This window comes from Raphanus sativus, chromosome 4, assembly GCF_000801105.2.
Source record: "Raphanus sativus cultivar WK10039 chromosome 4, ASM80110v3, whole genome shotgun sequence".
Classification (NCBI taxonomy): Eukaryota; Viridiplantae; Streptophyta; class Magnoliopsida; order Brassicales; family Brassicaceae; genus Raphanus; species Raphanus sativus.
Window position 1 is genome coordinate 26,943,805 of NC_079514.1, and position 57,396 is coordinate 27,001,200.

The 57,396-nt window shown below is 37.4% G+C and overlaps 5 protein-coding genes, 1 long non-coding RNA gene and 1 pseudogene across 7 annotated transcripts; 4 read left to right on the forward strand and 3 right to left on the reverse strand.

The window, feature by feature from the left end:
* Positions 1-13,312: 13,312 nt before the first annotated feature.
* Positions 13,313-14,173, forward strand: LOC108828965 (uncharacterized). The gene is made up of 2 exons (XM_018602611.1): positions 13,313-13,339; positions 13,403-14,173. The coding sequence occupies exons 1-2, from the start codon at positions 13,313-13,315 to the stop codon at positions 14,171-14,173; spliced, it is 798 nt and encodes a 265-aa protein (XP_018458113.1).
* A 330-nt stretch (positions 14,174-14,503) lies between these two features.
* Positions 14,504-17,692, forward strand: LOC108828964 (uncharacterized). The gene is made up of 10 exons (XM_018602610.1): positions 14,504-14,560; positions 15,620-15,884; positions 15,989-16,085; positions 16,166-16,290; positions 16,372-16,456; positions 16,541-16,670; positions 16,742-16,926; positions 17,014-17,137; positions 17,224-17,439; positions 17,540-17,692. Exons 1-10 carry the CDS (start codon positions 14,504-14,506, stop codon positions 17,690-17,692), a joined length of 1,437 nt encoding a protein of 478 aa, XP_018458112.1.
* A 2,514-nt stretch (positions 17,693-20,206) lies between these two features.
* LOC108828963 (uncharacterized) lies at positions 20,207-24,943 on the forward strand. The gene is made up of 8 exons (XM_018602609.2): positions 20,207-20,592; positions 20,694-21,637; positions 21,743-22,331; positions 22,430-22,571; positions 22,620-23,085; positions 23,195-23,974; positions 24,011-24,271; positions 24,357-24,943. Exons 1-8 carry the CDS (start codon positions 20,207-20,209, stop codon positions 24,941-24,943), a joined length of 4,155 nt encoding a protein of 1,384 aa, XP_018458111.2.
* Positions 24,944-32,215: 7,272 nt separating this feature from the next.
* On the forward strand, positions 32,216-35,670 carry LOC108828973 (glutamine synthetase, chloroplastic). Of its 2 annotated transcripts, none has more exons than XM_018602619.2 (12): positions 32,216-32,373; positions 32,797-33,049; positions 33,137-33,176; positions 33,265-33,368; positions 33,460-33,508; positions 34,137-34,243; positions 34,329-34,416; positions 34,510-34,638; positions 34,731-34,805; positions 34,891-35,142; positions 35,220-35,280; positions 35,366-35,670. In XM_018602619.2, exons 2-12 carry the CDS (start codon positions 32,805-32,807, stop codon positions 35,503-35,505), a joined length of 1,290 nt encoding a protein of 429 aa, XP_018458121.1. In that variant the 5' UTR covers positions 32,216-32,373; positions 32,797-32,804; the 3' UTR covers positions 35,506-35,670. The 2 variants fall into 2 exon arrangements, with proteins under 2 accessions (XP_018458121.1, XP_018458122.1); XM_018602620.2 differs by having other exon boundaries at positions 32,218-32,373; positions 32,779-33,049.
* A 364-nt stretch (positions 35,671-36,034) lies between these two features.
* On the reverse strand, positions 36,035-37,667 carry LOC108828975 (uncharacterized). Its single transcript, XR_001945888.2, has 4 exons — positions 37,466-37,667; positions 36,797-37,336; positions 36,640-36,713; positions 36,035-36,471 (listed from the first exon to the last, which is right to left on the reverse strand). It is a non-coding gene; the product is annotated as an uncharacterized LOC108828975 (long non-coding RNA).
* Positions 37,668-43,791: 6,124 nt separating this feature from the next.
* LOC108828962 (uncharacterized) lies at positions 43,792-48,512 on the reverse strand (annotated as a pseudogene).
* A 4,940-nt stretch (positions 48,513-53,452) lies between these two features.
* Positions 53,453-55,775, reverse strand: LOC108828961 (replication protein A 70 kDa DNA-binding subunit C-like). The gene is made up of 9 exons (XM_057008158.1): positions 55,626-55,775; positions 55,285-55,552; positions 55,106-55,202; positions 54,908-55,023; positions 54,750-54,834; positions 54,526-54,655; positions 54,221-54,402; positions 54,015-54,138; positions 53,453-53,608 (listed from the first exon to the last, which is right to left on the reverse strand). The coding sequence occupies exons 1-9, from the start codon at positions 55,773-55,775 to the stop codon at positions 53,453-53,455; spliced, it is 1,308 nt and encodes a 435-aa protein (XP_056864138.1).
* Positions 55,776-57,396: the final 1,621 nt, after the last annotated feature.

Genomic DNA, 57,396 nt, shown 5'->3' on the forward strand with positions numbered 1-57,396 from the left:
GGAGTCTGAGTCTCGAGGAATACCTTCCGTGTTTGGATTGTGTTCCGGAGGTATGCTTTTTTAGAGCTACGTATTCTGGTTTTTGGGAACCAAAATTGTTGTGAGAACTTGGGTAGCTACCGTTCAGGGCAGGTATCTTCGGGTTGCTCTGTTAGCTTGATGTCTATCTCTCACCTTAGTAGCTATGTCGATGCTTGGTTTTTCGATTCCTCTACGGGTATGATCAGTTTTACGAGGGGGTCTGACGTGGAGGCTAAAGCAGCCAACGCATCTGCTGAGGGGTTCTCTCCTCGTGGGATCCTTGTTAGCTCGAATTTGTCGAACTGCCTAGTGAGGTTCTGGACGACTTCGAGATATGCCCCCATTCTTTCCGTCCCTGTTTCATATTCTCCGTGAAACTGGCTAGCTACTAGCTGTGAATCACTATAAGCGTTTAGCTCTCGAATTCCGAGACTTAGGGCGAGTTTCAACCCTGCGATTAATGCTTCATATTCAGCTTCGTTGTTTGAGGCGCTGAATCCGAGCCTATATGACTGCTCGATGGTTTCTCCTGCTGAAGAAGTTAGCCTTAGACTGACACCGGAGTCCTGTTTTGATGAGGCTCCGTCGACATATAGGCTCCACTTTGGAGATTCCATTTCGGAGTCTAATTGCTTGGATGCTAGCTCTATGATAAAGTCGGCAAGGACCTGAGCTTTCGCTGCTGCTCGAGGTCTATACTCAATATCATATTCGCTGAGTTCTATGGCCCATTTAGCCAATCGCCCTGACTGGCTAGGGCTGTACAATATCATTCGTAATGGTTGTGAGGTCATTACAACGATTGAGTGCGATTGGAAGTAAGGTCGCAATTTTTCTAGCAGCTGGGACGACTGCTAGGGCTAATTTTTCCATTGCAGGGTACCTTGTTTCGGCGTCTATCAAACTCTTGCTGGTGTAATAGACAGGTCTTTGTTCGTTTTGTTCCTCTCGTACCAGCACGCCGCTAACTGCAGCAGTCGATACAGCGAGGTACATGTATAGTGGCTCTCCTACTACAGGTTTGGATAGGATCGGAGGTTCGGAGAGGTAAGCTTTCAATTGTTTGAAGGCTTCCTCACATTTCTCGTCCCATAGGAACTTCTTATTATTTCTTAGAAGCTTGTAGAATGGGAGGCACTTATCGGTGGACTTGGATATGAATCGATTTAATGCTGCGATTCGTCCGGTCAATCTCTGTACCTCTCTGGTTGTCTTAGGTGACGGCATTTCTAGGAAGGTTGCTATATGCTGCGGGTTGGCTTCAATGCCTCTTTCGGTTACGAGGTAGCCTAGGAATTCGCCTGAAGGTACCCCGAAGGTGCATTTAGTGGGATTGAGCTTCATATCGTACTTATTAAGGATATCGAAGCATTCCCTTAAGTGGGAGATATGGTCTTCTCCAGCTGAGGATTTGACTAACATATCATCAATATAGACCTCCATGGTTTTTCCAAGTTGCCCAGCAAACATCTTATTTACTAGCCTCTGATAGGTAGCTCCTGCGTTCTTTAATCCGAATGGCATAACCTTGTAACAATAGGTTCCTCGTTTGGTTATGAATGCAGTTTTCTTCTGGTCGTCAGGATCCATCATGATTTGGTTGTACCCTGAGAAGGCATCCATAAAGGATAGGAGTCGATGGCCAGCTGTTGCTTCAACCAGGCGGTCGATGTGAGGTAACGGGAAGCTGTCTTTAGGACAAGCTTTGTTCAGGTCTGTGAAGTCTACATAGATTCTCCATTTCCCGTTTTTCTTCTTTACCACTACTGGGTTAGCTAACCAGTCGGGGTAGTGTACCTCTCGAATGGACCCAGCTTTCGTAAGTCGGTCAACTTCGTCGTTAACAGCTGCGCCTTTCGAGGCCTAGCTTGCGACGCTTTTGTTTGATCGGTTTGAAAGTAGGGTCTACTTTTAGCTTATGGGTGGTGACGTTCGGATCTATGCCTTTCATGTCGCTGGTGGACCATGCAAAGGTTTTGACATTGCTTTTCAGAAAATCAATGAGCTCCATTTTTGTCTCAGGAGGTAGCTCGGATCCGATGCTCACCTGTCTTTCAGGATCTGAGTCGTCGATTCAAACTTTTTCAGTGAGGTTCTTGGGGGGACCTCGGATATTTTGTTGCATTTCGCGACCCTCCTGGATCTGTAATTGCTATTGGGGGATTTTTTGAGTATTTCGAATCCTCCCAAATAGCAGATCCTGGATATCTTCTGGCTACCGTGTACGGTAGCTATCCCTTCGGGTGTTGGGAATTTCACACAATGATGATACGTCGAGGCTACTGCCTTCATTTTGTGAATCCAGGGTCTTCCCAGGATCGCATGGAACGGGGAAGGTCTGTCGATGACTACTAAGTTGGTCATTTTCATTATTCCGCCAGCTATGACTGGGAGCTTGATAGTGCCCAATGAGGTAGCTGTTTCTCCAGAGAAGCCTACGAGATTAGCTTTCTGGACAATAATTTCGTAGTCGTCTATTTCCATCCCTTTTAGGGTGTTGTAGAAAATAAGGTCGACAGAGCTTCCTGTGTCTATCATGAGTTTAGGGACCTCGTATCCTGCGATGTTCAGGGTGACAATCAACGCATCATCGTGAGGTCTGTCAAGGTTTGAGGTCTCGCTTTCCCAGAAAGAGATCTTAGTATTGGACTCGGGGTTGGGCGGCTTAGGTCCAGTGTTAGACACAGCCTTCCGTACGTGGTCCTTAATGGAGTTGACGGAGTCTTGACATATGTCTGATCCTCCAAGGATACAGTCCACCCTCGAGTCGGGGCTCGATTGAGGGGATGGTTTGCTCAAGAGAGCTTCGACTTGTAAACTTTTTCCTTGGGGGAATTTTCCAAGAATCAACTCGACTCTTTTCTTGGGAGCTGGAGGTGGCGAATCGGTCTCCTTCTCAGGTGACCTCTCGCGCTTTGGAGAGGTGTCTCTGGGACCTCTTTTCTGATAAGGTGGTGGCTTTTTAAGGTCCACTCCCTTTATTTCCCCGGCTGCGAATTTAGCTGCCAGTTGTCGTTGGAGGTCCCAACATTCCTCAGTTGAGTGCCCTTCTCGATCATGATAAGAGCAATGTTTGTTTTTATCAAAGCCTTTTGACCAGGGAGTTTTGTTTGCTGCGGCGACAGGTTTCTCTTCCTTGTCTTCCTCGATTGCGTAGGAATGTTCTCCCTGAGTTTGGTTGTTTCGGGGGTTCCCCCTTTTATGAGGTCCCTTAGCCTCAGAAGATTCACCTTTCGAGTGACTCTGAGGCTTCTTGTGGAGTTTATCCAATGCAGCTGTCTCCTCCTCCAAAGTAATATATCTGGTGGCTTTATGAAGAGCGTCATCGATAGTTGGAGGAGTATTGAGTGTTAGCTCTGACCAGAATTTCGATTTATAGAGCAGACCTCTCCTAAGAGCCTCGATGGCGACTAGGTCGTTAGGATTCGAAAGCTTAGTTCTTATTGCCCTGAATTTCTCGATGTAGACTCGTAGTGAGTCCCCCATTCCTTGTCTGACCTTCCAAAGGTCGGTCTCAGAGGCTTGCTTCAGGATATGGGTCGAGTACTGCTTCATGAAGGCGTTAGTTAACTGATCGAAACTATCTATCGAGGCTGGTTCGAGACCAGAGAACCACTCAAGGGCTGTTCCGACCAAGTTTTCGGCGAATGTCCTGCAGTAGCCTGCTTCACATTATTCCTGTGTAAAATGGGCTTTAACGATTGCCAATCAGAAAGCTCTCAATAGGCCTTCGGGCCAGTGGTCCCATCATACTCGGGAATTCTGATTTTTCGGGTATCTCTTTTGTGGGAGCTGGCAATTCTGTCAGTGAATGGAGTTCCACGGGTTTCTTCGATCAAGCTATCGATTTCGGGAGCTGAACTCGTAGCTTTATGGACTTGAGCTCCCAACTTTTGGAGAGCTGCATGAGTTCGTTCCATATATCTACGGATAGCTTCAGGTCCTTCCATGGGAAGGACATTTGGGTCGTTATTAGGTACCCGTCGGGCAGGTTCCTGACGGAATCGTATGGGCTCATCTTCCCATGCAGCTGGTGGGCTAAATCGCTCACCCGCTCTTGGGTTATCGGAACCTATCCGTTGATACCCGTCCCCATTCGGGGTCGAGCCTCTGGGTTGATAAACCGGAGCTGCTGTTCTGCCTCCAGATGGGAAGGATACTCCTGCCCCGGACCTAAAATCAGGTGGCGGAGGAGGTAGGCGAGAGCTTCGATCAGCGACCTGACTGGGCGTGGAACTGGTTGTCGCCACGTTGCTTCCCATAGCACTAAAGATAGGCGGGTTGAACACGGGGACTGTCCCATTATGAGGTGTCTGAAAAGCAGATCCGCGTCCTTCCGGAACAGTGCTATCAGAGGAAAAGTCTAAACGTCCTCGGGGGAACGAGGGATCGGTCAATCGATCTCGGAAAGTGACCCCCAGAGCTTGACGTTGCGGTGGTTGGGTTGTTGTGTTTAGAGATCTAGTTATCTCCTCGAATCGTTGCTGACGAGCAGCTAGCTGATGCATTGTACGCTCACTTTCCTGAGCTTTGTCTACTAATTGCATCATCATCTGGCGAACCTCAGAGAGCTGAGCCTCCGTTTGATTCGGGGTGGCTTGCTGCTGAGGATTCTCGGTGGTTGGGAGCCCAGAGGCAGTCCCACTTGATGATCTCGGGTTAGTAGCCCCGGTTGTAGTTTGGCTCGTTCGAGCGCCAGCCGGGAGCTGTTGCCCAGATCGGTGGTCGCCACGTCGAGGCTATGTGATTACGAGACTAGAGCCTCCGGCGTTCGGTGAGCCATCGCTCTGAATCGGGAGGTTAAGGTCAGACGGATTTTCTGTCTGATCGGTAGGATTCATCCTCAAGTTAGAGTAAGGGATTCGATTGTTTCTTCCCCACAGACGGCGCCAATTGTGAGGGATTAAACTCACACCTAGATTTTAGATCAGGTTTTAAGGTTTAGGAAAGGTTAGGGAAAGATAACGTGGGCTGAATCCCGTAATAACTTGTTGAATGAACTTCGATTTGTATTGATATAATAATAAAAGGATGGTTACAAAAGGTGATCTTTGATGAATACAAAGATTATAAGAATGTTACAATAAGAATGTTTTTATGAATGTCGAGTGAAAAATATGGATTGAATCGGATCCCCTCTTCTTTGACTTGCTATCTCCTTAAATAGTCTCAGGTCCCGCTTGATCGTTGCCAACTGGTTCCCGAGATCTTCTCCATTTATTAAGGGATCAGCAACAGCTTCCCCTTGACCGGGTCCTGCGCTTCTTCTTGTTGCGACGTGAGCTTCCTCTTCGTCGTGACCTCCTTGGTTAGAGTCCTTAGCTTTCAGCCTCCGGCTCCAGCTGAGTTCCTTTTAGGCATCGAACTTGCGATGGGCCTGTCGCGGCCCGTTATCATCTTTTATTATTTGATAATCAGCTACCGGGCCATATTCGGGCCCAACAGTGGTGGCGGTCGATGGTGCACGTCTAGCTGCACGGTTTGATCGATTGAACATGTTGTTGCAGTCTTCCATTGATGAAACTCTGAATGCTGGAAGCTGCTGGGTAGAAGGTGAAAAGTTTTGAATTTTCGTGGCTTGAGTCGTCAACCTTTTATACCCATGTGTTGCCCTAATCGGTGGAATTCCGATTTTGTCCTTTAAGTCGTTCGGGTTAATATCGATTGATATTATACTGGCAATGTTGATCGATGGACGATGTCGTTTTGCTGGATGAAGTAGATAATCGATCGATGGTGGGCGTTTGTTGTCGATCGATTGTGGTGCAAATCTGTCATTCTCCAAGTAGAGTTCCCAAGCTCTCTCTTCCCAATAGTCTTCATCATATTCTTCACTGTGGTCTCCACTTTGGAAAGAGGTGGCTGTGTCTACTTCAAAACTCTCATGAAATCCGCTATCTGCCCAACTCCTTATTGAGTAATCATCTTCCTTTCGGTTAGGTGGGATAGCGAAATTCGGGTAGCAATGATCTGGTAGATCGAGTTTATCATCCGGTGGGTCTCTGTAGATCGATAATCCATAGTTGTTGTCGTTCTCCTCTGACTTGAATGTGTCAATCGATGACGTTAAAGTACTGTCGATCGATCCCGAGTACTCTGTCTCGTACTCAACTTCACAATGACAAACTGCGATGATACCAGTATCATCTTCCTTTACCACTAATTTGGCTGGTGGTTTGTCAAGCTTGAGAGGGTCATAGTGGATATCTGGATCTATCATAGTCAAGCACATCATGTTGGTCTTCATGTCACAAATGGCTCCTACTGTAGCCATAAATGCTCTTCCGAGTAAGAGGGAAGAGTTCCAATTTAACTTGATGTCTAGGACATGAAAATCCACAGGGACGATAGCATCACCAATGTGTACCTCTAGGTCTTTAATGAAGCCTCCAGAGTTTCTCTGAGAGTAATCCACGAAAGTAAAGATCTGTGGTGAAGGCTCTACTTGCAGGCCCAGATGGTCTGCCATGACCTTTGGTAAAATGCTGACTGATGAACCAGTGTCACATAGTGCGTGAGGAAATTCAATACCTTGTACCACACATGGTATTGCAAACTTCCCAGGATCACTCTTCTTTAGCAAAGTAATCATTTTCCTCATCTCTTCTCTGACGTTGTCAAACCTTCTCCTAATGTCAGTTTCAGTCTCCCTTGTTTCTCTGAAGAACATCCACAATCTCTTTGTGAAATAAACCTCCTCAAAAGGTTTCTCTGGTGGGATTCCGATAACTCTCTTAGTGAAACCATCAATCTCTTTTTCATTAGCTTCCCTCTTAAGGTTCTTAGGAATCTTCTCCTTCCGACTCCTTAACCTTCTTCCTTCAGTTGCCTCTGATGTAGGTGTAGTGTCTGAAGGGTCACTAGTTATTTCGGTAGGGGTAGCTTGTGGTTTCGGTGTGGGTCTGAGTGCATTGATTCGGTTGCTGTCTATCGATGGTAGTTGCACTCGGTATATGAGAGGTGCGTGTCGATCGATAGGTGGAGAATAGGATCGATCGATATGTTTCTCTTTATTGTGTCGATCGATGAGTGGCTCATCTCGTCGGTCGATATCTTCGTAGGTGTGGGTGGGTGGGTATGGATGAGAAGCCGCGAACTCAGCATGTGTCAAAATCCTAACCGTGTTGCAGTCTGCAAGCGTATCCGGAAAAGACATCGTCGATGTCGATCGATGTGGACTAGTCGGTGTCGATCGACACCATTGCGATCCACCGAGACTTAGCGAACTTTCCACTTCAAAGTCTCCTTCTTGTAGCTTCTCCTGTTTCACCACTTGCCAGAAATCATCATCTATGATAGCATTGACGTGGTGTCTCCTATTTCCTTCCCCTACTTCCTTAGAAGTTCCAATCCTCCTGATAGAGTCTTCAGTCTGGACAATCTGAGTCTCAAGTTTCTTAACTTGAGTGCAGATGGTATCTATCCTCGTGGTCAGATTGTTAAAGACAGAATCAATCTTCCCATTGAAGTCTACTGTAAGTTTCTGTTGACCTTCCAGAACTCTATCAATCATGGCATCAAACTTACTCTCCTGGGTGGGTGGCGGTGGGTTTTGGTAAGCTGAGTTGCCGTAGTTCCTTGTGTTGGTGAAGGGTTTCTGATACTGTGAACTCTGGTTGTAGTTACTCTTCTGACCACTGCCAAAAAAGTTTATGTTTCCACTCTGGTTTCCATATCTCTGAAATCCAGTACCTCCAATGTAGTTCACATCTTCCTCTGTATCATCCTCTCTAGCCTCTCCTTCTTCAGCTGAGCAGACTGGCTGCCCCAGAAATGCATGTAAAGCATCTATCTTGGTTCTGACTTCATTCATCTGGTCTTCACCTATGGACGCAACCGATTTCTTCTTGTCAGAATCAGTGTTCTTGGTGCTGCTGCTGTTGGCTAGGTTCTCAATAAGTCTCACAGCCTCTCTCGGATTCCTAGTGTTGAAGTTCCCCTCACTAGCAGTATCAAAGCCATTTGATACCTTAAGGCGATACCTCTGTAAAAAGTGCTTAACAGCTGCACTTCATTGAATCCATGGTGTGGAGAGTCTCGCTGGAAGAACTTAAATCTGATTCACGCGTCTTTAAAAGTCTCACTAGGCTTTTGCGCGAAAGTGGCTATTTTGCTACTTAAGTCTTCAGCGCGTGCCTCATCAAAGAAATTACGCAGGAAGGCGTTTTTGATGTCGGCCCAGGATGTCAGTGATCCTGTAGGTAGCTGCTTGAGCCAGTGCGAAGCTTCTCCAATCAGTGAGTATTTGAAGAGCTTGCAGAGTAGGTAGTCCTCGGGGACTCCATCCATACGAATAGCAGCGATAAGATCCTCGAACCTCTCCAGATGGTCCATAGGATGCTCGTGTGATTGCCCAGAATAAGGTGTCTGAGACACGAGAGAGTAGTACTGAGGCTTGAGCTCGAAATTCGGCTTCTGAATTTCTGGAAGTCGAATAGCTGATCTGTTGGTGTAGTACTCGTCTGGACGGTTATAGTCTGCCAACGATCGTGTTTGAGCTTCTCTTGTAGCCTCAGCTTCAGTTTCAGGGATTATGTTTCCCTGTGCATCTAGCTTCTGACCTGTTGCATTACGCAGATGACCATCTTGATCATACAGGTTTCCATTCTCGCCCTGCGTGAGAATGACAATCGCGACCATGCTTCGCGGAGTAGTGTCGATCGGTATACGGTTAGAAATATCGATCGATGTAGATCGGTGAACGGTATCAGTCGACGGTGCTGTCGAAGGGTCGGTCGACTATTGAACGTGAGTATCAGTCGACGGTAATGCGGTTCTGTCGATCGATGCGGAGCGTAGGTCTTTGCGGATTGAGCGTTCCAAGTGTGCAGGATCTTCTGAGAATAATAGTTGATTTTCCTTGTTGCTTCTGGTACTGCTGGGCATGTACCTGAAAAGTCAAGAAAAAATTTAAATAAGAAAGGGGGTAAAAGAAAAACCTAAGATTAACAAGATTGAATCTAATGGCGATCAAAGCGCCCCGGCAACGGCGCCAAATTTGATAGTGCTCAAATTACCCAGTAGAGCTTACTCTTTCAAATAAGAGGTACAGCTGTAGTACTTAGGGATCGAATCACGAGGAGCTAGGGAACCAATTAAATAAAATCTACTAATCAATCCTAGGAAAGGTTGGTTTATATGATAGAAATGAAAATAACAAATCCTAAAATGAGCAAGGCAGTTGCTCTAACTAACAATATGAAGGGTTGTTTAAATGGGATAAAGAGTGCTAGACATAGGGTTTCTATTCAGGAATGGAGATTATAATCTCTATAAATGCTTTAATAAGTTGCTTGCATGATACTATAGATCTCAGCCGCTTAACATATGTGAATGAATCACTGGTTAAAATATCTAGATCTCTGGCCACACCTTTCGCATGATGACACAGAAAAAGAGTCGGTCGATATCCTTTTGAGATATCGAGCGATACACCTTTCGCGGCGCCGATCGATTTACCAGTAGGGTATCGATCGACGGCTTCTAGATCTGCCTAGGCGCGAACCGAATATGACCGCGAGGTCTCAAGGAGGAACTGTCGTTCTTCTCAACGGGAAACATGCATCGCTCAAATGGATAATTCGAGATAATCTAAGATCCTAGTGATCTATGTTCTAGTTAGCTACTCTAAAACAAGCATAGGGTACAATCCATTTGATGAGTATCACAACTTAGCAATTATAACTTGGGGCTAATCCCACAAACCTATTTAAACCCTAGATCTAACAAGTAGACTACTCAGACATAGCTAAACAATTCATAACAATAGATAGATGAAAGAATTGCATAGATAGAATAAAGTAGAAATACAAAGGGAGAAGAGAAATCTCTCCAATCTCTCTCAAACAAATAAAACTCTAGTCTCTCTCTCACACTCTCTGCTTTGGTTGTGAAAAGCTTTAAGCTTCAAAGGGTTTCAAAACTTGCCGTCAAAAAGACTTTGCAGGAGTATTTAAGCATTTCCATTAGGTTAAAAACTCGTCAGGGGCAATCTCGTAATTTGGTGAAGTCTTGGTGAAGTAGTCGGCTAAACCATTTCGTCCTCGATATCGATCAACAACACTCATTGTGTATCGATCGATTATAATCTTCTAGTACGCGGATCTTCTCAGCTACATCATCGACAACTCAGGATGAGTATCGATCGACTGTAATCTCAATGTTGACTTCCGACTTAGTCTTGAATGGTCAACTCGGATGTATCATCTCTTGTACTCCAAAATGCTCCAAAAACATCACTTTCTCACGAAATGCTCCTGAACCTGAAAACATACCTAACAGGCTAGAAAACAGATTAAATATATAATAAAACACTAGTATACCATGGTTAAAAACGGGTAAAATCCATGGTATATCAGTGGCCATTGTTTTTTTCGTAGACCAATTCTTATAATTGTTCTCTTCACCCAGATTTAAAGCTAATTTTAGATTGACTACTACTTACATGCTATAAAACATGGAGAAATGTGCTTTTCTAGTTTCTCTTGGTGGTGTTTGATATCTATTCTTCTGACTTTTTTTCTTTTGAAACTTTTCAAAGTCATTAACCACGAAGAAATGTGTTGTATCTTTTTTAAGGACCTTACATATTTATCATGTGGGGCGTAGTTGTGTACTTGGACGCATTGATGGCATTTCGGGTCTGCTAGATTGTTGGCAATTGACTATCTACTGATATTGGTGCTGTTAGTGACTACTCCTGATCGGGATCATTGAATCCAAAAAGTGTAGAGGTCTAGTTTGTGGTTGAGACCTGGAACCAACAGGAACTCATAACTAGTTGTGATGTTGACTTTTACTACTGTTGTTAGCACAATGTTATCCTTCCTTAGAGAAGTATTATGAGTTCCCAGCTGTGTGAGCTTTAGATCTAGCGAGAAGAAGTCATTTCGTGGACCTCGAATGATTGGGATTGTAAATTTGCAAAAAGACAAGTAATGTCCTTTCAGCCTATCACATTGTCACATCATTTAAAATCTCTTAATTCTAGCGTCCAACTGTTAGAGATAATTTCGGTACAAGTGATTTGTTCCATACTGAGTACAAACCTTAGTTTGGTTGATAATATCTCCTAGCTCTATGAAATAATATGAAGAATGAGACAATATGTCATAGTGCTTACTTCTGCTTCAGTTGTTGATAAATCAAGAGATCATGCCTTTAGTTTACTGACATATGAATATGAGCCAGTATATGTGATTAAAAGTCTTGACAACAACAAGGGGAGATGGATTGTATTGCTTGGGGCTGCCTTTCTATATCGATTACCATATAATCCTCTTGCTTCAGTTGATAGTTCCTGCTTTTAAAGGTGTATTCTGAGCATTGAGGTGTGTTACCTTCGGTGGTATTTGTATTTATAGTTGCATTCTTAGTTTGGATTTTCTACGTACCTTTTAGTGAGGGATCAATCCATCCATTGTTTATATTATTGATGTTATATAGTCGAGGTAGGTGTGTACTCTTGTTAGCACGTAGCCATGTAATTGACAGGAGTCTTCTGATCTATAAGGCACATATCCAGAGCATATGGTAGAATAATCAATATACTTTATAAACATGAATGGTTCATATCTATGAACAGTAAATAATGGCATGAATCAGTGTATCGATTTGTATACGTGATATACTGAGTACAAACCTTAGTTTGGTTGATAATAATTACTGAGATGTGTTTGTTATAAGCATATCGATGAAAATGGTATTCTAAATAAATGCATGCCTTAATGTTTGTAGTATTGATCATCTATCGAATTGAATTGACCTCCTTTTTAGAATCAGAGACCTCATATTTATAATATAAATCGTTGTATCTTTCTTATTATTAGAAAATATATTTTAAATAATATAATATTTTAATTTTTTTGAATATATGCATATATATTAGAATACTTTCCTATTCGAATAGATTTAGCAAGATAAATTATTTTCTAAACTGGTTACTTTATTAAGAAATGTTTTTATTTATCGAAGAAAGATCGCTTGACCTGAAATTTAGAATCGGAATCCAGAAATCAGAATCCAGCAGACATTATGCTCATGCTCTTAACCAATGCGATACTTACTTTTTTCCCTCAAGAATTTATATTAAATGAAACGGGCCCAAGCGCACATACATACATATCCGAAGCCCAAAAGAACAACAAGGCTTTAAGTCCAACAACTATGGGCACAAAAAAATCAACTAAACGGGCCTAAAGCCCACTCCACAACTAAACCAGACGCGTCCTTGCTTGCCCACGTGTCAAGGAAGCTAGACACGTGTAGAGATCTGACCTATCGGAGCGCCACGCATCACGTCTGCCTCAACTTGACCGCCGCCGCCGCTTCTAAACACCGCCGGAGCACCACCACCACAAGATCCCACGTTTCGCCGGAGCTCGTAATACTGACGAGCCTCCACTGAAACCATCACTTCTCTACTTCGCTTTAACCTCTCACCGGAGAGCTGCATCGATCTCATCAAGATCTCATCCGTTTGAGTACAGCCGCGAAGCCACATGAACCAGAACCACGATCTACAACCCGATCCAAAATCAGGACCTAAACCCTAACTCGTACCTGAACTGGAACACCAAGAGCCGGCGACATGAGACTACCGAAGCCTCCACCCCCCGGAAGCAAAAGCCGGCGACGGCTGAGCTGACGGAGCCTAAGTCTCCCGGAAACAAAGACCAGCGTCGATAGATCTGTATAAGCATCCACCTCCCGGATTCGAACCTTTACCTTGCAGAAACGACCTCACCGAGCCACCCTCACCACAGGCCCGCGTCTTTACACCAGAAACGAGACCACCATAGGTATCGGTTCACTCAACGAGTTATCGACGACCGATTGTAACTCAACCAGGGCTGGGACAAGGCGGTACCGGGGAGGAGACGGTAGAGAGTCGAGAATCAGACGAGTTCAACAGCAAAACTGTAAGTTCCGGCGACGGCACGCACGCTCAACACGCCGGCCGCTCGCCGGAACACAGTAGATCTACTTACTCTTACTAACCTCCTGTCTCTCTCACTTTCCTTCTCTTTTGATGCGATACTTACTAAATTAATTTATTCCTCGCATTGTTTAATGAATCATAAATTGATTTGATTATTGCTTATACTAATATTCTAAAAAATTAATGTCATTGTAATAAAATACGTAATAAATATTAAACATACTATTTAAATAGTATTTATATTTTAATAAGATAAATAAAAACTAACATATAATTTTTGACTAATTAAAAATCTGATAATTTAGTGTTCAACAAAAATCTGATAATTTTGGTAAAAGATCTGGCAAAATCATGGAACCTTTTAAGATTCTCACCAAAGTTTAAGCAAAAAAAAACATTTTTAAGATTCCCTGGGTTATCATTATTAGTTATAGTATCTAGTTCAAGCCAGAAGGGAACTCACGATACAGGGGATCAAGGTGGGAACCACCACGAAGTCAGGCTCAGGATCTTCGTGATCGGAACCAACGAGACTCGAGACGCCCAAGAACACCACCACGCGGTTCTGTTGCAGACTCTAAAGAAGAAGGAGAGATACGCAATGAAGAGGTGGTGAATGGGGCTCAGAAACAGATAGCTCCTGCTACTGTGACATCAGAAGAGGTGGAGCAGGCAACAGGGCACAGACATGAAGTGCCATTAGAGGTAACTGATGTTTCTCTTGCTGTGGAAGTAGATGAGGAAAAGAAGTTGGCAATGGCTGGGGGGATTAATGGTCCTAGTGTAGAGCTAGCTAAAGAGGTGATGGAATTAGGGGAAAAGCAGGATGATGATGGTCTTTTGGTCTTTGATGATTCGGAACTTATTCTGGATGGGGTCGATACTCTAATGGAAGATGATGACGAGTTCCAGGCTCTCACAGATACTGAAGTGGAGGAGATGGACAATAAAAATGAGGAGAAAGAAGAAATGAAGAAGGCGGGAGAACAGGAACCTGTGGGTGACGATGAGGACAAAAAGAAGGGATCAAGAAAGGCTTTATTTAAGCCCACATCTTTGGCTGTAGGGACTTCAAAGAAGCTGTTTGTGCAGGCGGCTTTATCACCAAGGAAAAAGGCTCAAGGTAAGACAGGGAAGAAGCAGGGAGAAGTTGCAAGAAAGAAAGAGGAGAAGGGACCATTAATCCCGAAACCACCCTCTTCCAAACCTTGAAGTTTTTATGATTTTACATCCAGTGAAGAGAAATGATGTACTGGTCTCGGTGGGTTTGCTGTGTTGCAGTTTATTTTATGTTTTAATAAGCTCTGTGAGCAATCTTTTATTTCTGGGTTTCAAGTTATATTGGCTGTGTATTAGCCTTCCTTTACTTGCTTGTAATAACCATGTATCATGGTATTGGAATAAAAGAGATGGATTGAATTTTCTTAGGGAAACAAAGGCGTTTGGTTCAGGCAAAACAGTTGGCAAGGTCGGTGTAAAATGGTATCAGGATTTTATTGTGGAATATTGGACTATATGGATACGAAGAGAGAGTGTTCGACAATGGTATGGGATTTTGTGGTGTTTACTGTGGATACAGAATTCTGGTTTGGTACAAAGGTATGACTTAAACACCATAGATGGAACACGGAAGATTATTTTCTACCTGTTTGTGTCACTAAGAATGGTTAGTAGGTTTGTGGATATTTGGAATAATATTGTTGTTATGGCTTATTTTATTTCACGAGTGGTCATAGACACTAAGGAAAAGGAGAGAGTTCTGTTGTTTAATTGTTATAATGGGACATATCTATCTATCTTATTAAAGTAGAAGTACCATTAACTTTTGTTTGGTAACATGTATAGAAGAGTATTAAAAATAACTGTTGTTTGGTAACATGTATAGAAGAGTATTGAAAATAACTGTTTGGACATAAAGATAACAAATCTCTCTCAACTCAACGTAGATAACCGTGGGCCTTAATAAAAATCTGAAATCCATTTCGAATTACCCATTACTATTCATGCATACAAATTAAATATCTTAAGCGGATTTTACGATAACTATTTAATAAAAAAAAAGCATCGACTTATGCTGCAAGTCAAATATCTCCAGCAGATTTAGCCATAACTGTTTAATCTTTTTCTTGGAGATAACTCAAACTTTAATGATTTAGATTTTGTGATTTAGATCTTTTGTTAACATCCCGTAAACCACAAACCGTTTTATAACTATGTTTCCTTTTTTTTTGTTAACTTTCTGTTTTTCAAATTTTATATCTTCTCATGTATCAAGTAACTTCTTTAACTATTTTTCCTACAATCTAGCAATATCTACAATTTAAACTTATTCCCGTCCAATACCTAAATCTCATCGGCACCTTATATATAGATAGCACATCCTACACTTATTTTCCACACAACCATTCAAAGTTCACAGAAAACATCAATGGCTAACAATCAAGCTTTCGTCATGGTTAACAAAGTGAAACCACACAAGGATTCGTGGAAAGTGCACGTCAAGCTACTCCACTCATGGTCGCAAAACACAAGCTACTGAGGGGAAACTCTCGAATGTGTTCTTGCTGATCAAACAGTAAGGAGAAATTGCTTAGAAATTAAATATCTAAATCTTTGTCTCTACTTGCAATATTAATCTTTGCTATTGTTGTATTTTAGGGCGGTAAAATTCACGCCAGTTGCAAAAAGACTCAGATGTTTCGTATTCAACGAAATCTCCCTCTTGGTGAGTGGAGATTCATTGAAAACTTCAAGGTTTCAGGTTCAAGTGGTAAATTTCGCCCAACACCGCTGCCTTACAAAATAACTTTCACGACTGACACTGTCGTAGGGCGGTCAGTGTTTGAGGACGATGATCCTTATCTTAATCTTGTGAGTTATGAAAACCTTGGTGGACAAGGGTCAGATGCAAACGTCCTCATCGGTACAATCTTTACTTTGAGTTTTATAAAATATATTTCTCTGATAAATGAACATTTTTGTAACTTGTGATTGTGTTAGCTTGAAATATATTTTAATTTTATTCAGATATCATTGGTGAAGTTTTCAATCTTGGTGGAATACAAATCATCCAAGTTAATGGAAAAGACCGAAAGAGACTTCACTTTCGTTTACGCGACACTAAGTAAGCTTCATACAATTTGTAGGACTTTATAAAGATTTTATATAAAATATTTGGTGAAAACTCAATTTACTTTTATGCAGTGGTCATGATGTGAGGTGTTGCTTGTGGGGGAAATATGCAGAACAATTTGAGCCGTTTATTGATGATAACAATGTTGAAAACATAATCTGCTTGATTAGATTTGCTAAGATCAGCTTCTACCAAGGTATATCCATCCTCAAAATGAAATATTATCTTCGGATAAAATTCATATTTTACTTTGACATAAAAGTGTATCTTTTTGTAGGTGAGGTACAGATCACTAATGCATTTGATGCTTCACTTGTAATCCTCAACCCAACCATGAAGGAAGCCATCGAGTTCAAAGAGGCGTAAGTGACCGTGACCAATAGTATTTTTTATATAGCTTATGGCTTTCATATCCTGTTTTTTATTATTTTTTTGGCGATTCACAGACTGTTGCAAGTTGATCTTCCTCTTGCTATTGAGGGTAAAAATAGTGACAATCAAGTGATTAAGCACCAAAAAACAGATTGGGATGATGTTCAAATCCGATCCATTGCTGAGATATTGGTGGCAATTCAGGTTGAATCAGCATTTTATTTTTATATCTCACTAATTGTTATTGTATTGATACTTTGTGCGCTGTTTTACAGGTTGAGAGTTGCAAAATAATATGTTCAATTGAATCTGTCGATACAGATTGGGGTTGGTTCTACTTTGGATGTTCTGGCGACGGTAGACGTGTCATTAAGATTCGTGGTAATGAGTTGTCTCAAAACGGTAAACCATTGTGGTATTGCGATAAATGTAGATCAAATGTCACAAAGGTTGAACCAAAGTAAGTGATACTTTATATGTAATGATATGTATTCCTACGAATCTGAGTTCTAATGGTGATTACTAATTTGTTTGTGAATTTAAACAGGTATAAGCTGCATTTGAATGTTAAAGATGACAGTGGTTCATGCAAATTGATGATGCTTGACACTATTGCCAATGTCATTGTTGGTACTGAGGCTGTTGAACTTTGGGATGGTTCATATGATGAGGCAAGTTTATGTCATATAAAAATATAAATTTAACTATCTTTTTTTCTTCCAAAATTCCTGTTGTAAAACTATGATGCTTTTTGTAGATTGAAGATCCTGAAATAATACCCCCAGCTCTGCAGGTTTTAGTTGGAAAGTCTTTTTGTTTTGGTATTTCAATTGCCTTAGGAAATTTGGATAGTGGATCAAACACTTTCTTTGTTTCCCAAGTATGGACTGGTGATGATCAGCCTAAAATCGAGACTCAATCTGAACCTGTTTCGGCTTTAGACACCAATTCGAGCACCCTGTCCAGTGGAGAGGTTTGTTATTTAGTTCATCATATCCTTTTGTGTTGTAATTTTTTATATTGATTTGTATACTTCTCTCGATTGAAATGTGTTTGTTTTAATGCATTACAAGGTTCTTATGCTTAAGCCAAACTCAGAAAGTTCATCTGAAGGATTTACCACACCAACTGTCAAGCGCAAGGAAGAGGATGCTGAGCTGAAAGACATTACTTCTACATCTAAGAAGTTGTGCATTAAGCCAGTGAAGTTGGAGAAGACTAAGTGATTGTGCCATTAGTTTCTTGTTCAAATGGATTTTTCAATTCTGTTTTTTCTATAGTTTATTTGCTTAAGTTGTTGAATTCTCATGTTTTTTTTCTACTTAAGAGCGTTTTGGATTTTAGTAATATGATTCATATTTTTTTACCATAGTATTTGACTCTCCTTAGGATAATATTTTTTTGCAACTCATCCTGTAGATTATAAATCGGTACTAAAAAAACTATCATAACATTTCATACTAAACCTATAATTCCACGGCCTATTCTACCATACAACTTAGCATTCTGTTTTGAAAAAGTTCTACAACTTACATGAGCTCTGTTGTAGATATGTGCGTAGGAAGATTCCTCTGATTTTCGCGAGCTTCTCTAAAAAACTAAAAAAATAGAAACTTATGGTTAGTAAGATAATTTTAGTTACAAAGTCGAAATAATGTCAAAACTGTCAAAGAGATCATCGAAATTCCTTATAAAATGTACTGAAAGATAATACATTTATAAAGTCGAATTCTTATAAACATTTAGAGGTATCATCGAAAGTCCCTATAGATCTTAAAGAACCAATAAATTTTTGAATTTATTATCTTGGAATATCATTAAAAGAATCTAATACAGTTTTGAAGATTTATTAGAAATCCTGAATCTGAGATAGATTACATCTTCCCAATATTTATTTTAAATTTCAATGATTTGATTATAATATCCAAACAAATCCCGACACTTTGATATCTTACCAAAACCGATTGCATCTTATTTTTCCAGAATATTTAGTTTCTATTTTAATTTTAAAACGTCCTAAACTATTAAAATCACCACCTTTAGGATACAACCACCATTAAAAAGATTTTCAAAGAGCTTTGACAAACTTTCTAAACCACTATTGACGAGTCAAGCATCTATGAAAAGGAAACGAAATCTTGACAAAGGTGTCTCTAACAAAGAGAATCAGCCTCTTCATCCATCTGAAAACATCGCAACTGCCGGTTTACAAGACAAACAGAGCAGATTTCGAACTACAAGAGTGCAAAGGGAAAATGATTCAGTTCCATTAACATCAATTTTTAAGAGCCTTTCTGAAGGTGTTTCTAAGCATTCTGCCACTACTTCTATTCGTTCTACAGATGAACAAATCTATACCACTCCTAAAACACCAAGAAACAAACGTAACATATTTAGTGGTATTCTCTAAATTTAACTATGTTCATCTATGCAACTGGGAAATTTATATGACTTATTTTTCTTATTGAAATCTTGAGTTTAAAATTCTTTTGCAAGTTTTTGGAGGTTCATCAAATGCTTCTAACTATACTCCAGAACAGAGGAGCTGTCTCACTGCTACATCATGTAAGATTCAATATTATTATTTAGTAAATGATGTATTGTAATTTTCTTATAATCAGTGTCTACACCTATGATGCAACACTGAAATTCGAATTGTTCTGCCACATTCCTAGCAAGAGATTTGAACAGAGGTGAAGGAAATGAAGAAATTATGAAAAAACTAAAGAAACAAAGGACAACTCAACAGCCTGTACCTATCAGTCCAGCTATCAATTTATTTGGTTCTATCGAACAGCAAACATCAACCACTCCAAAAACCTCAGCAAACAAGAACAAGAGAAAGATAGGTAACTGGTTTTATATACTGATTTTTTTGAGTGAAAGATGTCACTTACTTATATATGTTGGGTTTTACATCAACTTGCAGCTAACATTACTCCGGAGCATAGAAGTCCTCTCACTTCAATATCCTGTGAGAAACATATAAAACATATATGTTGTATATAAGACATTTACATAGTATCAAATAACCATAGTTTACAAGACTAATTATGTTTTTTCATAACAGCGCTAGCAAGAGATAGAATCAATGTAGGAGACAACGATTCTGATGTTCAAATCCCAAAGAAGCCAAGAAGGAATCCTCCAACAGTATTAAAAGAAATTACCAACATATCAAAGACCTTAAGAAATGACAAGGCAAATACGAAATCTAACATAGGAGATGATGCGTGTGAAGATCATGACAGTGATGATGAGGATGCAGACAGCGACTACAATGTCGATTTTAGAGGTAGATTTGTAAAACCGAGTTATTTGCCGATGCTTTTTTATCACACAGATACTTTTAACTTGAAAATAATATGTAGGTGTACTTGAAGAAATTGATGATTCTCTAGAGTTTGACTGTAGTTCCCAGGAGAGTTCAGACACAGAAAGTGAGGAATCACTTGATGATTCTGTAGAGCCGGAAACATGTGAACCTCAAACTGAATTTCTTAAAGAACCATTCATTGAAGCAAAGACAAGTACACGTGCATCCAAACAACGTAAAACCAAAACTGTTCGAAAGAATGATGGTAAGAATTGAGCCAAAATCTAGAAGTTATTATTTTCTACACTACCATTTTTGACATTGAGTAACTAGAATCATGTCACCATTTCTTTTTTTTTTCCAATATACAGTTTACGTTGATGAAGGTGATCCAACATATACATGTTCTCACTGTAGTGCTATTATGTGGTATGGCGAAAGGATAAACAAGCGTAAAAATAGCAAAAATCCTTCTTTTTCACTCTGTTGTGGACAAGGTCAGGTAGTTTTGCCTCTGTTAAAAGATCCGCCAACAGAACTTAAAAGATTGATTGAAGGAGATGATAAAAAATGCAAGCATTTTCAGAAAAATATCAGAGCCTATAACATGGTCTTCTCATTTACTTCACTTGGTGGGAAAGTAGAAAGATCTCTAAGAAAAGGAGTTGGGCCAGAGATGTTTCAAATGCAAGGAGAAAATTACCATCTTTTGGGTAGTTTAAAACCACCAGATGGTAAAGATGCCAAATTCGGACAGATGTATATCTGTGATACTGAAAATGAAGCTGAACATAGAGCTAATTGCTTAAGGTATCATTTTCGTACATATTTTTTTAAAAGTAGGATTGGCGAGACCTTCTATAGTTTCTGCCATGTTATTTGTCTTCTAATAATTACCATTTTAACTGCAGGGGAGGTAAAACTACCTATAAAGGCAAGAAAAAGAATCACCTGAGGAAAGAAATTATTGAAGTTTTGATGAAAGTCTTAGATGAAGTCAATCCATATGTTAAGAGCTTCAGATCAGCAGGAGAACGATTTAATACTAATCCTGAAGAAGCATTTCATATGAGGATCATCAGTGATCGTCTAACGGATGGCAGAACATACAACACACCAACAGCATCAGAAGTTGCAGCTTTGATTCCTGGAGATTTTAATCTTGATATGGATAAAAGAGATATAGTACTTCAGAAACATTGTGGAAAGTTAATGAGGATTAATGAGATTCATCCCTCATATCTAGCACTGCAGTACCCTCTATTATTTACACACGGAGAAGATGGATTTAGACTGGGTATTCAGAAAGGAGTAACAGAAGCTACTAAGAAGCTGAAGAAGAAGACAATTAGTATGAGGCAATATTATGCTTTTCGTCTTCATGAGCGTAGGAATGAGTCTCACACTCTATTATATGCTAGGCGTCTGTTTCAGCAATTTGTAGTGGATGCTTTCACAACTATTGAGTCTAACCGTCTACGGTATCTCAAGTTCAATCAGTCTACTTTGAGATCTGATAGTTATGACTCTATCAAACAGTCTGAGACTTCAGGAAAAATCGATATGCATGATCAAGGAACTGAATTTGTGTTGCCAGCTTCATTCACTGGTGGTCCAAGATATATGAAAAACAATTATTTGGATGCTATGACCATTTCTAAGCATTTTGGATTTCCGGATCTGTTCATCACTTACACATGCAATCCTAAATGGCCAGAGATCACCAGGTTTCTAGAGAAAAGAAATTTAAAGGCAGAGGATAGATCTGAAATTGTTTCTAGGATCTTTAAAATGAAACTTGAAGCATTCATGGATGATTTAACAAAGAAGCACATTCTTGGGAAGACTGTATCGTGTAAGCATAATTTTTTTAATTTCTTAAATTTCAGCTTTAGTGTTCGATTTTTTTCCTCTTAATTGGTTACATACACTAACTGATCTTTTAAACCTAATTTTGCAGCAATGTACACAATTGAGTTTCAGAAACGTGGTTTGCCGCACACACATGTTTTGTTATTCTTGCATCAAGAAAACAAGCTTCCTACTACAGATGATATTGATAAGATAATTTGTGCGGAAATCCCTGATAAAGACGAAGAACCAGAGCTATATGATGTCATTAAAGATATGATGATGCATGGTCCGTGTGGAGCTGCTAATATGAATTCACCATGCATGGAGAATGGACAGTGCTCAAAGTTATATCCCAAACCATATGCTGAGAAGACTACAGTTAATAGAGAAGGATTTCCTGTTTACAGAAGGCGTGAGCAGTCCGAACGTTTTGTGGTAAAGAATGGGATAAAGTTAGACAATCGCTGGGTTATTCCTTACAACAAGAAACTGTCTCTTCGTTACCGAGCTCATATCAATGTCGAATGGTGCAACCAAGCTGGTTCTATTAAGTACTTATTTAAGTACATTAACAAAGGACAGGACCGTGTTACCGTCGCTGTCGAACCACCTGACCATGTACTTATGAACCAGCTTGAAACCGCAGGAGAAAATGTAGAGAAAAGAAATGAATTCAAAGATTACTTCGACTGCAGGTAATGGGCATTGCTATATTTACATTTCACAAATTCGTTTATAAATATTTTAACGTCTAATCGTTGATCACATTTCATCACAAATGATTTTTTTGTAGATATGTTTCGGTATGTGAAGCTGGTTGGAGGATTTTTCAGTTTCCAATTCACTTTCGATCTACATCAGTTGAGAAGCTTATTTTCCATCTACCTGGAAAGCAACATGTTATTTTCAGAGGGAAAGATAAGATGGAAGTTGTTGTAAATAGGAAGCTCATTGAGAATACAATGTTCTTGGCATGGTTTGAGCTGAATAAAATTGATGCGTTTGCTAGAACTCTCCTCTATGCCCAGATTCCCAACTTTTATACTTACAAGAAGAACCTGAAGAAGTTTACTAGGCGGAAAAGAGGATTTAGCGTCGGCAGGATAAATTATGCTCCCCGTAAACAGGAAGATGCATATTATTTGCGTGTGTTGTTGAACGTTGTTAGAGGGCCTACCAGTTATGAAGACATCAAAACCTACAATGGTGTTACATATCCTGAATACAAAGATGCATGCTTTGCTCGTGGCTTATTAGATGATGATCAAGAGTACATTGACGATATAGTGAGGAGAAGTTTTGAGAGCTTTGGAAGTGATCTGCGACATGTGTTTGTTATGATGCTGAATAATAATACCTTATCTACACCAGAAACAGTATGGGAAAAAACTTGGCAGATTTTGTCTGAAGATATTGAGTATAATCGCCGGATTTATTTCAACAGACCAGGTTAGTAGTATGTATTTTTGCGACTGTCAATTTCAGAATCTTTTTAGACACGCTATGTACGTAATTTGTTATTACAACATCTCTTAATTTATACTATTTTTTGTTGTAGAACTTTTGTTAAGTGATGAGGAGAAAAAGAAGTTTGCTTTACAAGAGATTGAGAAGCATCTGAAGCGAAATGGGACTTCTCTTGCAAACTTCTTATCTATGCCACAACTTCCTCCTACAGACGATACTGATGACAATGTTCTGATACTAGATGAGCGGAGTTATGATCGTCAACAACTGGTAGATACTCTTGATAGAGACGTTCCAAAGATGACAGATGAACAGAAGAAAATTTTTGATGAAATTGTCGATGCCGTGAATGAAGAAAGAGGTGGAATGTTTTTCGTTTACGGATTTGGCGGTACTGGGAAAACCTTCCTTTGGAAATTAATATCTGCAGCCATTCGTTCTAAAGGAGATATTGTTCTTAATGTTGTGTCAAGTGGAATAGCATCTTTGTTGTTACAAGGCGGAAGGACTGCTCACTCAAGATTTGGCATACCACTCAGCCCTGATGAGTTTTCTTCGTGTACTATGGCTCCTGGATCAGATCAAGCTAATTTGGTAAAAGAAGCATCACTCATTATATGGGATGAGGCACCTATGATGAGTAAGCATTGTTTTGAAGCTCTAGATAGAAGCATGTCTGATATTATGGGGAAGCATAGAACTAAACCTTTTGGTGGGAAGGTTGTATTGTTTGGAGGTGATTTTCGACAGATTCTACCTGTAATACATGGAGCTGGAAGGGCTGACATTGTTTTTGCCACACTGAATTCTTCTTATCTTTGGGAGCACTGTAAAGTCTTCAAACTCACAAAGAACATGCGGCTATTGTCTGGTGATTTGACACCAGAAGAGGCACAAGAACTTAAAGAATTCTCTGAGTGGATCTTAAAGGTTGGAGAAGGTAAAATTGCAGAGCCTAACGATGGCGAAGCTGAGATCGATATTCCTGAAGAGTTTTTGATTATGGATTCAGATGATCCTATAGAAGCCATAAGCAAAGCTGTGTATGGGGATAGTGCTTTGTTACAAGATAAGAAAGAACCTAATTTTTTCCAAGAGAGAGCTATTCTTTGTCCTACTAATGAAGATGTCAACATGATAAATGAATATATGTTGGATAAGCTTGATGGTAAGATTATGTTTTTACTCCTTAAGTAACGAAAATCTAATTTTTTTTTGAGTATTTCTGTGCTGATTAATAATTTTCATTACAGGTGAGGAAAGGATCTACATTAGCGCAGATAGTATTGATCCAATAGATAAAATTTCTATTAGTGATGAAGCTCTTGGTCCTGATTTCTTGAACACTATTAAGGTGTCTGGATTGCCAAACCACAGTCTTAGACTCAAGGTTGGTTGTCCTGTTATGGTTCTAAGGAATATTGCTCCTACAGAAGGATTAATGAATGGAACGAGGCTGCAGATCACAGAGTTAATGGATTTGATGGTTAAGGCTAGAATCATCACTGGAGAAAGAGTTGGGGAGACAGTATACATTCCCAGATTGTTAATAACACCATCAGATACTAGATTGCCTTTTAAAATGCGCAGACGGCAATTACCTTTAGCTGTGGCTTTTGCTATAACTATAAACAAAAGCCAAGGACAATCATTATCAGAAGTTGGGCTCTTTCTGCCAAGACCGGTGTTTTCACATGGACAGCTATATGTAGCAATTTCTAGAGTGACGTCAAAGAAAGGTTTGAAAATATTGATTCTGGACAAAGATGGCAAGCCTCAGAAAAAAACCATGAATGTTGTTTTTAAACAGATTTTCAACAATCTTGAACAAAGGGATTGATGAGGTATGTCTTTTCAATAATTTTAATTTTACCTGAACTATTTAATTTGTTATAACTTGCGAGTGGATGCAACTATAGTTTGGACTACTTTATATTCCTCAAATTCATTTTCCTGTTGTCTAAGAATTTTTTTTTATCATTGCAGATTTTATTACAGCAAGGATATGGGCTCTTCTTTCAGAAGTTACCTAGACTGAAATCATTTTCTGTTTGTAGCCACATTGCAATTTATTTCCGAACAACTTCATTCCTATAATAATGCACGTGATTCTATTCAATACCTATTTGTTTTTTTTTTCAATTGCAATCACAAGTTCTTAAGATAGCTAGAGAACTGCTTATAAAGCTCGACTATTGCAAAGATCACAAGTATTCAATGGAAACTAAGATATACTAGAAGCAGCCATAACCTAAACACTATTGATAAGGTGTTTATTATTCTCAACTCTAATTTGATAGGATTCTAAACCGGCAGATTTTATGAACTAATAATGATCTTTGCATATCAATGTCACAAACGATGACTTAAAGAAAGTCTGTATATTACTAACCTTCTCTATGTATTCAGGATTTGATCCACGCTTTGTTATCTGCCACCGACGAGTAACATTGTAGCCTGACACCATACTTTCTTCCTCTCTTTCTGTCAAAGTTTCCTCATCATAATTTCTTCTGAAACCTAACATTCGAACCAATGGAAAATTATATACGTAGATGAAAAATCCGCGGAGAAAACACAAAACAATCTCGAATGCGATTTCAACTCAATGAATTTTGTGTCAGAAGTTAAAATTTAATTTTTGATAAACCCCCAAAGAAGAAAACTGCAAGACGGTTTGTAGATTTTGTTTTCAGAACTAAAAAACTTTTCGAAAATTATAATAAATGTTGGATTGTTAAACTGTAGAAGAGTAACTTACACAATCTCATAGCCGAATAATCGAATTCTTCAGGTTTCATGTCACTAAAATCACCCTTATTCTCGTATAAAAAGCGTTTGAGCAATGTAACTTCATTGAGATCAGTTGTATAGTCAAGTCTCATCTTCGTGCTGCTGTTCTGTTTTCCTGATGTTCTGTACTCTGTGGACAAATCAGGGTCATGTGGTTTAATAAATAGTCATCAGGCTGATCTTTTCAGATGCCTGAAGTCAGTGTTTAAGAATAAACCTTTCGTGATGATGTTTAACCCCGCTGTAAGACTCGATGGTCATGGAGATCGCTCAATGTAGAAGATCAGAATTGATGTTCGAGGTTGAAGATAAGAAGACTGTCATGTGGAAGAAAGTACTTCAGATAGTTTATGGATCTACGAAATATGAAAAATTGGATGTTAACTTACAGTGAATCCAGTTTACAGAGAAATTGTAAGAAAAATAATCTGAAAATAAACATCAGTATAACAAAGAACAAAGGAGAAAGAAGATCGAACCTGCTATCAGAAACCATCTTAATTACAAAATCGAATTTCAATTAAACAGAATGATATTCACCGATTCGATATCGATGGAGCTTTTGAAATCGTTATGTGAGATTCTGAAAACTCAATTTGAGCCGACAAAGAGAGAGAGAGAGTAAAGCTTTAGTTGTTAGGTTTAACGTTTTTTTTTCCCGGAAAAAAACCTGTTATTATTGAATTGGGCCAAATTATTTCATTTCATATTATTGTCCATTTTGATAACTCAATTTTGAGAACTCAAATATTAATTGGGCCACCAAAGTTTTTGTTGTTTTATTATAGCTACTGAAATTTATATTTTATATTTTATAAATAATACATATGTAATTATATTTTTCTCTCAACAAAGTTTTTTGTTCTGAATAATATATATATAATTAACATATTTTAATTACAGTTTCATTATTGTGACCACAATGTCAAATAAACAATGCAAATATATATATTTAACAATACTAATGTATTTCCACGTTTTTTTGTATTACAAATATATTAAATACAATAACAATTATATCATAGTGAATACCGTGGACTTATTTTTATTTTTCGTGTTACAAAGACAGTAAATACAATAACAATCATATCATACATAGCGAATAACGTGGTCCGTACTTAATCCAACCAATAATTTTCTATTGGATATAAATTAGTTATAGTTATACAAGTTAAAACAAACACCCGCCCAGTCGGGCGGGTCAAGATCTAGTAATCGTTATTATTGTCGTTATATTCAAATCTTATTCGAAACAGGATGTGTACAAATATGGAGTTCGGTACAATGGCTAGAGGTTTCGGGTGCAAGGTTGAGTGTTCATGGGAGTTCTTCATCTCCAAAATTATTAGCTCAGTGGAGCCAAAAATCAGTTTTTTTATGAAAGTACTTAGCTGGAATTGTCGTGGTGCCGGAAGTAAATGGACAATAAGTTATTTGCGGGAAATTTGGTACAAATATAAACCTGATTTTTTATTCTTGGTTGAAACAAAGCAAGACTTTGGATTTGTGAATGGTTTTCAAACACATTTTGGTTATGATAACTTGGTCACGGTGGATCCGATCGGTAGAAGTGGTGGCTTAGCTCTCTTTTATAACAACGAATATCAGGTCAAGGTCCTATATTCTAGTAATTGTATGATCGATGTGGAGGCAGTAATAAAAGGAAAAATTGTTTTTTTAACTTTTGTGTATGGTGATCCTGTCCCAAAGTTACGGGAACAAGTGTGGGAGCGGCTGACGAGATATGGGTTAGCAAGGAGTGATCCTTGGTTTATTATTGGAGATTTGAATGAGATCACAGGAAATCATGAGAAAGAAGGCGGTACTTTGCGAAGTGCAGCTTCTTTCGTTCCATTTAATTATATGATACGAAATTGTGGTTTACTAGAGTTCCCTGCCAGGGGTAATAAAATGTCATGGCAAGGTAGAAGAGGCAAAGGAAAAGGAACAACGACAATTAGATGCAGGTTGGATCGGGCTCTAGCAAATGAAGACTGGCATACGCTCTTCCCAGCTTCTTTTACAGAATATTTAGGAATGGTCGGGTCAGACCACCGTCCGGTGGTGGCCTTTCTAGAGGATAAAGTTCAAAGGAAGAGGGGTCAATTTCGGTTTGATAAAAGATGGATAGGGCAAGATGGACTTATGGAATCTATAGTTATGGGATGGCAGGAAAATAGTGGAGGAGGTGCAGTAGATATTGTTACAAAAATCAGTAATTGTCGACACGAGGTAGCTAAATGGCGGAAAAATAACCCACCTTATGGGAAGGAAAAGATAGCAGACCTTCAAAAGGCTTTGGAAAATGTTCAAACAGATGATAACAGAACCCAAGAGGAGATTTTGGAGATCTCGAAAAAATTGCAAGATGCATATAAAAATGAGGAAGATTACTGGCAGCAGAAAAGTAGGAATACATGGAATACGGCTGGGGATCGCAGTACTAAATTTTATCATGCTTTAACAAAACAACGGCGTGCTCGGAACAGGATTGTGGGACTTTATGATGAAGGGGGAAATTGGATCACAGAGGAACAAGATATTGAGAAGGTAGCTGTAGATTATTTTGAGGATTTATTTACTACTACCTCCCCATCGGAGTTTGATGATTTTCTCGAAGAGATCACACCAAGCATTACCCATCAGACGAACCAAAGGTTGTTAAACTTGGCAACTGAGGAGGAGGTAAGACAGGCTCTATTTATGATGCATCCCGAGAAGGCACCTGGCCCAGATGGAATGACTGCTCTATTTTTTCAGCACTCGTGGCATATCATTAAGAAAGATTTGGTGGAAATGGTAAATAATTTTCTGGTTTCGGGGGAGATGGATTCCAGGTTAAACATTACTAACATCTGTATGATACCCAAGGCGGAACGACCAACAAAGATGACAGAGATACGACCTATAAGTTTGTGTAATGTTGGGTACAAGATCATATCAAAAGTGTTGTGCCAGAGATTGAAGTTTTGTCTTCCAAAACTTATTTCAGAGACTCAGTCGGCTTTTGTGGCAGGAAGGTTGATTTCAGATAATATACTCATCGCCCAGGAAATGTTTCACGGGCTGAGGACTAATAAAGCTTGCCAGAGTAAGTTTATGGCTATCAAAACGGATATGAGTAAAGCGTATGATAGAGTTGAGTGGGATTTTATTTAGGCTCTCCTGCATAAAATGGGTTTTGATTCTCATTGGATAAAATTGATGATGGGATGTATATCTTCAGTGCAGTATCAGGTATTATTGAATGGTCAACCTCGAGGCCTTATAGTTCCTCATAGGGGTTTACGGCAAGGGGATCCGTTATCGCCTTATTTATTTATTATGTGTACTGAAGCTTTGATTGCTAATATAAAGAAGGCTGAGAGAGGGAAACAACTACGGGTATGAAAGTGGCTAGGGCCTGCCCTTCCATTTCGCACTTGCTTTTCGCAGATGATAGTCTTTTTTTCTGCAAGGCGCAGAAGGAAGAGTGCCAAACTATTCTTAGAATTCTAAAGGAATATGAAGTGGTTTCAGGGCAACAAATAAACTTCCAAAAGTCATCGATCCAATTTGGTCACAAAATTGAGGAAGCTAGCAGACAGGAGTTACGAGACATCTTGGAATACAGAATCTAGGAGGAATGGGATCTTATTTGGGATTACCAGAGAATATTGGTGGATCTAAAGTCCAAGTTTTTGGATTTATACAGGAGCGTTTAAATAGCAGGGTGAATGGATGGACTTTCAAGTTCTTTACCAAAGGGGGAAAGGAAGTGATCATAAAATCAGTGATAACGGCTTTGCCGAATCATGTGATGTCGTGCTACAGATTACCAAAGGCGACTGCGAAGAAACTCACAGGTGCAGTGGCACAATTTTGGTGGAGCCCAGGAGGAAGCACTAAGGGCATGCATTGGAAATCTTGGGACAAGCTAGTTTTAAGTAAGGAGGAAGGAGGTTTGGGATTCAAAGAGCTTACGGATTTTAATACGGCGATGCTTGGCAAGCAGCTTTGGCGATTGATAGAGAGACCTAATACATTATTTTCACGGGTCTTCAAAGGACGGTACTTTAGGAATGCTTCACCCCTGGAACCGATCCGATCATACTCCCCGTCGTATGGCTGGAGGAGTATTGTTTCAGCTAGATCTCTGGTTAGCAAAGGACTAATTAAAAGGGTGGGTACAGGATCTTCCATCTCAGTGTGGAATGATCCCTGGATCCCATCCACTCGCCCGAGACCAGCAAATAAAAATCTTCACATCACTTACCCGGATTTAACAGTTGATGCCCTCATTGATTCAACTTCACGAACGTGGAATCCGCAGGCACTTCGGACTCTAGTGGATCCTCAGGATGTTCAAATTATTGAAAGTATACCTCTGAGTAGGACTAACCTGGAAGATAGGGATGGATGGCATTTTACAAATAATAGAAAATATACGGTAAAATCAGGTTATCAAGTGGAGAGAGCTTATCCAGATAAGGAGAAACCGTTGACAGTGTACGGGCCTACGGTAGATACCCTGAAAGCATACTGTTGGAAAGTTAAGTGTCCACCAAAGATGAGGCATTTCTTGTGGCAATTGATATCAGGATGCATAGCAGTTAAAAAGAATTTGCAAGCAAGAAGGTTAAAGGGCGATATATGTTGTGATAGATGTGGTGCACCCGAGGAATCAATAAATCATGTGTGTTTTTGAGTGCCCACCAGCACGCCAGGTATGGGCTCTTTCACGGATCCCTTCAAATCCAGACACTTTCCCCTATCAATCACTTTTTACCAATATGGATTATTTATTTTGGAGAATTGATCCAAAAGTGGAGAGTTATCAATTTGTTTGGATTCTATGGTACATCTGGAAAGGAAGGAATCTAAAGGTTTTTAGCAACCTTGATGTTGATCCTAGAGATACATTGAAATTGGCAGAGACAGAATCCGCATTATGGATGGAAGCACAGAATACGAATACTCAGATTCAAGGGAGACAGATTGATGAAATCCTCCCTGTATCAAGACCAGAGAGATGGTGTTTCACTGATGGTTCATGGAAAGACAAAGAGAAAGCCTCAGGACAAGGTTGGTATAGTACTCTAGAAGGTTTTGATAGTTTAATGGGAGCAAGGAATGTCAGAGCGAGTCTCTCTCCCCTTCATGCTGAAGTCGAGGCGCTGATATGGGCAATGGAATGTATGAGAAATTTACGTCAGTTCAGGGTTACGTTTGCAACGGATTGTTCCCAATTGGTGAAGATGGTTTCGGAACCAGAGGAATGGCCAGCTTTTGCAAGTTATTTGGAAGACATAAAGACCCTTAAAGACGTTCTCATCAACTCAGAGATAATTCATGTACCACGAACGCAGAATATGCAGGCGGACAAACTAGCACGAAGTGTAAGGATTCAACCGTCTTTTGTTGTTCACATGGATGCAGAGTTGCCGGCTTGGTTTTCCGAGTCTAGATGAGAGTTTTGTTTACGCTGATGACATAAAAAAAAAAAAAAACAGAATAAACATGATCTGTTTCTGATTAACTCTTAGAACATTGACAAGATTTTACATATCTTCCAAGTATATGTATCAACACATATTACAGTAGAATCTCTATAAATTAATAATCAGTAATTTAATAATTTCTACAAATTAATAAATTTTATCGATTTCAATTTGGGGCAATGTAAAATATAACATAAATTGATAAAATAAAAAGATAATAATATTTTTTAAAATTCTTATGTAAATATATAGTCCCATTAAAATCGTAAATTAATAATCTATCTATATATTTGTTATATAAGTACAAACTAAACATTATGTTGTTGGTTTTATATTCACAATGAAAACAACTTTATTTTCTTAGAATTTCAATTTTTTATAATATTTAATAAATTTATGTCGAAAACTACACAACAGTTCTATGAAACATAAAAATACATACCAAATAAGATAGTAAAACAATATAAAAATCAAATTTTTTAAATTTAAATAATGTATATACGGTAAAAACAAATATTTTCTTATTATATAAACAAAAATATTTAAAATAATTTGAAAATCATAAAAAGGGAAACTTTTGTAAATTAATATTTTTATAAATTAATAAAATTTTAAAATCCCAACATTATTAATTTATAGAGATTCTACTGTATCTATGTATCAACACGTGTGTACTTACAAGATTTGATACATTGTAGTATTGAAGTTGAGAGGCCGAAAGGACACCCTTATCTGCAGAGCGTTTACCAAAAAACAAAAACAAAACTGAAACTCAAATTTGCGCCACTCGTAGAGCACACCCCTATCTCTTTTGCAAAAGCCAATTTCACTATATCCCTTCTTTTAAAAGAAAAATATATTCTATTTTTTATTTATTTTAGGAAAGCATATTATAATTCTAAGGCTTCTCTTTCATATTTGTCAACTCTTCCTTTGCCATTTGTTGCAAACACTCAAGTCTTCTGAAATCAGACTTAGAGTCTTCTTCAAGTTCCAGGTACTTCTCTGTTCTTATTACTTCTTTCCTGCATTTGATCCGATCTTGTTACTGGATTTAGAAACCTATCTGTTTCTGGTAAGAGAATCTTTTAAACATGTAATGTAATAAAAAGTTGAACTCTGTCATTCTTTGCTGATTTGCTTCTAAAAAGGTGGATTACAGTAGATCTCGGGTCCACCACTTACTAATTAATATACAATTCTCTTCTTTTTGAGTTAATATCAACAAGGATCGTCACACCTTTTGGTATTTTAAGTGAATCTCTTTGTCTTTTCTCTTTGACTTAATGCATTTTGGTTACTTTCTAATCACCTTTTAGTGAGTTTGATCAGTGTTGGTCAAGAATCTTGATCCCATTTTAGTCTAATTATATAAAGTTGTAGAATCTTGATTTGGGTTTAGATTTTTGATTTTGAACAGGGATCCAAATGGCGCAGATATTGGCAGCTTCTCCAACATGTCAGATGAGATTGGCTAAACCCAGCTCCATTGCATCGTCAAAGTTATGGAACTCGGTTGTGTTGAAACAGAAGAAACAGAGCAGCAGCAGCAAAGTCAGAAGCATCAAAGTGATGGCTCTCCAATCTGATAACAGTACAATCAACAGAGTTGAGAGTCTTCTCAATCTAGACACCAAACCTTTTACTGACCGGATCATCGCTGAGTACATCTGGTATAGTACTATAACCAACAATGAGTGGATGGCGTATGTTTCTCATCTCATTTCTAATATAAGATTCTTGTCCTTTTGTTTGAATAGGATTGGCGGATCTGGAATTGACCTTAGGAGCAAGTCAAGGGTATGATACAGTAATAGACTTTGTGGTAAATTTTATGCTACTGTCTATGATTGTAATAGATAAATGAATGGTTTCTTGAAAATTTCAGACTCTTGAAAAGCCTGTGGAAGATCCTTCTGAGCTTCCCAAGTGGAACTACGATGGTTCAAGTACCGGACAAGCACCTGGTGAAGATAGTGAAGTGATTCTCTAGTATGTCTTATCTCAAGGCAATTTTAACATTTCTCTCGTTTGATATTTATTTCATTAACTAATATTCGTGTATTGATGCTGTGTTATTCAGTCCGCAAGCTATCTTCAGAGATCCTTTCCGTGGAGGCAATAACATATTGGTATGTGTGTCATTAGACTTTATAATATAGTAAAATGAAAAATCACTATAAATTAATAATGAATTATTAATTTACAAGAAGTTGTCTTTTTTAGATTCTCTATTTTAGAATATATTTTATAAAATAATAAATAGTTGATTTTATCTTATATATATATATATATATATATTATTAAATTTTAGAAATTCAACTTTTATATTTTTTTGTCATAACTATTTAGTGTATACAAATTATGTTTCATAGAATTTAAATATAGTTTAGATGTAGTTTTATTAGATATTATCAAAATTTATGAAATGCTAAAAAAATATAGAGAAAACTTTCATTGTAAATATAAAAAAATAATACAATATTTTTTGTACTTATATAAACCTTTTAAATATATAAATTATTAATTTATGATTTTATTGGGACTAAATAATTCCATATGATTTTCTAAAAATTATTATCTTACTATTTTATCGATTTGTGTCATATTTTGAACTGTCTCAACTCGTGATCGAAGAAATTTAATAATTTAATGTGTTTATTAATTTATTAAATATTAGTTTAAAGAGTTTCTACTGTATATGTATATGCAACATTTTTTGTACTCACTCTTTAAGTATTGAGCCTTATTTATGTGAAGGTTATCTGTGATACCTACACACCAGCTGGTGAGCCAATTCCGACAAACAAACGGGCAAGAGCTGCTGAGATTTTCAGCAACAAGAAGGTCAATGAAGAGATTCCATGGTTTGTCACTACACGAAAATTCTCATTTATTATATGTTAACCTCCAATCCCAAGTCTGAATATATAGTCTTAATCATGATTTCAGGTTTGGCATCGAACAAGAGTACACTTTACTTCAGCCAAACGTGAACTGGCCTTTGGGTTGGCCCGTTGGAGCATATCCTGGTCCTCAGGTGATAACCAAGTCAAGCTAAGACTTTGGTTTGGTTCCCAATTTTTTTTTTAAAAAAAAAGCAAAAGTAACCAATTTGTCTGGATGGTGTCAGGGTCCTTACTACTGTGGAGTTGGAGCTGAAAAGTCTTGGGGACGTGACATTTCAGATGCTCATTACAAAGCTTGTTTGTATGCTGGAATTAACATCAGTGGTACTAATGGCGAAGTTATGCCAGGACAGGTACTCTTTTCTCAAAGAAGCTTTGATTAAAAAAAACTTATGTTTGTATTAATGTTGCCTACTCAGATGTTATAAACCATTATTATGTGCAGTGGGAATTCCAAGTTGGCCCGAGCGTAGGAATCGAAGCAGGTGATCATGTTTGGTGTGCTAGATACCTTCTTGAGGTAATTAAGAGTCTCGTTTGTAAAGAAACAGTGAGTGAGAATTAAGCTATTATATCTAACTGTTGTTGTACGTTTGTTTTTGCAGAGAATCACAGAACAAGCTGGTGTCGTCCTAACCCTTGATCCCAAACCAATTGAGGGTGACTGGAACGGTGCTGGTTGCCATACCAATTACAGTACAAAGAGCATGAGAGAGGATGGAGGATTTGAGGTGATTAAAAAGGCCATCTTGAACCTCTCGCTTCGTCACATGGAGCACATCAGTGCCTACGGTGAAGGCAATGAGAGAAGGTTGACCGGAAAGCACGAGACAGCCAGTATCGACCAATTCTCATGGGTATAAACATGCAATAAGAGTCTACAAGATATCTTCACGTTTCATACGCTCATTTGCATTAAACATTGACTTGGCAGGGCGTGGCTAACCGTGGATGCTCAATTCGTGTTGGACGTGATACCGAGAAGAAAGGAAAAGGTACTTATTCTGGATTGTTTTTTATTCTTATGATACCCTATATATTTGCTAACATATTATATATCGTTGTGAAATTGGAGTATAGGTTACTTGGAAGATCGGCGTCCAGCGTCTAACATGGACCCATACATTGTGACTTCACTGTTGGCAGAGACCACACTTCTCTGGGAGCCAACCCTTGAGGCTGAAGCACTTGCTGCTCAGAAGCTTTCTTTGAAAGTTTAATTTATTCCTGAACACGCATGTCTATTTATGTGATCTTCCCGGGATCATAAATGTTGTTTAGCACACTGGTTCGGATTAAGACATTCTTATCTTCTTTTTTTTTTCATTTGCACTGTTGAAAAAACCAGAATTTCATTGGGAATGTTCACCCTTTTCTATTGGTTATTTATGATCTAACTGTAAGATCTTGTCCTAATGTCATCATGGCTAATGTGATTTTATATATGGCTTCGAGTAAACCAGTCGGGTTCCTTCACCCAATCTCACTTCAATCACAAGTACGTCAGAAGTGTCCATGGATTTCATTGAAGGCTTTCCAAAATCTGAAGAGGCAAATGTGTTACTTGTGGCTAGGGATGTTGTGATGGGCAAAATTACCCAGCCCGGCCCGAACCCGAAATGAACCCGCCCAAAAAATACCATAAACTAAAAAACCCGAACAAAACCCGGTGTCATTAGGGTAACCCGCGAAAAACCCGAAAAGTATAGGGTTACCCACGGGACCCGTGAAAAACCCTGTTTCTATTTTTTTTTTTCAGTTTTGTGGGTTTAGTTAAAGCTTTATAGTTTTAATTTTTTTTGTATTGAATATTTAATTTTTAATCATGTTTTGAGCTTTATAGTTTTAAATTTATTTTTTTGTATTGAATTTTTAATTTTTAATCATGTTTTGAGCTTTATAGTTTGATCATCAAGTTTTTATCCTCTTTTTATTTTTAATTTGCTCGTAAACAACAAGTTTATGTAAGAGTTTGAGAAATGAACACTAAGAAAAAGGAGATCCTGACATCAAGTTTTAGGGTAATAAAATAAAAAGTATTCCTACAAGCAAAAGCATCTCTAGAGAAGTCATACAAAGCTTCAGCAACTAAATAAAAAAATCTAACGATAGAAGAAGAATCATAAGTTCATAACCCATGATGCTTCAGTGCGTCCATGCAGTTTCTCCCTGCTTCATAATATCAACTACACACAACAACAACAATAAAAATGAATTAATCCAAACAGTAATCAACAAGGACTCCACAGTAACAAAGATTCAACAAGATGACACATAGTTACTTCGTTCTCTAACATGCTTCTTTCACTATGATAGTACCAACTTAAAGAAACAGATTCAAAATCACCCAAGACCTTTTAACTCATTCCAGAACTACTTGTTGTGGTTGTAGCTTCATTGTCTTCATCAAAATAATCTTCAATATCACCTGAATTTTTAAAATATAATATGTAGTTACATAGAAGGTTATATATGAAACAAGAAAATACAAGTTCAAAACTAAAAATTTACCTTCAAATTCAGCAAAGCCTCTTAACCAGTTTCTAGTACAAAGCAACGCTTGAACATTTTTTGGAAGAAGACGGTTTCAGTAAGGACTTATCACCCGCCCTCCAATGCTAAATGCTGATTCTGATGCCACAGTTGTGATTGGAATGCTGAGCATATTTGAAAGGCTGATCATGGTAAATAATGATCTCACTGATCATAGCACGATCTACTTTGTGATCATACTCAGGTTCATCACTTGAGCCAGGAGGCTTTTTTGGACAGATTCCCAAATGGCGTTTCAAAGAAGATGTTCCTGAGGCTGATTCAGATACTAGCTTCTTGTTACAATGAATGCACTGACTCCTTCTCTTCCCATCTGCCTCTACTCCTACAGGGACAAACTCTTCCCAGACACTAGATCTTGCTCGCTTTGAATGACTCAGAGTTTCAGCTGCTTGAGTAGGATGAGTTTCACTTTGTGCTTCATCCTCATCATCAATCTCCATCCGCTCATTCTCAGCATTAAGAACTGCTATTGTTTCAAGTGTCTGTGAATCCATTCTGCAAAACCAGTAAACAATCACAAAATTTAAGTTATTATTGAATAAAAAAGTTACAGAGGAATAGAGGATAGACCCAAATCACAATCACAAAACTTAGGAACGTCAATAATTATATAAATCTTTTTACCTTGTCTTTTGTTGTCTACCAAGGTCAAAGACTCAGAGAAGCTCGTTGAGTCGTTTCCACGGCTCGCTACGCAGAATCGCTAAGAAGAAAGGGAATGAAGATTCTCCTCTTTGGCTCTATGAATCGTGATTTTGCAGAGTAGAGAACATACACACTGATTTTGAGATCTGAGATTTGTGACTGGCCACGGGACAAACAAAAAAAATTAGGGTAAAGAGAAGAAACTAATAATACGATGTCGACAATGTCGTTTTATTTACTTAAACTTTTTTAAAAAAAAAACCCATCGGGTATCCGAAACCCGATAGGGTAAACCCGAACGGGTAGTTTACAGACCAAGACCCGCCCAAATAAAACCCGCGAATTTTGAACAGTAATAACTCGGGTTTTGGGCTTAAAATTTTAGTAGGGTTTTGGGTACCCAGCGGGTAATTACCCATTGTTAACATCCCTACTTGTGGCCATAGATCATCTGAGAAAGTATCTTCTTTCCTTTCTATTTGTATTTTTCCTCCTTTCAACCTTACCTTTTATCTGATTTTTCACACTTTTATCTTTTCGTTTAGCGAATGGCACGTTGGTATTATCATTTGGTCCAGATTTTGGTTTTCATATGAATTGAATTTTCTTTCAATTTACGCATAACTTATATCGTTAGATCTAGAAATAATTGATAGATCATTTTATCTTGTCGGAAACTAACTTGGCATTTATGATTAGCCATTTTTACTCAACACTGGACGTGGTAAACAAGACCAAAGGGATTTAAGGACAAGAAGATGGGCTGCTCGGCTATAAAATCACAAATTTCTCACGGTTAAGGCTGAGTAGAGAAAAGATGGTGTCTTGCTTGTTGCTACTTGCGAGGAGGAAGGCAAAGAGGATGTTCATCGTCCCTGTTTGAGAGGAGAAAATGAGACAAAGGCTTCTCTGTTATTATTTGCGAGGAAAAGCGAATACCGAGCAGCCTACTCATCATCATTTCGTGGAGAGGCTTGGTCGAATAGGTCGCAGATAACTACAAGGAGAATCACATGAGAATGTCCTGGTCGCAGCTAACTACGAGGAGACAGAGAAGAGACCTGGTCACAAATGACTGCGAAGAGATGCTTCGGAGAGCATGTTAATCAAATATAACTTTGAGGAAGGGAGAGACAGTGGCCTGGTCGCAGTTATTTGCGAGGTGGAAATATAGGGAGTGTCTTAGTTGCAGTTAACTACAAGGAGAAGCTTGGGAGAGACCATGGTTGCATCTAACTGCAAAGAGGAGTTTGTTAAGAAGCCACCTTCGTATGGGTTTGGTCGACATTAAGATGGTTAATTTCAGTCAAAATCGCTTTGTATGATTTTTTGTTAGTTATACGAAGATTTTCCGTTAAACTTTGCTCAGTTTGGTTTTACAAAGTTTTGTTTCATAAAACTCTGTTTAAGTTTGTTGAACATATGAAAACTGTTTTGTAGAACTTTATTCAATATGGTTTTAGGAAGATCATTTCATAAAACTTTGTTAGTAAGAATATTGTTTCTTTATGTTTCTATTTTTTTAGTAAAATGGTTTCATATAACTCTTGTTTGCATGAAACCTGTTTCGTTAAATCTTTCGGATAAAGTTACACAAATCTTTTATTTTTTTGTATAAATTTGATCTTTAATTAATGAAATAATTCAACTTTGACACGGTATATATGCACTTATTATCTCAACACTCATCTCTTATGTCCTACCCATACTCATATTTGATTTAGATTCTTTGTCATACAATTCATAATCCTGATATTCTTCTTGTTCTTCGTAAGTGTACTCTCCAATTGTTTAACTTATTCTTTTCAATCATAAGTTCTTTTTCTATTTTTACCACTTCTTATCGCAATGAAAATCTTTCTATCACCATACTCAAATTCTCATTTCTGGTCTTCACCCAATCATCATACATCAACTTGAACTCTACTTGAACATCTACGTCTTGATCATTTTTTTGATTTTATTGATTTTATTAGAACAAAATATTGTCTCCTCCAACATCTGTATCAGATTCACAATCTATTTTTTCTTTATGATCCACAACTATATGCAAATGCATAAATTTTGATGCACCATATTGTTATACGTTGCATTCTTACTATAAGTTATGCCTTATTTTTTATTTTTAAAATGTTGCAGATTTGTTTTGGTGTCCATATCAGCTACATCAGCTATCAACATTTTTTTTTGATATTTATACATTTAAACTTGATATGTCCTAACCCCTGATATTCATGGCACTGGATTTTACTTTTAACTCCTTCCTTGTTTTTGTACACACTACACACTACGATCATGTACAAACCATTTTACATGCTTCTTCATATCTTTTTAAGGTGTTTGTCAAACATATTCACGAGTGACCTCATATATTCCTCTAAGCTTTTAGCCTCAGCTGGTCATCACTCACAGTCAGATCTAACATGTTAGGATTCTCTAAAACAATTTCTCTGTCCTTCAAATCCATTTCATATGCATGTAGTATCTCTATTATTTCTTTGAAAGATGTCTCATCCATGTTAATATTAATCCCTCTAGCTGTCTTTTTGGATTCAAATATTTTTGGTAGACATCACACCAGTTCTTGACTAGCCTTTTGTATTAGTATATTTTCCAATAATTTATGCTTCATTAGCAATTCAACATATTTTAGAACTAAAGTTTGTAGTGATCTCATTCTCATCCATTATGAGGGTTTTGAATTTGGAGACAAACCTATTAAAAATTATTGATGTCTTCATACTTATGGTTCAGTCAAACATCATTTGAAATTTAATCCATGTCTCTTCAGTTGATATGCTCCCTTGAACTGATTCTTGTTAACTAAAGTGAAACAGTAGACAATGATTTTTGATTTTACATTGACATATTCTTCTCGTTCTTTGTTCATTTAGCATTTGGTTTGATGACAATGAAGCCATCAATTTCTTTAGTGGTTGGGATTTCATATATGTCTTTTATTGCTGTTCCAAACATTTTAATTGATACCTATTATGATTGTCTTCATACTGATCCTTCAAATATCCATAGCTATCAGTGTCCCACTTATTTCTGAAATGAAACCAATATTCATAGTGCATCATCCATATATCTTTTCCTCAAGGATCCTTACCTGTGTGTTGAATCAAAATATTTACTGGTATATTCTGATACCAATTAAAAATCCAATGATAGATAAAATACAAGAATTATCTAACCTTGACACACCAAATTTTACCTTTATTAGGAATCTTTAAGATGTTTATGATAATATTAACTGAATTTACACACAACATACAACACACCATAGGTTTTGAACAAACAATCTCTATCCTAACACCAAATCTATAAAACACATCATATTTCAACACATCACTTGTCTTTCTACCACTGAAAGAAAATAACAACTTATTTCTTTCAATAGACTAACCATAACTATTTTCTCCCGATAGGCTTATCTTAAGTTCACATGCTTCTCATGTATATATATATATATATATATCATTAATATGCTTGTAATAGCTAAACTGAAATAATATACAATGATTCTGGTTTTACTTTTACATATTCTTCTCATTCTTTGTTCATTTAGCATTTGGTTTGATGACAATAAATTGAAGCCGTCAATTGCTTTAGTGGTTGTAATTTCATGTCTTTTATTGCATGTCCCTAAACGATAGCTATTATCATTATCTTCATACTGAAACATTCAAATATTCATAGCTAAAAAAATTGAAAAGAACAAAAATTACAATTTATATTGCTTTTTAATGACCACTAGACCATGACCCGTCCGACCGGGCGGGTATTTATTTTCTTTTTTAATTTTTGTATTTATTCTAAATGATGTATTTTGTAATAGTTACTTGTGATACAATGAGTTGTTCTTGAGTTTTTAAAAACAATCAAATGTGTGTAAAATATTTTTTATTATGTAAAGAAAGGTTAAACTGAATAATGATAGATTATATACAAAATTTATAAATCAATTTAGTTAATTTTAAATACTGTATGTTGAAAAAATTACTTTGAGTTAGTAAGATATATGATATAGATAAATTAACATATATTTTGTAACATCAATTTACTTATCTATCTTCTATGGATATCTATCTTCTATGGAAAGATAACATATTAAAATGTTGGTTTAAGATTTATAAAGAATTAATAATAGAGATGTACAAAAAAAAATATATAGATACATTAGAAAGGGCTTTAATAAATTGGCCCATATCTATATAGATACATATATAGTTAACTAATATTTTCGAAATTGGCCCATATTTATATAAGCCCATCTGTAACTGTTTTTTTCCGGGAAATATTAAAAAAATGGTTTGCAAACTCGGGAATAACAAACTTGAAATATCTCTGTTTTTTTTTCACTCTGTCTATCCATCTTCTTCGATGAAATCGAAACTGTCGGTGCCTCATCTCTCTCCATCTTCTTCGATCTCTCTCCATCTTCTTCGATCTCTCTCCATCTTCTTCGATTTCATCTATCACCTGAGATCTACTCTCTCTCCCGCTTCTTCATCTCGGACCAAAGCGTCGGTGATCTCACCTCTGTCCATATTCGTCGATCTCTCTCCATCTTCTTCGATCTCTCAATCACCTGGAAGTTTAACTCCATCTGAAGAGTTAACGCAATGGTATCAAGTGTAACCCTAATTCGATCTTCATGTATCTATTTTGGTTTGATATTTTCATAATCAAGTAGTTTAATCTTCTTATGTTTTTATATATATATATATATTGAGCATGCAGATGTACAGTGATTCGGAAAAATTTTGCGAGTCTAAAACAATCAAATCTGCAACATAAAAACATTCACCGAGGATTTCTTCTCATATGATCTCTCCAGGTAATGTTGTCTGAATTTTATTTTAAGATTAAATTAAAAATAGTTACATTTGTACACACATCTGTTGCATCAATAAATCTAAGAAAGATATGTTTTGCTATATTTTTGGCAGATCGACTTCATCTTTATATCTTCGAGAAAGGCAAGAAAAGTTTTGAATCCGACTTCAGCTTAGATATGGTACTCGACAGATAGACTTCACTTTGTATGTATTCTAACTTAGTGACACAAATAGCTGATTTAAGATAACTGTTAGCTTTGTTAATATCTTAAAAATCTTTTTAATTCATTGCAGGAACAATATATTTGAAATAGAAAGCTCGACACATTGTATGAACATCAAGTTTGGAAGTATATTTTCAAGGTAAGTTTTTTCGTACTGTGTAGTTTGATCTGATTTTATATAATTACTGGAGATATTCATGTATAGAATTAATATGCAGTTCTTAGGAGATGGTTCACCTTCCTTGGCAGAGTGACGAACAGTAACGTTTCTGTAGCCAATTACTCTTCAGGTCGGAGTTTTGAATCTTCTTTCTCTAAAGGTGAATGCTTTTACTCATTTACTCATATGTATGTATGTGTTCTTTGAATTGGCATGTTTTGTGTATTGGATTTGTTATGGTATGTGTTGTGTTTGGGTTTCTCTGACTTGAGTGGGTGGTGAATGATGATTCAGCAGGTTACTCGCAGGGTCAACTGAGACAAACGCATGGCTGGTGAAGAACCTGTGTGATCACCTTTGTCATCTCCAGCTCTATTGGGTTGTGGAAAAGAAGAAGGAGAATATCCTTTCCACACCTCAAGGACATCAAGCAGGTGTGTTCGTTCTCTGAGCTTTTAACAGAATCCCCTTTCTACACCTCAATCTTGTAGTTTGCTTGTTTCAGATTCCTAAGAAAGTCAACCTACTCGCAGTTTGACGTTGCAAATATTTGAAGAACATGGAACAGAGATACAACGGTCTGCAATATGTTTGAACAGTAAGTGCATTTTATTAAAACATGTATATTTATGAATATAAATTAGGCTTGTTAGTGAAACGGATAGTTAGGATATGAGCGGGTGAAATTGTTTGATGAATATTTATTGAAGTTTGTTCTTGTATGCTGTCTGTGGTGATTAATTGTCTGATAAAAATTAGTTCTTAAATAAATAGTACATGCTGTCTGTGGTGATTGGTTGTTATAATTATTAGAAATAGATTTTCCATCTAAAACTTATATTAAAGGTAAATAATAAGCCAAAGTATATAGTTACCAGTAGACACATACACACGTCCAGAGAACACAATAGGAAAATTTAAAATAAAGAGTAGACAAGCAAAGTTTCACGTTGAGGCTTCCCACCCACGCGAATGATAAATAACCTACACTTGAAGAACACCTATTATTAGTACTTAATTAAAATAACAATAGTCTTAAGAGTATGGTAAGTAAATCACATACCTTCAAGGTTAGAATCACGCTCGTCTAAATTCAATATCCCTGAAAATTTGTTTGAAAACCATAGTTTTCCTCTGAGGTTTTCCATCTTTCCCCACAATCAAAATTTTCAGTCATTTCTTTGATGTGACTCTAGAAACTGCCACATATAGCTGTCCGTGTGAAAACACCGGTCTTGGTAGAAAGAGACCAACTTCGGATAATGATTGCCCTTGACTTTTATTGATTGTCATTGCAAAAGCAACAGCCAAAGGCAATTGTCTATGGCGCATCTTAAAGGGTAACCTGGTGTCTGATGGTGAAAGCAACAATCTTGGAATGTAAACAGTTTTTCCAACTTTTTCTCCAGTTATGATCTTAGCCCCGACCATAAAATCCATAAGTTCGGTTATCTGAAGTCTCGTTCCATTCATTAAACCTGCAGTGGGCTGAATGATCCGTAGAACCATGACAGGGCAACCGACCTTCAGTCGAAGACTATGGTTTGGCAAACCAGAAACCTTAACAGAATTGAGGAAATCAGCATCCAAAGCTTCGTTATTCACTGAACTTGTATCCGAAGGATCAATACTATCTGCACTGAAATAGATCTTCTCTTCACCTGCAATTTTTGCATCCAATATTTTGTTAATTAAGTAAATCGTCCATAGGAAAAAAAAATAAAGAATGAAAATTCACCTTCAAGCTTATCTAGCATGTAGTTGTTTATCGTATTGACGTCTTCGTTAGTTGGACACATGATTGCTCTTTGCTGAAAAAACTTAGGATCTTTGAGTTCTTATAACGAAAGAGTATCACCATAAACCGCTTTGCTGATTGCTTTTATAGGTTCCTTTGAGTCTAGGATTAAGAACTCTTTAGGAATTTCGATTTCTGCTTCCCCATCATTCGGTTCATTAATCTTACCATCCCCAATATCTAATATCCACTGAGAAAACTCTCTAAGATCAGCTGCCTCCTCTGGCGCCAAAGAACCAGATAACAAACGCATGTTCTTTGTGAGCTGAAGAACTTTCCAATGTTCCCAGAGGTACGAAGAATTCAGTGACGCCAACACAATCTCAGCTCTACATTCTCCATTGATAACAGGGAGTACCTGCCTAAAATCCCCTCCAAGTACAACAACCTTTCCACCAAATGGGTTATTCCTATCCTTTCCAATAATGTCCGACAAACTCCGGTCCAAAGCCTCAAAACAATACTTGCTCATCATCGGTGCTTCATCCCATATAATGAGTGAAGCCTCTTTAACTAAATTAGCTTGATCAGATCAAGGAGTCATTGTACATGAGGAAAACTCATCTGGATTCAGAGGAATTCCAAAACGCGAATGGGCAGTCCGACCTCCTTGCAACAACAACGAAGCAATGCCACTTGATGCAACATTCAGAACTAAATCTCCTCGACATCTAATAGCTGCAGATAGCAATTTCCAGAGAAAGGTTTTTCCAGTTCCACCAAATCCATAAACAAAAAAAATTCCACATTTTTCTTCATTCACGGCTGTAAGGATCTCATCATAAATTTTCTTTTACTCGTCTGTCATCTTTGGAATGTCTCTTTCAAGAGTTTCTAATAATTCTTCTCTTGAATAGTTGCGCTCATCTAGTATCAAGACATTCGAATCCTGACGCCTTGTCTTTGCAACCTTTGGCATTTTATCGAATCTAGCGAGACAAGTACCATTACGCTACAAAATACTGTCAATCTCTTGAAGAGCATACTTTTTTTGTCCTCATCACTTAACAACAATCCTGCAATGAGTATTAAGAAGTTAGACGCCATATTAAAACATAGATTCTGAAGAATAAAAATGAGCTGAAGCACGAGGTTGCTAACCTGGTCTATTGAAATGGATTCTTTGGTTATATTCAATATCTTCTGAGAGGTGCTCCCATGTCTTCTCCCATACATCTTCTGGCGCTGTCAAAGTATTACTGAGCAGCATTATCACAAAAATCTCTCGTAGTTCACGTCCTGTGCTGAACAAACTTCTCCGTAAAATATCCTCAATGTACTCTTGATCATCATCTGATAATCCTCGAGCAGAACATGCTTCCTTGTATCCTGGATAAAGAACTCCTTTATAGGTTTTGATGTCATCGTAGCTTGTAGGACCTTTAACGATGTTCAGTAGCACACGCAAATAATATGCATCTTCCTGGATCCGAGGAGCATAGTTAATCCTTCCAATGCTAAAACTTCTTTTCCTTCTTATCCACTTCTTCTGCTTCTTGTTGTAGGTAAAGAAGTTTGGTATCTGAGCATATGTTAAAGTTCTCGCAAGAGCATCAACTTTATTCAGCTCAAACAATGCCAAAAGCATTGTATTCTCAATGAGCTTACGACTGACAACAGCTTGCATTTTATCTTTTCCCCTGAAGATAATTTTTTGTTTACCGGGTAGGTGAAAAATAAGTTTCTCCACTGAAACAGATCGATAGTGAATAGGAAATTTGAAGATTCTCCATGATCCTTCACATGCAGAAACATATCTGTAAAAAGTTTAATAAAATCTGTTAGTAAGAAATTAAAAAGAACAGTTAAAATTAACATATATAGAAGTAATACTTATATACCTGCAATCAAAAAAATCTTTAATTTCATTCTTCTTCTTTTCGACATTCCCTCCATCGACACTTCCATCCACGTTCGTTGGGACACTTCCATCGACGTTTGTTTCAACGTTTCCTTCCAAGTTAACATAGCCACTTGCCAACATACTCTCCACGATATGAGCAGGAGGCTCAACAGCCACTGTAACACGATCTACTCCTTTATTAATGTACTTAAATAAGTACTTAATAGAACCAGCTTGGTTGCACCATTCCACATTGATGTGAGCACGCTAACGCAAAGATAGTTTCTTGTTGTAAGGAATGACATGCCGGTTGTCACATTTGACACCATTTTTCTCAACGAAAACAACCTGGTTGCTCCCTTCTTTTGTAAATTGGAAATCCCTCGCTGTTAACCGTTGTCTGTTCAGAAAAGGATTTTGGGTATCCCTTTGAGCACACTCCATTCTCCATGCATGGAAAATTCATATTAGCTGCTCCACATGGTCCATGAATCATCATATCTTTAACCACATCAAAGAGTTCTGGTTCTTCCTCTTTATTAGGTATTTCTGCTGAAATAATCCTATCAATATCATCTGTACTCGGAAGCTTAGATGTGGGATGCAAGAACAGGAGGATATGGGCGTGTGGTAGGCGACGTTTCTGAAACTCTATAGTGTACATAGCTGCAAAAAAAAGTATACAAATCAGTAACCACCAAATTCGTTTGATCATATTTAAAAATAGAAAACTTACATGCCACAGTCTTGCCCAAGAGATATTTTTTGGTTAAATCTTCCATTAAAGAATAAAGTTTCAGCTTGAAGATCCTACAAAGTATGTCTGGTCTATCCTCCACCTTCAACTTCCTTTCCTTAATATATCTTGTGATCTCTGGCCATTTAGGATTGCAAGTATAGGTGATGAAGAGATCAGGGAATCCAAAATGCTTAGATATGGTCATAACATCCAAGTAATTATTTTTCATATATCTAGGACTCCCAGTGAAAGATGCTGGCAAGATGAATTCCTGTCCTTGCTCACTCATATCGATCTTTCCATCATTTTCAGACTCTTTTATTGAGTCATAACTATCCGATCTTAAAGTAGACTGATTGAACTTCAGATAGCGTAGACGGTTAGACTCAATAGTAGTGTAAGCATCAACTAAGAATTGCTGAAAAAGTCGCCTACCATGTAGAAGACTATGTGATTCATTTTCACGTTCATGCAGACGGAAAGCAAAGAACTGTCTCATGCTGATATTAGGCTTCTTGTGCTTTTTTGTTGCTGCTGTGACTCCTTTCTTAATACCCAACCTGAATCCGTCTTCGCCATGTGTAAACAATAGAGGATACTGAAGTGCTAGATAGGAAACATGAATCTCGTTTACCCTCTTTAGCTTTCCTAATTTTTGCTCAAGGACAATATCTCTTTTATCCATATCAAGATTAAAATCCCCAGGAATGAGCGCAGCAACTTCAGACGCAGTGGGGGGTATCATATATCCTTCCATCCTTTACATGACCACTTACAATCCTCATATGAAAGGAATCCTCTTGATCAGTCACAAAACGATCTTTAGCTGATCTAAATTGCTTCACATAAGGGTTGACTTCATCCAACATCTTCATCAAAAGATCAATAATTCTGGCTTCAGCTTATCTTTCTTCTTCGTTTTGAAATTGCCTTTTCCAGAGCTGTAAATAATGGAACAATCGTTAGAACAACCAGAAAAAATCATATTATTGATGTAAACAATAATGCACGACAGTTTTCAAATAAAAGTACCTTAAACATTTTGCTCTGTTCTCCACTTCATTTTCAGTGTCAACTATATATAGTTGGCCGAACTTGGCATCTTTACCATCATTAGGAAATAAGCTCCCCATTAGATGATAATTTTCACCTTGAAGTTGAAACATAGAAGGTCCAAGACCTTTTGGAACTGATCTGTCCACTTTTCCTCCAAGTGAAGTAAAAGAAAATACCATGTTGTATGGTCTCATATTATTCTGGAAATGTTTACTTAATGCATCCTCTCCTTCCATCAGCTTCTTAAATATAGCTGGTGGTTCTTTGAGTAATGGCAGTTTCACTTGACCTTGCATGCAACATAGTCCAAAAGTAGGATTCTGAGAACTCCTACGCTTGTTTAAGCGTTCTCCGAACCACATAATAGCACCACAATGCGAGCATTTGTATGTAGGATCTCCCTCATCGATATATCCTATGTAATAGCCAATTTTAACAATTAATAACAAACATAGAATAAGTAGAACATAGATATCAGTTTTAAAATAAAGATGATACCTTCTTCCTTTGTCTTTTTTCACAGCAAGAGTAGGCTTGGAAAGACCTTTTTGACATCTAGCCAATACTCGGTCCCATGAAAAGGGTGGTGATTTGTAAGGGTCCGTAGAAGGTGTAGCATGAGCATATACATCAACGGAATCAGTGGAAAATTCCTCATTTTCAGATTCTGTGCTTTCTTGAGAACTACAGTCGAAATCAAGATCACAATCTACATCGCTGATTCCTAAATTATATTAGAAAGAATAAGTTAACACTGTATTCATTATGACAGAAATAGTTGGAGTAAATCAAAATATAATATATTTTTACTGACCATCTTCGACTGCTATCTCTTCTTCAGGTGCATATTGAGTAAAGTGTGTACCATCACCTGGAGCAGCTAACGAAGCAGTAATATTTGTAATATCTTTCAAGGTTGAACGTGGTAAGATTCTTGATCGCTTAGAATGTTTGTTCTGAACTGAGCTTTGATTTGAGATAGGGTTTACTGAAGCTACAACATATAAACAAACATTTGCAGTAAGATTGTAAACAGAAAATTTAACAATGTGTTAAGCTTAGTATGGGGGTAGGTGTTATTTACAATGTAAAGATGTCAAACAACTCCTGTTCAGTGGTGACTGTGAGGTTGGTTTAGACATCCAATCAACACCTTCAACGCAAAATAAAATGTTGAGAGTGAGAGTAAGATTAGGTTATAAAAAATTTATCTGACATGTCTTACCAAATAGGCAAACAGGTTTAGGAGTTGTATTTTCTGGTGTATTGATAGTCTGATGAACTGGAGACTGTATTGAAGAGGGTGAGGATTCAATCTCATGAAAAACCCTGGTGAAAATTGATCTCAATGGTACAGAAGCAGTTGAAACATCTTGATTCTGATCAATGTTCATGTCAATGTTAACTCGATTAGCTATTTGACCGTGACTGGAATTAGGGTGCATATTCTCTTTGCCATCACGACCACCATTGTCTCGTTTTCTTTTCATCGAGCTTAGGACTGTAGATTCTGAATTCTAGTTTTTCAACTCTGCAAAAGAATCGAGTTTTATTTTGTCTGCTTTCTATTAAGATTTTCATAAGATCACATCCCCTAAATTATAGGAAATTGTTATGGTGATTATGTATATATGGAAAAATGAAAAAGATATTAAACCAATGTAATCTATAAAATATATTATTTGGTAAGTAAATATTTTTCGACTTAGGGCTATCTTTTGTAATAGATCTCGAGAATTAAATATAGAAACATTTTAAATTGTGACGAAAATATAATTATACCAATAACAATGTATATTATTTAAATTGGTTTATTTTCAGGGATAACCAGAAGTTTACAAAAGAAGATTGTTGGGGGTGGATTTACATCCTCCCTCAAGGCCCATTATACAATGAGTTAGGCCCACTTGACTAGGAAACCCTAGGCTTCACTTTCTATAAATAAAGAGCTTCCTTTTTCTTAGAGAGGATCTCTTCCACATTTTTAGATCTAGAACACTTCTTGTAAAGATTTTATAAACTCTTAGATTCACTTTACACTTCTCATAATCTATGTAATGCAATCTTTGAGTAATAAAATCTCTAGATGTTCTTTTCTCATTTGATTTTTATGTTGATTTCTCTTAAGCCTCAAGAATCTAAGAAATCTAATTCTTAGATTCTTCATTGTTATGAATCAACAAACACACCATTTTTGGATCAAACAGTTGGCGCTAGAAGGAGGGGGCCAAAGAGAACTATCTTCATAGCATATCAAACTTGGGAAAATACAGATCTAGGATAAAAAAGAAGAAAAAAAAGGAAAGGATGAATCTTTCTCCTCGACACTTCATCATCCTCTACTTCGCGACCGTTGTTCCGTCCTTCCTATCGCAAAGTTTCAAGCTTTTCGATCCACAAATCAAATCGGAGATGAGATTTCAGCAGTGGTGATTGATGGTTCTCAGAAGCTACTGTGTTTCTCACCTTCCTCACCCTTCTTCTCAGTGGACCTCTGTTTCAACCCGTCCATCTCTTCTCTCCTTCGCTCAGCCGGATCTCTGCAACAAAGTCAAGAACTTTTTCGCCTAAGATCCACAATCACGACCCCTGCTCCGACTCGAAGCTTCTCCTCCCATCCCGTGGTTGAAGTCCGCCTCCGAAGCCACCTCTGCATCGCGAGGGCACAAGAAAAACAGATAAGAGAAACAAAGAGGGATCTTGAACTAAACTCGTGGTTTGTCTTGTCGACAATCACCATCTGGTTTTGGAACGATCTCTGCGGGTCAGTCTATGCGGCTCCTTCTCGTCAAAGCTCGAGACTTGATCTCGGCAACGAAGGCTATCTGGTCACAAGCTCGCCATCTCGTCACAAGCTCGCCATCTGTTAAAGCTGAAGACTTGATTCGGGCAAAGCTCAAGACTTTATCTCGACAAAGCTCAAGACAATCTCGACAAAGGTCTCTTCTCGATCCAAAGATCTCCATCTCGGCAAGACTTGATCTCGGTATATTGTTCTCAAGAACGACGAACTCAGTGGCGGCGTTGAAACCTATTTTCTTCACTCAGCTCTTGAGACAAGCTTGGCGTACTCAGAACAAGCTTCTCATCCCGACAACGAGTTCGCCACAACCAACATCTCAGCAACAAGGGACATCTCGTCATAAGCTTGCCATCTCAGCACAAGCTCGTCGACTCGTTCTTTCACTTGAAAAGATTGCAACAGAGCTCACAAGCTTGATCTCGGCAGAGCTAACGAGCTTGATCTCGGCAGAGCTCACGAGCTTTATCTCGTCCAGTGCTGGCTCGATCCTGAGTTCTCTGCATAATCTCATCAAACTCTTGCCCCTACGTCACAAAAGCTGCACGGCTTGAAGAAGAACATGAAGAGGTGTCGTAACGCGGACACGGTCTTAGTGAGAAGAGGTGGTCATGTCTCGTGTACTTTTCTTCTCTTCTCCTGAACGTTACAAGCTATCAAAGGCCATCGTATGCTCCGGCACTTTGAGCAAAAGAGGAGCTCGAGTAACGCCATGTCACCAACACAAACTTAACCACGTCCACAATAACTTCATCGTCAAGTTACAAACAAGGCGCTCCATCAACAGTGACGTACCCAAGCTCTCCACCACTAGCGGGGTTAAAAGAAAAATATTTAAAGTGGAGAGCATGATATGGATTGCCACGTTCAGGCCCTACGAAACTCACGACAACTCATCTTCAAAGATAAGTTCTTTTAATCATCACATGCTTTAATTACTTTAAATTAATGCTACGGTGAACATTGTGGCTTTGGTTTAAATAATTAAACAATTCTAAGCTGTCCATTCATTTCATGCTTTGCTGTTGGTAGCCTATGATATTAATAAGTTGACAATTATTATATCATCATGTGCAACCCACCGGCATTAAGCAAAATCAAGTTTGATGGTTTGCTTATTAATTATGCAAAAGTTGGTTAAATCTTTTGGTTTATATTGGTCCAATCATGATCATTCTTTTCATGAACCAGAGATAGTTGAGCCAAAGAGAACCAACAAGTGGTTGCCACCATCATGCCCGTATGCCTTGCAAGACGGCTCTCAACTACGAGCTTGTTGGAAGCAGTACAAACGGCACAGCCAGCGCGTTTCTCAACGTCATCATAGCCTGATGAACACACAAGCCAACAACTTGTTCGGCACACACGATCTCAACACGAGACTTCGGGTTGGCAACAGTTCGGTAAACGTGTATTTTAGGCACGAGTTTACATTGAACTTGCTTTTTATTAGGCACGAGTTTGCAGTTGACTCGCTTATTGTTAGACACGAATTTACAAAAACTCGTCTTTGGCTAGGCATGAGTTTACAGAAACTCTCCTTCTACAAGGCATGGGTTCTCAGTAAACTCGCCTCTGTCTCAGCATGAGTCTAGTAAACTCGTCTTTCACTAAGCACGAGTTCAAAACAAACTCGCCTCTTATTAGGCACAAGTTCAAAGTAAACTCGCCTAAATCGTCACCGGCATGAATGTGTCTAATTCATTGTTTAATAAACCCTTTTCGTAAAATTCACAGAGATCGATTTCATCTCTCTCTACGAACTTGGGGGGACTTACTGTTGGGGGTGGATTTACATCCTCCCTCAAGGCCCATTATACAATGAGTTAGGCCCACTTGACTAGGAAACCCTAGGCTTCACTTTCTATAAATAAAGAGCTTCCTTTTTCTTAGAGAGGATCTCTTCCACATTTTTAGATCTAGAACACTTCTTGTAAAGATTTTATAAACTCTTAGATTCACTTTACACTTCTCATAATCTATGTAATGCAATCTTTGAGTAATAAAATCTCTAGATGTTCTTTTCTCATTTGATTTTTATGTTGATTTCTCTTAAGCCTCAAGAATCTAAGAAATCTAATTCTTAGATTCTTCATTGTTATGAATCAACAAACACACCATTTTTGGATCAAACAAAGATCAAGCACATCTTTCGTCCATCTCTTCTTATTCCTTAAGGTAAACACTAATTCCCTATGAAACTTTGTAGTTTATAATAGAGTGGATCATATGATTGTAGAGAATTTAGAATGCTAGGTTGTTTGGTTAGTTGAATTGTAAGGTTGATTTTTTATTTATAAGAGTCTGTTTCGGTAAAATTATTAGATTGCTTATTCAAACAATTAAATTAAATCATAACAAATACTTGAACACAAAAATAAAATTCCCAACGAAAACAATAATTTAAAAAAACCAAAAGTAAAAGTAAAAATCCAAAACAAAGCAAACAAAAGGACAAAGCATTCAAAAAAACCAATAATTAAATTTAAAAAAAACAGCTGACTAATCGGTTTTAGTCTTCTCGAGCTTGATTTGGATGAGGCAAATCTTCTTTGAAGTTGAATTCATCTCTGGTAGATTTGCATCATCATCTTTTCTTTTAGAGAGAGGAGTTGAACAATCTGATGAAAGTTGAGTGTTTTCTTTAATGGATAAAACCTGCCAAATCGTTTAAATGTAGAAATTATGTGTTAAAAATAAGCAAGTAGAAGTAAACATTAACAAACATTCACACAATAGAGTCAAGCTATTTTACACCTCCGGATGAGAAAGTGGAGGAACCACCTTCCATTATACTTAGTGGCTCGGATTGGGATTCAATTTTCTGAATGATATCACCGGACCAGACTTCTATAACTTTATAGATATCTGCTGCATCTTAGCTAGTGGTTATTCCAAAACAGAAAGACTTTCCCTCTAAGGCAAGAACAGCTTGTGGTAAAAAATCGAGACTTTCATTCTGTAAAATTATCAAGTCAGTAGTTATTATTAGTTAAAAATGAAAATAATATAAAATGGTAAAATTAAAAACGAAAATGATATATTAGACAATCAATAATATTACCTCCTCATATGAACCATCCCATAGGTCAACAGCGGCACAACCAACAATGCTTTTAGCAACACTCTCAAGCATCATTAGTTTACATGTTCCAGTGTCATCCTCAGCAATCATATGAAGTTTGAATCTGAAACGTTATGTATAAAAAAGGTTAAGGACAAATTACTGATGAATGAAAATCACTCTTAAGAATAATTAATTTCACTTACCTTGGTTCAACATTAGTAACATTGCAATGACACTTAGGGCAATGGAATAAGGGTTTGTCTGTTTTGTTACCCTTTCCAGTGATCCTAGTGGTACCATTCCAACATCTCTTACATCCAAAAAAGAACCAATTCCAGTCTGTATCAATTGCCTTAACTGAACATATGATCTTAGTCTTCTCGAGCTACATAATCAAAAAATAAGTATCAATTTTTTTAAACTGTATCAATTATAAGAATTATATTACAATAGGATAAAATTAATGAATAGCCCGACAGAGAATAGTTGATGTATATACGTAGCTAACCTCAGTATCATTGGCAAGTTCAGAGATCATTGTAATCCCAATATCATTCCAATCATCCACAATATTTATGATTTCTCTTTTCTCATCCTTCTTGTTAGCTAGAGCAAGAGGAAGTGGATTATCTTCTAGCCTATTAAAACAGTATAAGTATTTGTAAATAAACTTATCTCTATTAAAACAATATAACAATCTAAAAAGAAAAAATAAACAAATTGAAATTTGACCTTTTTCTCATCTCCACAGCCTCAGCCACTGTTGGATTCAGATCCAAGATGGATGCATCAAATGCATTAGTAATTTGAATTTCACCTAAGATTTCAACAAACAGATATTTAGCATATTTTAATTTTTAAAAACAAAACTTTAATAAAAAATTTATTACCTCTGAAAGTGTTGATTTTGGCAAACCTTAATAACCAAACTTCGTTTGATTCTAGAACAGCATTTTCGACTTGCTCAGCATATGATCCCCAAAGACAAAAAGCCAAATCGTTACCACTGACAAAAAACATTTTCAAAGTCATCAAGTTTCAAACATAAGTAAAAACTCAGTTAGATTCCACATTATTTTATTACTCACCTGAGGTCTCTCATGCGAAACTGCACTCTCTTTCGATCTTCACCTTTGATTTGAATTATTTGAACGTCAGAAATGTCATACGGTTGACCAATTATGTCTATAATAGAAAAAAACATTCTCATTAGTTGATACATCAACTAAATGAAGCTTATAATATAAAAAAACATAAAAACATATACCAATGAGAATGTTAACATCTTGAAGCCCCTTTAAAATGTTTTCATAATCAGCTAATGTCAAAAATATGCTATCATCTTGATGGTCGGATTTGCTGTAAACTGAGACACCGGTGATAGTCATTTTATACTGATTATTTGTTGGTCGGAATTTCCCTTTGCCCACACCGGAAACCTTAAAGTTTTCAATGACTGCCCACTCTCCAATACGAAGGTTACGCTCAGTCCGAAACATGTGTGATCTGCTGCATGATGCATGGATCTTAACACCCTGCAAAGAAAAGTTAATATGTTTTAGAAACTCAAAGTATAAAACAACATTTAAACTAAGGAGTAGAGCTTACAGTCTCATCAGCGAAAACCATTTCGAGTGTTTGATCATTAGCATAGGGAGGGGTTTGTTTCCATGAATGAATCAGCTTAACCTGCACACGCGATTTAGTCAACCTCGGCTTCAAATTGTTTAGCAATGTAACACTCTTGTTTGTCGACATCTCTAACTTTAAGAAGCGTAAAAATATAGGAATGTGTAGCAATGCAATGTACACTATATATATAATGTTACCCTAAAACCCTGATAAAGAGAATATACCTAAGCACATTCTCGAAATAAAATCTTCTTATTTAATACCATATCAAATATTGTTTCCTAAACAACGACTTCTACACCTAAATACTCGCAATTAATAGGCGATATTTTATTTAAACAATCATAAATAATTAATGTTGTACTCTTCACCAAGCTAAGCTTTAAATAATAGATTTCGAAAAATATCTCAATGATCTCTGAAATCGGAATTTTGAAAAGTAGGCAAGATTATAGGAAATACATTGAATATTTTGAGAAGTATGCGAGATTATAGGTAAACAAAGATATTATGTATAAGGATTGATTTTGAATTAAATATTTTGAGTGATTATAGGTAAGAAGTTATTGTAAGCAAAGATATTATGTTTAAGTTTTGAATTTATTGATTTGCTTGATGAAAGATTAATAATTATGGATTGGTTCTCAGATTAATTATGGATTGGTATAGGTTGGTTTATCTCTATCAAATGAAAAAATATACATTGTTAGAATGTTCTTCAGAATATTAAAAAGCGTAAAAAATTGTTTATATATTTACGCTTGTTAAAGTTAATATTGTTGAAATGCTTTAAGCTGTTAGTAAAAAACTTATTTACCATACTTTCGTATATAAAAAGGCAGAGGAAGCTGTACCTGAAGACATATGGAGATTAAAGTTGTCAATAATAGGAGTTTTGATGGAGTTTGAGTTAAAAAACAGATTGAAGAGTTAAGCTTGGATACAGGATGAAGAGTTAAGCTTCGATACAGGATGTAGTGGTATGTAATATCCACTGCGATTTATTAATACACGATGTGCAGGGTATTAAAAAAGATAAGTGAAAGTAACATTGACGATTTTTCAGGGAGAATAAGGGGGATGTATTGAACTAATGACTTTAGGTGATTGTGGGATTTTGTCTAAATCCCTTGTTATTCAAATAGTGATTTTTAAATAGAACTTCAAATCATGTGTTATTCAACATGGAATTTGTATAAAACTATAATAAATCATTTAGAATCCTCTGTTATTCAATCAACAATTTATAAAAGTTATATCAAATCTAGTGTTATTCAAAACTAAAGAGAATTTTAAAATTGAGATTTGTGAATAGAATTTGAGGAGATTTTGCATCATGTTTTAGTTAAAAACATCTCATACAGAATAACATCTCTATACGTGTTATTTGAAGAGAATTATGTTTTATCTCTCTCAATTATTTTCTTAAGAAAAAGTGTCGTTTATCTTTAAAAAAAACTCTTAAGAAAGATTCATGTCTCTCTCAGTTACATGCAAATCAAAATTCTGCTCCTTCCTCCACTTGAGATATCTTGTGGCAGAATCGTAAAACATCCTCTCTGGTTTCGACTTCGTCATCTTCATTATACATACAATTGCATTTACTTGTTTCTGTTGCAAATCAGTTGAACATGGGCGGACCAATCTCAATACTTTAACATGCTTCTATAACCCCTAAACCTCTATGAAACCTGAATCCCTGATTCCCTCACTTGCATCCCGAATATCAATCCGACCGAGTAAGCCA

What these genes read in the sequence shown, in the direction of transcription:
- LOC108828965 (XM_018602611.1), top strand. Translation starts at nt 13,313, where the DNA reads ATGGAACCTTTTAAGATTCTCACCAAA. An exon ending in CTTTTAAGATTCTCACCAAA is followed by an intron (nt 13,340 to 13,402) that starts GTTTAAGCAAAA and finishes TATAGTATCTAG; the next exon opens with TTCAAGCCAGAAGGGAACTC.
- LOC108828964 (XM_018602610.1), top strand. Translation starts at nt 14,504, where the DNA reads ATGGTATGGGATTTTGTGGTGTTTACTGTGGATACAGAATTCTGGTTT. An exon ending in TTTCGTTTACGCGACACTAA is followed by an intron (nt 16,086 to 16,165) that starts GTAAGCTTCATA and finishes ACTTTTATGCAG; the next exon opens with TGGTCATGATGTGAGGTGTT. An exon ending in GCACCCTGTCCAGTGGAGAG is followed by an intron (nt 17,440 to 17,539) that starts GTTTGTTATTTA and finishes ATGCATTACAAG; the next exon opens with GTTCTTATGCTTAAGCCAAA.
- LOC108828963 (XM_018602609.2), top strand. Translation starts at nt 20,207, where the DNA reads ATGTGGTATGGCGAAAGGATAAACAAGCGTAAAAATAGCAAAAATCCT. An exon ending in AAGATAAGATGGAAGTTGTT is followed by an intron (nt 22,572 to 22,619) that starts GTAAATAGGAAG and finishes GCATGGTTTGAG; the next exon opens with CTGAATAAAATTGATGCGTT. An exon ending in GATTTATTTCAACAGACCAG is followed by an intron (nt 23,086 to 23,194) that starts GTTAGTAGTATG and finishes TTTTTGTTGTAG; the next exon opens with AACTTTTGTTAAGTGATGAG.
- LOC108828973 (XM_018602619.2), top strand. Translation starts at nt 32,805, where the DNA reads ATGGCGCAGATATTGGCAGCTTCTCCAACATGTCAGATGAGATTGGCT. An exon ending in GATAGTGAAGTGATTCTCTA is followed by an intron (nt 33,369 to 33,459) that starts GTATGTCTTATC and finishes TGTGTTATTCAG; the next exon opens with TCCGCAAGCTATCTTCAGAG. An exon ending in TACCGAGAAGAAAGGAAAAG is followed by an intron (nt 35,281 to 35,365) that starts GTACTTATTCTG and finishes ATTGGAGTATAG; the next exon opens with GTTACTTGGAAGATCGGCGT.
- LOC108828961 (XM_057008158.1), bottom strand. Translation starts at nt 55,775, where the DNA reads ATGTCGACAAACAAGAGTGTTACATTGCTAAACAATTTGAAGCCGAGG. An exon ending in GCTGTGGAGATGAGAAAAAG is followed by an intron (nt 54,656 to 54,749) that starts GTCAAATTTCAA and finishes CTGTTTTAATAG; the next exon opens with GCTAGAAGATAATCCACTTC. An exon ending in GGGATGGTTCATATGAGGAG is followed by an intron (nt 53,609 to 54,014) that starts GTAATATTATTG and finishes ACGATTTGGCAG; the next exon opens with GTTTTATCCATTAAAGAAAA.